This window comes from Python bivittatus, unplaced genomic scaffold (genome assembly GCF_059951505.1).
Source record: "Python bivittatus isolate LINGU-HERP-01145 unplaced genomic scaffold, Pbiv_v1 ctg000200_np1212, whole genome shotgun sequence".
Classification (NCBI taxonomy): domain Eukaryota; kingdom Metazoa; phylum Chordata; class Lepidosauria; order Squamata; family Pythonidae; genus Python; species Python bivittatus.
The window spans coordinates 14,033,920-14,106,008 of NW_028277040.1; positions in this window are offsets into that span (position 1 = coordinate 14,033,920).

A 72,089-nucleotide genomic window follows, 5' to 3' on the forward strand; every position below is an offset into this window, starting at 1 on the left:
TACTCTAAAACATTTTTGAATAAGCAACACAGGAATGTATAATATGGTGAACAACCTTTGTTAAAACCTGGATGGGGAAGGATGTACCTCCTGCTCCAATTAACCTCTTGGCAGCATACAGTGCTATTGTTCATGGCATCCTTCTGGATAACCTGTGAGGGCTGGGAGCTAGAAGCACCATTTTACACTGGTTCTGCTCCTACTGGAGTAAGTGGTTCTACTTGGCAGTTATGAGGGAAGAGCAACTAAAACCTTAGCTGCTCCAGTCCAAGGTACCACAGACATCAGTTCTTTCCCCCCATTATTATATATCTTTATGTCAGGTATATCAGTTCTGAATGATAAGGTATCATTAGTATGTTGATCATTCTCAATTGGACAACTTTTGAAGATGTAATAAAAGATGCGGGTATAGAATGCAGTGGTCAGAGCAGCCCCTGCAGAATAATACCTATTTCCTCTTGCTACTCTGGTTCCCCATATACTTCCAGGCCTAACCCAAAGTGCTTGTTATACCTTATGGATCATCCTGGCCATAATCAATCTGCTCGTCCTGTCGGATAATTTAGGTAAGCACTGCTCCCCCCCCCCGCCCTTAAGTAAAGGGTGTGGGCATTTTCTGTGGTAGCCGCAACATTGGCATATGCTGCTCCTGGCGAGACAGAGAACCCCTTCTGGTAATTTGGGGAATTACCAGAACTTTTGTTTTTTAATGGGCCTTTGATGTTTTTAATTTCTAGTTGACTAGGAGGAGGTAACTGTCTTATTTTTCTTATTGCTCATGGTAGTTAATATAATTTGAAAACTTGCTTTCAAGTTGGGATTCTTCTGTATACCACCTGGATTCATTAGATTTGGGTGGTACTGAAGTTTTGTTAATGAATAAATATTATTAAATTTCAGTAAGAAAGAACTAATTTGGATCCTATAACAATAAACCATACAAATAGTTCCTACTTTAGAATGTTGTTTTCTAAATGCTCTTGTTTCATAATGAAATAGTAACTGATTTTTCCCTCATCCCTTCAGAGCCTAGTCTTTCAAGACTTTCATAGTTATAAATGGAGAATCAAATATCTGTCAGTCTACTTTTCTCCTCAGCTTTTCATGCTTCCCTAGCAACTATTTGTTGGGCTGCACTTGAACATGCTGATTTTTATTAAAAGTATTATTCTTGGACTTTTGTATATTGAATAATTTTGCCTCTAAAAAAGAAACAAAGTTTAATAATCAGACAATTAAAAAATCTGTAAGAAAACTAGTCAATCAGTGTGACTGAGTAAATATTTTAAGACCCACATTTTAAAGAAAAATACCAATGTAGATTACAATAAAATTATGAAGTGAAGATTAGATCCCATCCCCCCCATAGGATAACCAAATGTCCTACAATGCCCTGAAATCCCTGGCCTCAGTGACTGAGGTAACGGAGTTCATCAGGACATAATTGATGATAGTTTTAAATTTCTAGGGAATATTCACATCCAACACAGCTGCAAAATGTTATTACTTCTGAAAAATTAGTGTCCTATTTTTCTTGAATAGCAAATGGGAATTTAAAGGGTTCTTCTGCTTTGAAAATTCTTATTAGTAGCCCAGAAGAAGTGAGGGAACTCTACTTAGGAATCCAGGCTGTTCCATTTAAGACAGAATCTGGACCCATAAAACTGTGAAACTGATGGCGATCTAGTACTCCAACAATTAAATGTACTAGTGATAATTCAGGAGAGATCAAGGTAAATAAATTTTGGAGGCTGACGTTTTCTGTGTGTACATCTGAGCATTCATGAAGATGGGAATCTGACCTGAGCAATGATTAGTGAAGCAGGTTTTATATGTTTATAAAGAAGTTACATTTATAGAGATAGGCAAAACCTAGCCTTACATTCTTACTTACATACCATCAGGAGAAGTCTGCAAAATATGTGCTTTGTGTATGTATGCCTGGGGAGAATAGTGGGAGGAAATAACCTGAGATTAGCAGTCTCATAAAAAAAAGGACAGAGGAGTGATATAAAGTAAATCCTTTCCTTTTCCTTTCCTTTCCTTTCCTTTCCTTTCCTTTCCTTTCCTTTCCTTTCCTTTCCTTTCCTTTCCTTTCCTTTCCTTTCCTTTCCTTTCCTTTCCTTCTCCCTTAATCTCTCAAATGGTTCTTTGCTGATTTCTAAACAAAGGTTTAGTGAGTACATCTCTTCTGATGAGCTACATTCCAATTCAAGTAATCCCTCTTTTTGTATTTCACATACTGTAATATTTAGTGTCCATGTGTTTTGTTCCAAATGTAGTTTTTTCCATTTGGGAGAGTTGGATACCTCCTTGATTCTCCTCAAACTAGTCTGTTGACTTTGCTGATCTGTCCCAATGGAGCCACAGAGCCTCTTGGCATGCTTGTGCTGCAGATACACACTCTGTTTCGGTGGACAATAGGGAAACAACTGATTGCTTTTCGCTTGCCCAATTAATACTTCAACAGGAACATATCCTTTCTCTGTAATCAGTTTTACTGAGAGTAGACTTAACTCCCCATTAAAGAGGTTTCTTTAATTGTTAAACTGAGCGCCATTCCTTTGTCTAATATGCAGTGCAATCTTATAAAGATTTTCCTGGCTGAGGTGATCTTTTGTCTATTTTGCCAAGTAAATATAGGTAGATTTATAGTCATGAAATTTTGTAAAACCCATTTGCTCTTGCCTGCATTGCTTTACCTATTGCTTTTACATTGGATTGAATCATGACCTTTGGATTGCAGTCTAACAGGTTTGTCTTGCCTTCCTCTCATAGGACAATTCATTTGCAACCTGAACCATCCAAATGAAACATTTCCTTTCCTTTCTCCTGGATTTACAAGCAGATTCTTAACTGAGAACAACATCCTTTTTTTCTCTCAGAATTGTGCAGATTAAAGTCTTGCAAGCAATTTATTACAAATTTAATACCTGCTTCTTTCATTTCTATTGCCGACACATGTTGCATTGCATGCTTTGGAGGCTGTGAATCTCTTCGAATAATTTCCAAATGTCTTTGGCTTAATCTAAATCTCTTAAATGTGTAGTACAGTTATTCATCATCAGGCAGATAATCCTAGCTACTCTGCCATTTGTAACATTTCTTTGATCCTGCCCTGTTTCTGAGGGTCTCTTCTTATCCAGTACAAAGGCTGGATAAGAAGACTTCATAAGCCTTTTCATCTTGAATGACCAGAGGGATAATTTTGGTCCTTCCAGCTTCTCCATAAAATGAATGTTTCCAGACTACACCTAGTTGCTGTTGTTGCAGAAAATAGTGGGCACTGAAATCACCGCAAAATCTGGCTTTGGCCTTGATTGGTATGAAGAAACTATTACAAGTGATAAAGGTAAGTGAATAACTAAATAACTAGCACCACAGAGCCCTCAATACCAAACCATAATGCTAAAGGTAATGCAGATTACTGGTTGGACTAGACTGCCAGCCACAGCAGAAGTTATGAAAAAAGTACTATGAGAGTATATTTTGGTTGTAATTCGATGTTCCTTTGTCAGGGAAGAAATCCAATTAGACATAAAAATCACTGCCAGCTTAATAAAATATGCTGTTAATGATTTGATTCGGTCATTACATCAGGGATGTCCATCTTTCTCCAGACCAAGGGAAAAATAGGTGAGGGCAGAAAGAGGCACTGAGTGTTTCTCAAGGAAAATTTTAAATTTGACTCAATTTCATTTACATTTAAATTAAATTTCATGAATTAGAATGGCTGTGATTCATATCCACAGAGGTAATAATTTTCACCTTTTGTCACATAAAGTTTGCAGGTTGTTATATCCAAATCTTTCAGAAACCAGATGTAGACCTCGAGTTTCAGATGCTGAATTCATATCCCTCAAAAATTTTCTCAAAACTTCCCTCCAGTTACAATTCAAACAACCTTCATTTATCCTATTTATTTGCAAGGAAGACAATTCTTGATTAATTAAAAGCCCATCTCTCTTGATTATCATCTTCTCTATGAATCTCCATCCATCAATTTTAAATTCCTTCCTTCCTTCCTTCCTTCCTTCCTTCCTTCCTTCCTTCCTTCCTTCCTTCCTTCCTTCCTTCCTTCTTCTTTTTCAGGGGGTAAGAACTTAGTCTTCTACATAAATACAGTAACTGCCTTTGAATTTTCACCAATACATTATAAAAAAGTACAGCCAAAGCTTTCATACATTTTCATTTATGTTTATGTTCAAAGTAATACTTTTTATTTGTACTGAAGTTAACAGTATTTTTGTCAGTTACTGGTTCTCTTGGGGGGCTTTTTTTTTTTTTTTTTGACATTCTCTTTTGCTTCCTCTGAAAACAATACTGATATTTTGTCTCCATCAGGAAACTCAGAGTTTGCCTCAAAATCAGGCTAAATTTGTAGACACCTACTTTTCAGTGTAATATTATTCTCCTTTAAATATAGGCATTTATCAGACACAGTTTGTTTACAGCTGGGAGCACTTGTGGATATTGCCACTTTGCACAAGATCTGGGAAAGACTGCTGAGTAAGCCAGCTGTAATATTTCTTTGCCTTCTGTTTTACATCACTGAATTTCAATATCTCCACATCTGACATAATTTGCATAATAAAGTTGAGGGTTTTGTGTGGGAATTGTAACAAACAATAATTCACTTTTCACTTGCCAAACTGTAGACAGACTACTACATTTGATGGGAAAGACTGAACTAAAAAACCAGATTTCCTTTACTGTCACTGGAAAATACCATAACCCAGCCATCATGCTCTACTAAGATGAATAAAACAAAACAAAATAAAACAAAACAGTGATTTAATTCCATGAAAATAGGTGAACTGACTGTTGGGGAATACAACCACAATTAGTCACTGACATTTTTTCCTACATATGATAGAAACATTGTGGTTTGCAAATGTCTTGCTGAGGGTATGCATAACTACAGTGGATAGTAAGTATGTGTTTCAGGATAACTAATGTGGTCTAGTGGTTAGAGGGTCGTGTTTGGACCAGACAAAACAGATTCACATCCGATTCTCAGTCTGACTGACCTTAGACAAGTTTATGACGGGATTCCTAAACTAGCTTGCTGGGTTTGGCTTCCTCTCTTGTATGACCTTTACAGCCATTCTGTTTTATAAACCATGATTCATAATTCAGTTTAATGAACCCAGCCAATTTTATTCAATAAACCATGGATAAGCAAGACATGGCTTAGTGTGATGTGTGAATCTAGTAATGGTTACTCAGGTGTGCAAACAGCACGGAATTCTAGTAAGGAATTTTTTAAAAAAAGGGAAATCCCATTTGTGGGCCTTGAAGGTTGGAAACCAAATGCATTAGCTATTTCACAGATGCAGTGATCTACAATTTATTTCACAGGCACTCCTATACGTTGGAAGCTGTATATGTTTTCAACCCCCATGATTACATTAGACTTAATGGACTAATGTATCTGAAAAATGAAACCCACAGCTGTGCTTTGGTTAATATAGCCCCTGATGCAGCCCAGTTGGACTGTTTCAACTGAAATGGACTCCTTTGCCCTGAGAAGTTGCCAAACCATCTTTCCCAGTCTGTAAAAGGGTGTCAAGGGGGTGGGGGTGGGGGAGAAGGATGAAAGCAGCACTATGCTGTGGTCATACAAGCCCCTCCTCTTCCAACAAAATGGCCAATGGGAGGGGATGCTGGAAGGTGTAGTTGTCTGGGGAGACACAAGCTTCTTCCCACTTTCTCTTTCATAAAGATGCTCTAACGATTAGGATATAGATGTTGCCCTTTACCAGGCGAGAACTAATGGCTGAGATAGAAGATACAATCCCACTGCGAAGGACTTCCTTTGCCATGAGGAACATGAGCCCCCCAATTATTTGGGGCTTGTTTAGCAGCTGGAAGGGAATGATTCCATAATAGACCCCTTCCATCTCTACATAAGAACACCATACATTAAAATGTACTGTACATCGGTTACTCCAGTCTTGGATTCTGTAGCACATTTTCTGATATTTTGCTGCACAAAGTATTCCACTGCTATTTTAGCAACAACGAATATCTTCTCTGACAACTAGTAAAAGGAAAGCAGGCTCATAACACCCATGGAATGATTGGATTTATTTCAAAGTAAACTTTCAAAATGTTTGGCTACAATGACTAGATGGAAACTTTGGTCTCCTATTTTCTGCCTGCTTAAATCTTAAGTTTCACTGTATCTAAAAACCCAAAGTACTTTTGCAATAACTAGATTTTTCAATCTCCATTTGTATGTGTGAGTATGTGTGTGCGCTTTAAATATAAGCTTTTATAACTGAAGCTAAGACAGCTTCAAACACTATAATGCCAATACATCCAAAACTCTTGAATAAAATATTTTGGTTTGAGCCTAGCCCTTCAAGAAAATTTTTTAAAAATGTATTTAGAACTCAATTATTTGCTTTATTTTAATAGGATTTCCAAAAGCAGTTCTTCAATTTATAATCCAAGGAAGTTTTTAACAACCACAGCCCAAGTATATTTCAAACCCTGCCTCTCAGTATTGTTGCTCTTAGGAAAACCCCCTTTTTCTTCCGTTAATTTCTCTTCCATTTTAAGTCAGGATTTGGAGCTAATTTTTCTATTTGACTTTCCATTTACTGTCATCTTTGGCTTTCTTTGAAGTTGTTCCCCTTGTGTCTTTGGAACTGTTTTCTTCTAATTTCCATTGGACTGGCTAGATTCCTACATCCTTGAGGTCTTGGATCCAATGTTTATCTCCTTTTTAAAAATAATATTTTCAGTACTGCCAAGCAAACCACAGCCATTCTTTCTACGCCATTATTTTATCCTATCTGTCCAAAAAGTTATTGTGAAGCCCAGAAGTGCTGGTGCATTTTGATAAATGGCACCAGAGCAGTCAGGAGAGATGGAGATCTATCCTGGAGTCAATTGGGCATAGAGAGGAATGAGATTCTGTAACCCAGTTTGTCAGCCCATGAGCCCCATGATGAAGGAAAAATGAGCCCTGATTTAGAAGTTATGCATTTAGCTTCCTTTCAAGCCTCTTTGTCTTTCTCCATTTTGTTTTACTTGCCAACAATAGAGCAGATGCCAAGTCTGAATAGAGAAGAAAGACACAAAGTGTGCATACATGTACAAGTGAAACATTTACTTCTCCTTCAGTTGGCCAGTCTTCCTAATATATCAAAACTCTGCAGATTTTGGAAAGGTACTTTGCTTTGATAAAGTGTTGAGCAAAGTGTCATGGCTAGTGGACAATTTGCTCTTCGAAAGTGGCTTCTCTGTATGTCAGCTGGGTCAGTTCAACTCCGCCTCAATGCTCCTCTGTGTTGAGACAGACCAATATACCTCTGCAAGGTGAAGTGTTATCATTGCAGTGGGTCAACACCACAAAGCTGAAAGGAGTGGCTAATCCTTTACAGGAAAGAGAAAAAATTCAAGATCTAAACTGGCTTGAGCAGTCAGCTGAAATGAACAGGATGGAATTTAACAGGAAGAAATGTAAAGTTCTGCATCTGGTTAGGAAAAAAGTAACATACAAGTATAGGATGGGGGAGAACATATTTGTCACTAGTATATGTAAAAGAGATGTGAATGTCCTTGTCAACTACATATTAAACATGAGCCAGCATTGTGAATGTGCTGCTAAAAAGCAAATGCTATACTGGGTATATTAACAGGAGCAAATAGTCTAGATCATGGATAGCAATGTTCCACTCTACAATTCCCTGATCAGATCCCATTTGGAGTATTATATCAAATTCTGGGCATTGCAATTAAACAATATAGTGACAAATTGGAACAAGTTCAGAGGAGGGCTGCCAAGTTCCAAGGATAAGCTACTTTCAGATTTCAGGTGTAGTCCAAGGGTCAAGGGGTTGACACAGCAGACACAACCCAAAGCTTCAAGGTAGGGCTGTCACAGAAGTTATTCTAGCAAGGAGTCTTCCCTCTGAGAGGGTCTTAAATAACTAAAGCTCCTTTTCTTTCCCCCAGGTGCAGCTGAAGTTAAGCAGCCTTGTTTTGCTGCAGATAGTTTCTACAAAGCTTGGGCTCCCATTAGTAGCCTTTCCCTACAAGCAGCTACTCCTTTGCCTTGTTACTTTCTGCTTTCTGTACATCGGCACTGCAGTTTCAATGGTTGGGGAAACTTCCTCCCACTTCTAGGTTAGAATCCTCTGCATTGTGTTTAGGAGTGTTTTCTCAGCATCTGGTCTCTCACCGTTAATATCAGAGTTTGGTTTCTGATTTGTCAGGCTCATAGGCTTGTTTCTGTTCCAAGGAAGGAAGGTGATGTGTCCAGCTTTTATCCTTTTATCATAATCTTGAGCAATTCATTTCAATACCATTTCAGACTGGATCCACACAAAACAGGCATTAGTCAGCACCAAAAAGCCAGACAGTGGAGTCCTTGGGGTTCTCTGAGCTTGGTTGTTTTCTTGCAGATGTTTCATTATCCGACTAGGTAACATTTTCAGGGCTAGAATGGAGTGGGGTTTGCTCTCTGCTTATATACAGTGGCTTGCCCTGCCAGTGTTAGTGTGGTGTAGATTTTTTTTTTCCTGGTAGTTCCTTGATTAGGGTATTGTTTACTGCTTGATTGTATGTCTAGTGATAATCTTGGTGTTAATCTCTGCTTATCTGGGGGCTGATTGCTGGGGAGGTCTTTTTGTTTTGGTCTTTTGTTTCCTTTTTATTGCCTCTTTTGAATAGTATGTAGATGTTGTTTATCTTTATGTGTGTGTGGATGGCTGCCTTGTCTGAATGCCAACCTTCCGAGAGTTCCCTTGCATTTTTGGATTTAGCTTGCTTTAAGATGCTGACAGTTTCCCAGTTCAAGCTATGGTTAAGTCTGTCCATGTGCTAGCAGTCAGAAGACACGATGAAAACTCCTTAATCTCACAACACATGGACAGACTTAACCATAGTTTCAACTGGGAAACTGCCAACATCTTAGACCAAGCTAAATCCAAAATGTGAGGGAATTCCTGGAAGCTTGGTATTCAGACAAGACAGCCATCCACAGGCATATAGAGATAAACAACATCTACACACTATTCAAAAGAGCCAATAAAAAGGAAACAAAAGACCAGAATACTTCCTCACCAGCAATCATCACCCAGATAAGCAGAGATTAACTCCAAGATTATCACCAGACATACAATTAGCAGTGAACAATACCTTAATCAAGGAACTACCAGAAAAGAAAAAACCCACCAACACAGGCAGGGCAAGCCACTGTATATAAACAGAGACAACCCCCCCCCCCCCCATTCCCTTCTAGCACTGAAAATGTTACCTAGCTGGGTAACAAAACATTTCCAAGAAAACAGCCAAGCTCAAAGAACCTCAGGGACCACAGTTCAACCCTGAGCTACATACATTCTCTTCTACTGAAGCCAGACAGTGTTTACAACTCTGGTTGCAGCCTTCTACTCCTTTCTCATAAGCAGTTGCAACGTATATGTGCTGTACTTGAGCTCAGTTATGGTACCACAGTTTTATTATCATGACTTTGAATTCAACCCTTGATTTCCTGAGTCTATCAAAACAAATTTAAGTTCACTGTACAAGGCTAGCACTCCAGGATAATAAACAATGTAAATTATAAACTGCTTAATAGAGTTCTGGAAAGTATTTAAGACAGGGTAAGTAAAGATTGCCAGAACAATCCACTCGAATCAGTTTCTCTTTGTTAACTGAAGGTCCATTTCTACATATCTGAAAATAATACTGTGGAAACTAAAGCTGCACAAAATTTGCCAAAGGATGTCTTCTGCAGGACTCCAAATATTCTCCTCTCTGCGCCTGCCAATCTTTGTCTTGTTTCACTGCTGTTCACTGTTGTTTTATTATCCTACTCAGCCACTATCATCTTCTTGCTCCAAGGATACCTCTCCTGATCAATAAAAGAAAACATCTTTAAGTAGCCAAATGGATTTTGAGATGAGATCACAAAGTCAATCCAGAGCAACAACAAGGAGCTAGATTACCCTGTTCCTTAGTGTTATCTATATGTCCTTCAGAAAAATCTCTAAAGTGGGGGTATTTTTTGCAAAAATGATTCCATTTTTGCAACCCAAATAGCCTTCAGTATTTGTCTGGACATATGAATAAAATTAAGTTCTTTTAAATTTTATATGTTGCCAACATTCAAGTGGGGAAAAAGGTTCAGAATGACTTTTGGAAGTTCTGTTCCATTACTAGTTGAATCTAAGTCCTCTCTTAATCTAAGCCTATCTCGGCCCCATCTGTCCTTGTTGGTGATTCTCCTTTCAGTATTAGTCCTTGCAAAGAGGACCACAGCAGGTGGCTAGGAAAACTAACAGTATCAGCACTGAGAATATTTTTCTCTGAGAATGTTTAAAAAGACCAAACCGTTTATAAAATTAGATTGGGATAAGGAGAGAGACCTCACTGTATGTAACATAATGCTTTGTTATCTTTGCCAACTTTTTAAAAAAAAGTTTATTCAATATTGTTTATCTTTGCTTCTTCCTGTCCACTCAGGACATTGCCTCAGTCAGACAAATCATTTCAATGGGAAGCATTTCCCTACTTTTCTTCTCAGGGTATCAAATGAACCATAAATAGAAACATCCATCTGTGGGGAGACCTTTGGTGTTTTCATTACTAATTTCATTTCTTTACAAGCATTTCCCCAAGGTACTTCCCATGCCTTAAGTTCATCAATTTTGAGGCACAACCAGGCATTTCACATTTGTACCAGTGCATTTTTTTTGGTATTCATGGGTTGAGTGTCCATCAGATAACAATTATGTCCATTTACTAATCAACTGCTAAAGGCAGGTTATTTCCTGACAGCATTTTTACATGTGGCAGAGCAGCTCACCATAGAATCCAAACACACTTAGTCAATATATTCTTACTGTAAGTCTCCCTTTTGTGTGTGCAAATTCCAAAAAGCAAGCTCTCCTTTTCTGTTTTTGCAACTCAGATTTAATTATAAACATATTCTTAAGTATGGTGAATAATCTTGAGAAGCAGCCCTCCCTCTGTTACATGTAAATATACATTATGAGGAAATAAATCACTTTGTAATTAGTATCAAGTGAATGGGTTGAAAAGTTAAACAAGGCATTTGAAGATACAGACTCATTTTGGCACTAATGAGCCAGCTCTTAACCCATGTTTGGCACCGAGCAATTTATGGATGAAAAATACAGTAACTGGCTTCAGTCTGATAAGACTAAATCTTAGAAAGCATTCATAATGGGCATTATTGTATTGGAACCCTGCCAAGTTAGTTTTAACCAGAATGACTAATTAAGATTAGTTCTGTGCTACTGGATGAGAGAACAGCTCTGCTGGCATTAACAGAATCAGCTGATTGACTTCATTGTAATTAAGACAAAGAATAAGTCCACTTGCATTATTCCTTAACAATCTGCTCTTCATGAAACACTTGAATATGTTATTTTCTTATTGAGCTTTCCTGATTTTATATGTATAATGTTTCAAGAGCATGCATGCACTTCATGTACCAGAGAAGAAATTGGGGAAAGCTTCCTCAATATGGCAATACATCTGATAAATAAATAAATAAATAAATAAATTTTTAAAAATCTATTTGTAAACTGAATATTTGGTCAATAACATGATGCCCATGGGTGTAAGAGGGCTCCAAATGCCCTTAAATAGTATTGAGTGACCTCTATTTAAAAAGTAAAAATAAAAATTGCAACTAAAAATGGCTAAATAGCTAAATAGCTTATGACATACCCAAATCTTGCAAGATCTGTGTTCTTCTATAAAATTTCATGAACTTTTTTGCATTTAAACAAATTAATTTTTAAAAATGTTTTTAATTAACTGATTACAAAGAATAAATAAAAGGAAAAGAGAAAGTTATTTAAAAAGTTGAAAAAAAGAAACAAAACATACAAACATGCAAACATACAAAATGTATATTTACAGAACTACACATATCAATAAATTTAAATAACTTCTCATGGGAAAAAGATTCATTTTGGCTATCCTGGCTATTGTAAGTCATAACAAAGAAAAGTCATTTTATGATTTTAGAAACTGAACACTAGAAGGGACTAAAGATTCCAAGCAGAAGAAAAAAAAATACAAGCCTGTTCTTGATGTTGGTTAATATTGGAACTTACAAAATGACACAAAACGTTATAACTTTGGAAATATTAATGGAGATCTTTGAAGAATGGAGCCAGAAATTAGTAACTACAATATCAACACTGCAGGTAATGATGTCTGGTTCTATGGATAGGCTCTGTCCAGAAGATGTTAATGAAGGAATGACAGACGTGGAACAAATTTTATCTGACAAGATAAAGAACGTACCAAAAGTGGAACTAAACTGACAGGTCAAAAGAATGATTTGGAAAAGGATGCTTTGCTGGATATTCAAAAGAAACTGGTTGAAATTTTAAAAATTAAAAGGGAAATACAAAAAACTAAGTGAATGAGCTGGAAAATGTTTTCTTATTGGATCCACAAAAGAGAAATCTGTGCAATGGGATAAAGAAGAATTGAAGAGAAATCAAATCCTATGACAATATTTGATTGAATTAAAGATTAAGACTGTTAGAAGTAAAAGGAAGGAATATAAAATCAGTTTATTTGAACAAGGTTTATTTGATAAGACATTTTTTTGCAAAGTTCTGGCAACACTTTATGGACTTTTTGCTGACACCAGGACTGAAAAATTGATGTTTTATGTATTTGCTTATAGATAAGGGATGGGATATGGGATGAAGAGATATATGTCTGTAACTTTAGAGGGGTTGAAGAGTCCCTAAATTTGTTTATACTTGTGATGAAAGTTGGAAGTCACTTCTTTATATATTTCTTTTCGTTACTGTATTCTTTCTTTTCTTTATTATATACATTCTTTCTTTTTATTTTTTCCTGCACTTTTTATTCTTTTTTCTCTTTTCTTCTCTTTCTCTAAATTTAGTTTGTATTAGTTTTTACTATTGTAATCAAAATTCTTAATAAAAATTATATTAAAAAAGATATACATATATCAATAAATTGAGGCCATGATTCAATACTTTTTGATCTATATTAATTAGTTCTAGGAGTTGCTGAATAGTTGAAGCCATATGTTTGTGTTTCCAATGCTGAACAATAAGTCTTTTGATAGAAAGTCCATTTTCTTTGTCCAGAAGTTAACTCCTATGTAATTGAGATAGAATATAAACATCTGAAAATGTTAAATCTCAAGTTTTTAATATTTTTATTTAGGGCTTCCCTGAATCATTTGAAAAACTTTCCCATTTGAAAAACTTTTCAGATTCTATACAAAAATATCAGAAGCATTTTCATATGTAGTTCTCTTTACATACACATTGTTGTACATTTTCCCATATGCATCAGTTGTGACATGTATTGTGCTATTGCTATTTGTCACATTATTCACTGGCGATGGGAGAGGATGGTGCTCTTATAAGCTATGTGACAGTTAGCTGTAGAGGAGCAGCACACACCATTACTGGACCATTTGGTCACCATTTTAAACTGCCATTGATTTTAAGTGCCGAGTTTTAAACAACCCTAAAATTTAACAAGATTCTGATACTGAGAATACTACTGAAAAGAATACACGATGAATATTATGTATTTATGATGCCATCACACTATATTTCCACATCTACAAGGGCTCTGACTTGACTATCCACTATTAAGCAGGTTTCTGGGCTTCTGCAGACATGCAATCCTGCTGCTATGTAATTTATTGGCTTAATCTCATAGCATATTTTTGCTTGCCTGCAAAAACTCTCCAGTTTCCATGGTATTTTGAGACCAAGCTGGGAAATTACTGCTGTCTAGCCACCTCGAAAGCTCCTGCCAGCTGATTGTCAACTGGTGCTAATGACAAATGACCAAAGTGACTTTCCTGACTGCAGAGTAGGAAGAATTGGAGATCAAAATACTGGCTTCCTATTGCATAACAGAACTGTATACTCAGCTTTCTTGATATAAAGAATCACAATGAGAAGAAAATAATTTAAATAAAGCATTTGTTAACATAGGGAGGGAAGGAAAGCAATGTTTGTGACCTGCATTATCAAACCTTAAAGGTATTTATGCTTCTATCATATTTGTATAAAACCAATTATTCTTATTTTTAAAAGCTAAAACTAAGGAGCACTCCTTATGTTCCTCTTGAGTTGGGCTTTCTTTAAAGAGCTCAAGAAGGCATACATGAAATTCCCTTTCATCTTCACTGTAGTCTTACAAGGTGAGATCATTTGAGTGACAGTGATATGCCCATAAACAGAGGTGCTTGAAGAAGAGTATGTCGAGTATCCTCTAGCATTTGAATTTTGTGGCTAAGTAAAACTTTGAAACTAAGGATTTACAGAGTAAGCCAGGAGTAAACTGATTTTCTAGCCTGGTGGCCAGGGCTGGACATTTGAGACTATATCATAAGCACCCTCCCAAAATGGGGGTCCTTGCTTGTTCAAAATAGCTTGATTGTTCCTGGCTCTTATACCCCAGCTAACCTTTGCTTTGCCCCCTCCCCTTCCCTAGGAAGGCACATTTCCAAGCAAATCACTAAGCTGCAGCAGTCCACCATATTTATCTTCTAAGGCTGGTTATGGGATCTATTTGGACCCAGAGCAATTTCTGTCAATGATTATTTTTTTTAATAGTAATTTTATTAAATATTACAATTTAAAAGATAAAAAGTAATACAAGCTAACAAAAATAAAAGAATAGAAAGACAAGAAAAGAAAGTGCAGAAAAGAAAAAAGAAAAATAGAAAAGAAAGAAAAAAAGAAAAAGAAGAGAAATATAGAAAGAAATGACTTCCCCCTTCATCACAAAAAGTATAAACAATTTTAGTAACTTATCACCTTTCCTTACAATACAACAGATGTTCTCTTCTTCCCATATCTTATCTCTTATCTAGGAACAAATCCTTAAAACCTCATTGTTCAGCCCTGATCAGCAAAAATCCATTAAGGATTACCAGAGATAACAACATATCTATTTTAACCTTGATCAAATAAACCAACTTTATATTTTTTTCTTTTTCCTTTTAATAATCTTGTTCTTTAATCCCTTCAAATAATGTCCTAGAATTTGATTTCTTTCATTTTTTCTTTGCCCTTCTCACAAAATTCTTCAAAGCTTTAACAAGTCTCTTTTGTAAATCCAATATAGGAAAGTTATCCAGGTCACTCTTTTGGTTTATTATTTGTGAAGGTGTTGATGTTTGTGATGTTTTCTAGTATGTCAACTTCCCGATTGCATTAGTCAAAAGAATTTTAAAAACCCAATGCCACTAGGACAGGCAACCAGGTAGGCACCAAGATAGGTTTCTAGGAGCTGATGGATACTTATAGAACACATGTAAGACGCTGCCTACCTATAAACAGCTGCTTTTCATGAGGTTCTGGTTTTCTCCCCTCCCTGAAAAAGCTGCTTACAGTAGTCATATTCCAGAGTCTCTCCCCTTCATGGATCACTGCCTTGTCGTGGTGAAGGGGCTTGCATAACTCCATGAGCTATACATGCAGGGCCACCCAAGACGGACAGGTCATGACAGAGAGTTCTGACAAAATGTGGTCCACTGGAGAAGGAAATGGCAACCCACTCCAGTATCCTTGCCAAGAAAACCCCATGGACAATGTTAAAAGGCTAAAAGATATCACACCAGAAGATGAGCCCCTCAGGTCGGAAGGTGTCCAATATGCTACTGGGGAAGAGTGGAGGGCAATTCCAAGTAGCCCCAGAAAGAGTGAAGCGGTTGGGCCAAAGCCGAAAGGACGTTCAGCTGTGGATGTATCTGGAAGCGAAAAGAAGGTCCGATGCTGTAAAGAACAATATTGTATAGATGGGACACGGTGGCACAAGGGCTTAATGACGCTGGAGTTTGCCGGTCAGAAATGGTTGGCGCTCCAGTGGTTCGGGCCCGGCTCCGCGGGATGGGGTGAGCTCCTGTCCCTTGTCCTAGCTCCTGCCCACCCAGCAGTTCGAAAGCTATTCCATCTGCGAGTAGATAAATGGGGACTCCCGTTTAGATGGGAAGAACCGGCGGTGCTGTGCGGGGGAGCAAAATACCGGTGCTGGCCAAACTTCGAATGCAGCCAGCATGAGCGACAATCAATGCGAGCGGCAAGAAAGATCTACAGAGGAGGAAAAAAGCCCGGATGACCCCCTAGTGACCCCTGCTGGCCACATAGTGGAATAGCACTAATTGTAAGATTTCTCACTGTTTCTCACTGTTAGGTTTATATATATACTTTGTAAGCCGCCCAGAGTTCCCCATTGGGGGGAGATGGGGGGAGAATAAATCGAATGTATTAATAAATAAATATAAAATAAAATAAATAGGTACCTGGAATGTAAGATCTATGAACCAAGGCAAGCTGGATGTGGTCAAACATGAGATGACAAGATTGAACATCAACATCTTGGGAATCAGCAAATTGAAATGGATGGGAATGGGTGAATTTAATTCAGGTGAGTTCTGTCAAGAGAACAAGCTGGTCATAGCAAACACTCTTTTCCAACAACACAAGAGACGACTCTACACATGGACATCACCAGATGGTCAATACCGAAACCAGATTGATTATATACTTTGCAGCCAAAGATGGAGAAGCCGTATACAGACAGCAAAAACAAGACCAGGAGCTGACTGTGGTTCAGATCATGAGCTTCTTACTGCAAAATTTAGGCTTAAATTGAAGAACGTAGGGAAAACCACTAGACCACTCAGGTATGACTTAGATCATATTCCTTGTGAGTACACAGTGAAGGTGATGAATAGATTTAGAGGATTAGATTTGGTAGACAGAGTGCCTGAAGAACTATGGACGGAGGTCTGTAACATTGTACAGGAGGCAGCAACTAAAACCATCCCAAGGAAAAAGAAATGCAAGAAAGCAAAATGGCTGTCTGATGAGGCTTTACAAATAGCTGTGGAAAGAAGGAATGCGAAAAGCAAGGATGAAAGGGAAAGATATAAGCAACTGAATGCAGATTTCCAGAGAATAGCAAGGAGAGATAAGAAGGTCTTCTTAAATGAACAATGCAAAGAAATTGAGGAAAACAATAGAATGGGGAAGACTAGAGATCTCTACAAGAAAATTGGAGATATGAAAGGGACGTTTAGTGCAAAGATGGACATGATAAAGGACAAAAAAGGCAGGGACCTAACAGAAGCAGAAGAGATTAAGAAGAGCTGGCAAGAATACACAGAAGAACTATACAAGAAAGATCTTAATGTCCCTGATGTCCATGCTGCTGTGGTCACTGACCTTGAGCCGGACATCCTAGAGAGTGAAGTCAAGTGGGCCTTAGGAAGCATTACTAACAACAAAGCTAGTGGAGATGACAGTATTCCAGCTGAGTTATTTAAAATACTAAAAGATAATGCTGTTAAAGTGCTGCACTCAATATGCCAGCAAGTTTGGAAAACGCAACAGTGGCCACGGGATTGGAAAAGGTCAGTTTACGTTCCAATTCCAAAGAAGGGCAATGCCAAAGAATGCTCAAACTATTGCACAATTGCACTCATTTCACATGCTAGCAAGGTTATGCTCAAAATCCTACAAGCTAGGCTTCAGTAGTATGTGAACCGAGAACTACCGGATGTACAAGCTGGGTTTCAAAGAGGCAGAGGAACTAGAGATCAAATTGCCAACATTCGCTGGATCATGGAGAAAGCACGAGAGTTCCAGAAAAGCATCTACTTCTGCTTCATTGACTATGCAAAAGCCTTCGATTGTATGGATCACAACAAACTGTGGCAAATTCTTAAAGAGATGGGGGTACCAGACCATCTTACCTGTCTCCTGAGAAATCTATATGTGGGCCAAGAAGCAACAGTTAGAACCGGTCATGGAACAACCAATTGGTTCAAAATAGGGAAAGGAGTACGACAAGGCTGTATACTGTCACCCTGCTTATTTAACCTATATGCAGAGTACATCATGAGAAATGCCAGGCTGGAAGAATCACAAGTCAGAATTAAGATTGCAGGGAGAAACATCAATAACCTCAGATATGCAGACAATACCACCCTAATGGCAGAAAGTGAAGAAGAACTAAAGAGCCTCTTGATGAGGGTGAAAGAGGAGAGTGCGAAAGCTGGCTTGAAACTCAACATTAAAAAAACTAAGATCATGGCATCTGGACCCATCAATTCCTGGCAAATAGAAGGGGTAGAAATGGAAGCAGTAACAGACTTCATTTATTTGGGCTCCAGGATCACCGCAGATGGAGACTGCAGCCATGAAATTAAAAGACGCTTGCTCCTTGGGAGGAAAGCTATGGCAAACCTAGACAGCATATTAAAAAGCAGAGACATCACCTTGCCGACAAAGATCCACATAGTCAAAGCTATGGTTTTTCCAGTAGTAATGTATGGCTGTGAGAGCTGGACCATAAAGAAGGCTGAGTGCTGAAGAACTGATGCCCTTGAACTGTGGTGCTGGAGAAGGCTCTTAAGAGTCCCCTGGACTGCTAGGAGGTCAAACCAGTCCATCTTAAAGGAAATCAACCCTGATTCCTCATTGGAAGGATTGATAATGAAGCTCAAGCTCAGATACTTTGGTCACCTAATGCAAAGAGAGGACTCTTTGGAAAAGACTCTGATGCTGGGAAAGATGGAAGGCAAAAGGAGAAGAGGACGGCAGAGGATGAGATGGTTAGATAGCATCACTGAAGCAATGAGCATGAGACTGAGCAAACTCAGGGAGGCAGTGAAGGACAGGAAGGTCTGGCACAATATGGTTCATGGGGTCACGAAGAGTCGGACATGACTTAACGCCTGAACAACAACAATAACAACATAGTCTCTATCCCAGAGTTCTTCAGTTAGACTTCACAAAGATTGTTGGGCTTTAATCCGCTTACATAAATCTGCTTCCATAAATTGACTTGAGACAAGAGCATAGTACTCTGTTTGACCAGATGATGAACAAACCCACTGTGAAGGTCTTATAACATTTTCTAAACAGTTTGTATTGCCAAATAAAGCAAACCTACATTCCAAGTTACAAGATAAAGTATTTTTTTTTTCCTCCCTAAAATGATTTTGGAGCAGCTCTCTGCAGGATCAGGGATGTTAATGGCTGTAGAAGCACTTCTTTGGAAAACCAGATTACTTTATATGCAGATTAATTTATAATGGAGGGGAGCCATTGGCAGCAACCTCAGGAGTCTGAACCCCATATTTACCACCAGCTTGCAACAAGGAGTATTTGCAGGACAGAAGTGGGAAGGGATGTGGAATCCTTTCACTGACATGGCCCCTAAAATCTTGCTCTTTCTTCCCCAGCCTGACTGACAGAGACTAGATCTCCTGGCAAATCAGGAAAAGTGACAACGGAAAAACACAGAAGTGTGCTTTTGGACAGAATGACATGTATGCATCATTTATCATAGCTTTCAGGTTGAGCCTGCAACCCTTCCCCAGTTATGTACCTTAAATATCTGAATGGGGTGTGCCCCATCTATACTTGTGTGCACTGAAAGCGATGTTATTTCAAGTGGGAATTCTGCCATTTATCAGCTACCTAATCCTATGGAGAGAACCTCCATGATAGTAATGGTATATATAGGAGGGATCTGCCCAGCTATTCCATGTATACATATAGAGTGAAAATTAGTAGCTCTATGCTCATTGGCAATCTAATATTATTTTATATAATATATTATGTACTATCTAAGTATCTGAACAAATGGGCATCCCTTCCTCCTCACACTGACCTTCAGCAGAAGCTAGCTGAGAAGACTTCTTCAAGAGAATGGAAACCATTGACTCCCCACTGAAGTCCTGTCCTGGGATGGAACTACAGACTGGGAGAGGCAAAAATATAATTATATAGTCCAGAGTTAAATTCCAGAAAAGGATACTTAAAACCAAGGGACACACAGAAGAGTAGCTAGTTAGCCAGTTCTGATGTCAAAGGCCAAACAAGTTCTAGGTGATGTTCTAGAGGACAAAGACCAACTTTTGGACAACAAACAATGTATACCAGAGTTACTTGTCAAGGAGTCAGGATTTAATACATAAAAGTAACAAGCCATTGTGATTCATGAGCAATGTAATCACGGGGAGTGACTTCCAACAATGACCTATTCTCAAACAGCTTTAGACTAAAAGCAACAGCTCTCAACCCTTACTCAGTTGGTGCTCATCAAGCCTGATCTGGCTGTAAAATAATGTAGGATACTGGGCTTATCTTAAGCAGACCTTGTTTTTCATTCAGGCAAGCACTTCAGTCTTTCTGCCTTCATTCTTGTGGACTGAATGGCTGAAATAATGAATTCAGAGGGAGAGAGTCATGGGCTAGGTGGGTGCTAGAAACTAAGTTAACTGCAGAGGGACAGAATTGTCTGTTATCTCCATGATCAAGACCTGTTCATAGAAATCATCACAGTAGTAGTAGTGATACTGAAGAAGAAGAAAACTGTTTTCCTTGCTTAACTACTGGTCCATCTGAGCTCTGGGAAGATACAGATCATCTTCTGAGAATGAGGAAGACTCATCTCTGAGAACAGTGACCGTTAAATGCAATGCTTGCAATTGACTCTAAGTTCACAGCACACATCGTCATTTCCATTCCGTTTCAAAATGGGGATACATTCTGTATAACCTAGATTAGTTAAAACCTCTTGTTAAAAAGCCTTTCCACATCTATTATCCTAAAGTTATAATTTACAAGGACCATATGGCTCTCCATAAATTGTTGGATTGCAGTTCTTATCATCCTTCATCTTTGTTCATATTGGCTAGGGCTGATAGGAGTTTGGAGGTGAACAACATTTGGTAGGCAGCAAATTGCCATCACTGTTGGACTTGAAGTCACATCTATTTTACCTTTGTGTTATACTGACTTTTTAGAAAATACTAAGGATTTAAATGAACACAATATTGTTGCGATGGTGTGTGCCATATAATCCCAGGATAAGAGCAAAGAAACTACTTCAAACTCAGTAAGTTCTATTGAGAATCTTTACATTTTATATCCATGCCTGCTTCCTTTTCTCATTAAATGCAATATCAAAAAAATATTAACTGATATTTCAAGAGATCCCCTCCTGCAACATTCAATATGAAATAAAATATGTGACGATCATGGCAGGAACTGAGTTCAACTGATGGACACTGCAAAAGAAATTCATTAATAGATGGGGAATCTTGCATATTTGTTTGGAGCCTTATTGCAGAACAGTCCTCTTTTAATGACATACTAGCAGTACTAAAGAATGACATTATTTTGTTCCCAGAGAATTTCCTGAGAAACTTTTTTGTCCTCCACCCCTATGAATTGGCTTTGATCTTTCAGATTAGATTGTAGTGCCGTGTGATCCAGCCATTTTGATTTGTAAATGATGGAATTGCTGTCTATTTAAATACATTTGTGGCTGTGTAGTAAGAGGAACTGAATTTCCAAATCTTCTGAAAATATAAGAACTTTGCAAACCCTCCTCATAGGGGCTGCTGATTTGGTTGCAATCCACTCAAGCTACTACTTTGGTGCTTAACCTGTTGAAAAAAAATGATGTTTCGCAAGAATAAAGGAAGAATCAATTGGCTCTGTAATAGTTGATCTGCAAATTACCCATTTTAGGTTGTTAGTGGAGATGCTTCTTCCTGGGACAAATGAAACATCAGCTGTTACATTCAAAATAAGAAAGCTAGGATTAGGTTGGATCCAAAGTCATGTGAAGTCTAATATCACTGAAGCTGAGCCTTTCTGCACCACTCCTATCCTCTATAGCTTCTTTTCCCTGCCAACATTTACTCTAGGGGGTTACTCTCATAACCATTTGGGATAGATTTTGAAGGCATAGAAGAAATCACTACCCTTCCCCTTCTGCTATCAGAAACAGTTCCGTTGGCAAGAAATCAGCATTGAATTTCATCTAAGGTTAATTGAATTTAGATTCCAATGAAATCAGTGGATTAAATTAGCCATTCTTTAAGTCCTAATTTCAAGTGGATCTAAGTTTATTGAACCTGGGATCCTAGGAATATTAAGGAAACTGCTTTGGGACAGACAAAGCTGTAAACTTTGCATTTTCCTATGGAACCATAGAGATACTGCAGAACTGAACTGGTTAAGTTTCACAACTGGAAATGTGCTCTGATTATAGGGTTCAGTTCAGGCTCCGAATCAGTCATTTAAAGGCAACCCGGTTTGGTTCAGGCTGATTCAGAGACTACCAGATTAAAACAGTGAAACCAAGTTTGAGGATCTGAAGGTTTATGACTTGATTATTAGTAGAAATGAACAGTTTATTCGTTGTTGGTATTATTAAACTGCAAGTATAGCAAACCTTTCTGAAAGGAGGAAGGCTGTCAAATTTCAGATGAAGATATGCACATTTTTGAGCTGTTTAAAGCTTTTTTTAAACAAAACAAAACAAAATGAATATTGTTTGCAAGGATGAGCTGTGAACCATGTCAAATGTCAAACAGAGAAGAATATGTGAGTGCAGAGTTTGAGTGTGCAAAAAAGTAGCCTTTTCAGATCTGTGGCTTTTCATTTTGATGATTGAATTTGAGGATATGCTAAGAAATCTTATTTCTTTGATTAAGTTTTTAATTGCATTTTAATTGATTTGATTTGATTTTCTTGTTTGGGGCCCTTAGTGCCATCTGTTGGTAGTAATCCAGTGTCTTCCCCAAACAAGTAATTTCCTCATCTCCCCCTGTATTGCTGGACCCTGCAGTTCCTTGGAAGAAAGGTACTGATAGAATCACAAACTGAAAATCAATTTAAGCCCACTAACAGCCTCTCTTGCTAGGCATTTTTGCCTTATATGATGCTATTCCTTTTCAGTGTATTTCTCTTTTCTGGTTTAGTGGTTCCTCCTCCTCCTCCTCCCACCATTCCTTTAGTTTATACATTCTACACATCCTGATGATTCCTCTGATAGTAGCATATCCCAACTGATAATATTCAGGGATCCTTATTTAAGGTCCTCTTCAACACTCTGGTCATATATGAATAGCAATGGGTGCTCCATTTCAGAATGACACATGAAAGCCAGCCACGGAGTAGCATCACTCATCTGTTGCTTTCACTCTCTCTATACGTGCAGTATGATTGTATTGCTTTGCAGTTCCTAGCACATGTTAATATAATGTACAGTACATGCACGTATGGTGATCTCAAGTGCGAACTGATGATGGCAATTGCTGATTCACCCTCACAGAAATGTTTTCTATAAAAGAAATGCATATTATTTAAGTTGGAACTCTGGTCATTAGTTCACATGATTGGTATTCTATCCAGAGTTCCTTCTTGTTGGGATCTGGCTTAAATTAAAAATGGGCCCAGGAAAAGTTCTTTGGTATTCTCTAGGTTCTTATCCTTGAGAATACATTTTTGTTTATATTCCAAAGTATGAGTGAGCTGGGAACCACATATCCTTTATGAGCCATGCATTTCGGCCATTCTTGCAAGGGGGAAAAGCAAATGTAATGCTATATTTATTTTTCTACTTTTAAGTTTTGACTTCTATTGTAGAAGTAGAAGCCTTGGCTAGCAACTTAGGTTTCCATATCTGGCATAGCTATTATCATATGATCTATAATTGGATTGTTTTTATTATTTTATATGCCCAAAGATAAATATTCTGAAGGTAGGGAAAGCCAGTGACAGTTTTCTGCAGGGTGGTAGGGATGGGACAAAATAAATCAAAGTCTGTCTGAATGGTGCCACTTTGAAGTAATATTTCATTACATGCCATCAAGTTGTTGTTGACTCTTAATAACCACATAAGTAGACCTTCTCCTGGCCATGACTTGGCTTGAAGTAATATAACAGGGATTTTTCCTCCCTATTATTTAACATGGTTACATAGATCATCTTTGCATGGTTAGAGTAATTTATGTACAACCAAAACAACACTTAAAAAAAAAAAAAGTAGAGACCATTTTAAAAATGTAAGCTAATCAATATATAGCAGCTATAAAGCTTGAAGAGCCCCAAGAAGAAAAATGTTTTCTTATTTCACTTAAAACTGAACTGGTTCTATCACTAGGTGATAGATGCTAAGAAGCAGGTAGCAAGAATGAATTTTTGGAAGACAGTACTATGTTCTTCACGCAGCCTGGCTGGACATTTCCTAAGAAAGTATTTGGCTTTAGAGATAGCGGAAGGCCCAGTCCCATAACCATGACAGAAGTAAGATACCATTGCAATCTGTTTGGGTTTTGTACATGGAATGTATGGAGGCAGCAAAATCTTTTGGCTAGTCCTAACTATAAATGTCTTTCCAAAGTTTTCAGGCCAAACTGATTAATTAGTTGAAACTGGCTTATAGAGTCATACACAAAAACATGGTGTCTAAAGAGAGACCTAGGCCATATAAGGCTCGAATCTAAGAATAAGCATCTGAATTATATTCAGAGGCTGGCAAGCAACATGGATGGACAAGTTGTTATTGCCCAATATTCACCAGGAGGCATTTTGCACAGCCCTAGATCCTGCAACTTCCAGTAAAGCTCATTGCTGCAGTCTGTCCTAGAATCATTAAGTCTAACTAGATTTCAGATCTCCATAAACCTGAGATAAACTCACACTTAAGCTGCTAACAGGCAGCCATGGCTGTCAATGTTTTAGATTAAGAAGCAATCCTGCTTCATAATCTGTCCAGAAAGAGTTATAATTGTTATTCCCATATCTTGTAGGCTTAACTGTTCCTTCAGGAATTGAGGGTAAACCCATCCATCTCCCCCTACTCTGAAAAAGAAAGAAAAAAAAATACTCAAGATTAGCATCTATTGAAGATTATTTGCCATCTGCCACCTTAATACTTTGTGTTGTGCACCAATTGTGCCCTTTCCTGGACCATGAGGCTCTACTCCCAGTTACTCATGCCCTGGCCATTGCTAGAATTGATTACTGTAATGTGTTCTGTATGAGCTGCCCTTGAAGAGTATCTGGAAGCTTCAACTGGTGCAGAACACAGCTGCGTGGATAGTTATTTGCACCCCTAGGATGGCCCAAGTTACACCTCTATTCCATGAGCTGCATTGGCTGCCAGTTTGCTTCTGGGTGCAATTAAAGGTGCTGCTTTTGGCCTTTAAAGCTCTACATGGCATGGAACCAGTTATTTGAGGGATCTCTTCTTCCTGACTATATCTACCCATCTCATGAGGAGGAGTATGCTGTGGGTCCCATCTAGTAAGAAGTTCCATCTGGCCGGACCCAGGTGGTGTGCCTTTTCTGTTGTGGCCCTACTCCCTGGAACATTGTTCCCACTGAGGTGAGGTTGGCCCCATCCCTGCTTGCCTTCCAGAAAGCCGTCAAAACGTGGTTCTTCCATCAACCGTGGGGGTCCCATAGGGAACTGGCAAGGTGGTTGTGTGATGTCAAGTGATGGTTGTTCTCTCACTATCTTGGGTTTTTATGCTTTCTGTTTTATTTATGTTTGACTGTTTTATGGGTTTTTATTGTTTTTATGTATTGTACCCTGCCCAGAATCACATTTTGTGAGATGGATGGCTATATAAATTTGCTAAATAAATAAATAAATAAATAAATAAATAAATAAATAAATAAATAAATAAATAAATATTTGAGAACTATAATGCTTTGCTGGATTGTCCCGAGATAAGCAGGTTCATGGTTGCTGAATCTTTCCAGTAATTCATCAAAACCACATAGCACATGGAGAAACATTCTAATCTTATCCTCTAACACAGACATAAACATTGTGTCCATTCACTTTTCCGATACTTTGGCTGCTGCAACCAGGATAAACAACCTAAATAGATTGCTGAAGACAGTTTTGTCCAATTTGAACCTCACACAAATAAACAGCCTTTGCTCCAACTGTTCCAGCTCTATTGTGTTAAGATTTCCAGTGCGTATATTCGTTTTCTTTTGTTTATTTCGGGACCGAAACTTATTTATCTTCTCCTAATTCAGTGCTCGGTTGTTTCGCTGGCTGACTCTCTTCCCCTACAACATCATTACCAGAATACCATTTTTGAGGAAACATTTCCAGTGAATATTATATTTAAATGTCCTCTGGATGCTTAAATTTACAGAAATGTATAGTGTTTAATTCTGGACTGCATTTTCCCCAAACTATTTAAATTTGAACCAAAGGAATGTATGTTTTGTTTAAAAATCACATACACCCAATATTCCACTCCATAAAGGCACAGACTGAAAAATGCAAATTGTTACATTCCTAGCAGAATCAGTTGCCAGTCCTACTTGTTGTGAAATCCAGGAAATTTGCCATAAAATTTGCCATAAAACATATAAAGTCTGCACTTTGTTTGGAGTGATGGATGCTTTGTTTCATTAGGGTCATGCATGTCATTAATCAGATGCAGATTGACTTTACGAAATAATCACTTTAGGAACATTCAGGTGAACTTCACACATTTGAATGATTTGGAAAGATGTATCAACAGCCTCAAATAGCTAGATAGTTTACCCCCACACAAGACCTTTATACTTACCTAATCATCTATATCACGGATCCTCCAAAAATTAATCTTTATTTTTTGCAGCTCCAGTGCTTCTGAATGCATGGATTCTTATGAATAAATCCAAATTGAACAAAGGATACATAGCCCACAAAAGGTTCAATTCTTCCTGGGACTGTTTATGCAGGTGAGAAAACAAAAGCTTGAATGGCTGGCCTCAATTACTGTCCTAGAATTGAAATCCAAGCAGTTATGTATTATATTTTGTTAGCAGAAAGCAAAAGAAAGATGTCTAAATTTGAGTTCAAGAGATTCACATACATTTTAAGGTGCTTATAACATAAGGAATTTCTTTGAGACCTTTATAAAATTGTAGCTATCTGACCCAACTGACTCTAATTTTGATCAGAGCCCTGAAAAAGATATATACACACATTTCAGATCTCTCAGCCTCCTGCAGTATTTGCTTTGAGAAAAACCCAGAGAGAACCATGTTGGGTCCATAGAAGATGCCTTGGAAAAATACAAGCAATGAGAGTTCTGTCATTAATTAAATTTGAAGAGTAAGTAAACTTACATCAAAGCCTAGGTCAGATTTCCCTTGAATGAGTTCGTTTAATTATAACTGAAATAAATAAAAAATTCTTCAAAAGTTATTCATATGAAAAGGACTAGTGCTTGCTTTATAATGCTAGTCCTTGGGTGGGTGAATGTGTGCAAGTATGGGGAGGGCAGAGAGAAAGAAGTAGCCTGGTTGTGTCCCCCATTTGTCTAGAACAAGGGCTCCCAAGCTTCTTTTGCCCATTCAAAGCCTCATTTACCTCTGTGATCCCCTTCGCATTTGCTGATAGCTGGAAAAAAGGTACTTTACCATCTGTGCTGTTTATTAATCTAAACTGTGTCATATAAAGACAAAGTATTTGTGAGGATTATGACAAATTGATCAGCAGGCAGTTATGTTTGGGTGGCCCCTCAGAAATTTACTGTAGCCCCCTCAAAACATGGCACGGACCCCTGGGGGCCCAGATGGCCCACATTGAGAATTACTGCTCTAGAATATGGCAAAAGAGCCCACAATGAAACTGACAAGAGAGAGAGGGGGTAAACCCGATCAGGCTTGGGAAATTGACAAAAGGCTGGCCAAGCATGTCTCTGACTGAATTCAGGGGCTTCCCTTCACTTATGCCCTTAGCCGTCCTGTGTGCAAAACAATGATGTCTACCTCCCAGTCTCCAGACACCCTATTACATGTTGGGCAAGCCAAAGATAGAGTGCAAAACAGCCCTTGCTTTGAGTTCCCAAAAGGTTTGTTCTGAGCTAGAGCTTGCTGGGTGGGGGGAGCATAGAGGGAGAGGGAGACAGAAGTTCTTTCTGGAGGACTCACATCCTTTCATCATTCTAAGGAATGATGAAAATGTGCTGGACTTCTCTTGACTACCATTTGTGCTACCATGGATCTACCTTGGTTCTGCTGGCAATAAAAATCCAACTTCGCCTTCTTTTAAAGCTAGAATGTAAAACAACAACAACAACAAACCTTATCATATATTTAGTATTTAATAGGGCTGTGTGACTCAGACCTGATTGATTCAAATTGGATGTTCAAGATACAAAGAAGGTATGACTCAGTTTGAATCTGTGATTCAAGAACTGAGGACAAGCTGCTTTAAGAGCTTTGGTTCCATTAGAAAAAGAGGAAGAATTGTCTAAAACATTACAGAAAATTAAAAGCTGCTTCAGTTTTTGGAAGAATGGGATGAAAATGGCAAAGATAATTGATCCCTCAAAGAATATTAATCCTGCCAAGTTTGGAGCATGTAATTGTAGGTTCCCCTACAATAAAATTTTAAATATTCCCCCTTTTAAAGGAGGGTTAGAAAGCATGCGAAAAAGGACAGCACAGCAGCCTCCCAGTTTCCTGGCAAAAAAATTATAAGGAAGTTGTTCTGAACCAGTGTAGAAAATTACCTACTCTGACTTAAACAAAACATAAAGTAAAAAACTCTTTCAAAAATTCATTTTGGTACTTGCTTTTTTCAATGGTAGGCTTGACAAGACCTGAAGAATGCCCATAAAGTTTGCCGCTTCTAATCACTGGGTTTTGTGGGGGGCCAGGAGGGTCAAAATAGCTAACTGATGATTTTGGCTAACCATCATTAGTTAGACAATGTAGGGGAGATTTAGGCTTTTAGTAATTATACTTGGGTGAAGCCCTTACTATAATAAAATACATTATTGAATACAGCAAGCTACCCAATTCATTTTTTTCTTTTTTTCCCCATTATCTATGTAATTATTTTATAGCAGTTTTTTTTCACAACCTCCATTTCTCCCACCTTGACCCTGTGACTCTGTATGCTATCTTGGATTTCCTAGCTGAATGTTGGACTGGAAACTGATAACTCTTGGATCACCTCTGATCTAATGATTTGGCTCTCTGGACTCTCGAAAAAGTAAGTTCTGGTATCTCCATTCTCTGCACAGAAAGGTTTCAATCTACAATGTGCGTTGGGTTATCAGAAATGTGCTCTCTGTGTGTAACTGGCAGCACAGAACATCTGGAGGCCTTTTCAGTCATGGCCCCCATGGAATAGCATTTTGTATGGCCCCAATCCTGCTGGGTTGAACAAAGGCTTTTAAAACCTGGGTCTTCCAATAGGCCTTGTGGATAAACGTGTTTTGAATTTTGTTCCCTCTTGAAGCCTGGAGTTTTATTCCAGTGGAGCTTTTACATTATTCCTTTGCCAGTAAGTGTAAAAGGATGTTGTTGCTAGGTATCTTTTCAACTTTATGAATGGAGAGTCCCTCAGAGTCCAGAATGATTGGAGTGGCATATAAAGAAGAACAAACCTCATTTAATTTCTTCAAAAACACTAAACTGAAAGACTTGACTAATTAGTAATTGCTACTAAAGATGGCAAGATATACCAGTTAGCTTAAAGCCTGCCAATGCATCCTGACAGTATTCCAATCCATGTGGTCTAATTTTAGCACACGGTAGTGTCACTTACACAGTCAATTCTTGTTGACCATTTCTAGTAGATTTAAAAGAAATGCCAATATTTGCTAATATTTTCTGGAGAAGTCCTTTCTAGTCCAGGTCCCATTCATCCTCAGTAATCTATTGTGACCTTTTTCTTCACTCACTCACTCACTCACTCACTCACTCACTCACTCACTCACTCACTCCTTCCTCCTCCTCCTCCTCCTCCTCCTCCTCCTCCTCCTCCTCCTCCTCCTCCTCCTCATTATTATGGTTAGTTGCACAGTCAGCCAGATGTTTAGACTGGATTTGGCATTTTTATCCACCTATTGAGTCCTTCCCAAAAACCTGGGATAGGCAGATGTTGTTTGATGGTGTTAAAGGTATCATTGCAGGATATAAGCTGTTCCAAGTAAAGCTGCCTTTTGCAACTGACTGGTGGTGATTTTGTCAATGCCGATGGTGTTCAAGTGGTGCTCCAGATGTTTTGGGATTGCACCCAAGGCTCCTATTACTATTGGTACTATCCTTGCTTTCTTTTGCCACAGTCGTTTACTTCTATTTGCATTATTATCATTATTTTAAAAATAAGCATAGGGAACATGGGGCTAGAGCTGCAACTATCCCTTGGTTTGTCCTGCCTGCAGCTATTTCTTCGCAGCCTAGGGTCAGTAACACCAGCAAAACCGCAATGAGCTGGCACGCTCTTTTCGTTTCCATCTTGTCTCCCCTACTTGCCTAGATTTTAACTGCAGCTCTCTGAAGACCTGCTTCTGTTTCCCTGGGAGCTGCCAAACAGAAACCTGTGAATGGTAGAGCAACTCTTAGCTTCCCAATTTCTTTCAGGTTGCTTTCTTTCTAAAAATATATATATATATATAGTGGTACCTCGGTTCATGAACTTAATTCGTTCCACGACTCTGGTCGCAACCCGAATTGGTCATGACCCAAATCAAATTTTCCCATAAGGTTCAATGTAAATACGGTTAATCCATTCTGATCCCTCCGAATTTGGTCGCCAACTGATTTTAGTTGCGACCCGAATCAAATTTTCCCATAAGGTTCAATGTAATTACAGTTAATCCATTCTGAACCATATGTGTTTTTTTTTAAACCACAAAAATATGACACAAAGTACAGTACGAAGAGAGAGAATGCTAACCTTGCTCGACGCGACTTCTGGCGTGGAGGACAGGAAGGCGGGTGGGGAGGCGGTTATTGCTTGGAGGGAGAGTCCCCCTCCCTACAGGAAGCCACGACCACGTGTCACGGGAGGGAAAATGGCCACGGATCCTGTTCGTCACCCGATCTGGCGTTTGTGAACGGAAGCAAAATTTTGCGAACGGAGCTGTTCGTGACCTGAATTGGTCATGAACAGAAGCGTTCATGACCCGAGGTACCACTGTATATCTTTTAACCATCAAGAAATTTGCATAGAGATCTCCACTGTGATGTATTTGATGGACCAAAACCAAGGAGCTTCCCACTCTGTTATTCTTCATTTGCCACTGTAAATGAAACTGGATTTTATATTGAACTGATAGTAAAGTTTTTTTTTAAATAAAATAAATATGACACCAATTATCAATAAGATGTGGTCAGGATGATATAGCATATATTTATATATTAAATAGAATATGCTTCATATACTGTATATGTATTGAATCAGTCCTGCATTTGTTTTACATGCTGAAATCAGAATTTCTGGCTCAAAACAGCCTAATACAATTATCTAAGAAAGTGTCTTTTTGAGGTTTGGACCATAAATAGGTAGGTGATTTCAGGAAAAAAAAAAGACTGACAAATTCTAAACTGAAGATCACAAAGGCTCAAATCACAAACTTGATTTGAAATCCCAGAACTCCATGATTTCCCCTTGATTGACATATTGTCTTTCCATCCCACTTTTTCTTCCTTCTCCCATTTATCCCCCTAACAACAACCCTGTGAGGTAGGTTGGGCTAAAAGAACATGACAGTGACAGAATCAGCCATATCAAATGGCAAGAGTGATTTTCAATGTGACCGAATATACTTCAAAAATAGTTTTTTTCAGCCTGCTTTCCATTAACAGAATTGGAAATTAAGCCAAATTTGCAGGAATTACAGCCTCACATGAGAAAATATCACATGCCAAACTAAGACATTTTTTTTTCCTTTAAAAAGAACTGCCAATAACATGTTACTCTCTTGGCAGAATTGGAAGTAATTTTCAGACATAGTTGCCTTTTCTGAAGAGATGAATCCAGCCAAAATTTAGATAATGGAGGTTCAAGGTTTCATGCTGTTATTTTTATGTTGTTGTTGAAACCAGCTATTGGTCTTCCGGTTAATGAAACCAAAGTAACCAAAAAGAAATGGTAAAATGTAGGGTTTTTAAAAGGAAAAATTAATAATATGTATTTATGCTCTCAATGGCATACTTTTTTTTTTTTTTTTGGTGCCTTCAAGTCAGTGCTGACTCCTGGCAACTGCCTGGACTAGTCCCTGAAGTTTTCTTGGCAAGGTTTTTTGGAAGTGGTTTGCCCTTGCCTGCTTCCTAGGGCTGAGAGAGAGGGACTGGCCCAAGGTCACCCAGCTGGCTTTGTGCCTAAGGTGGACCTTGAACTCATGGGCTCCTGGTTTCTAGTCTGATGCCTTCACCACTACACCAAACTGGCTCTCATAATGGCATACTACGTTACTCTTAATTTCTTTGCTTTGACTCACTAGACACTTTTGTATCAATGTATCAGAAGGTTTCAGTCTTGTGGTCCTTAAACAAATGAACTGGTCGTCATGCTGCACTCATAGTAATCAGAGTTTGAGACCCCAGGGCAAAGGGTGGAACTTGGAGATGAAGGGATCATTCTCTTCTTTTTTTTCCAGAAGCTGTTCCAAATCACCTCTGTGCTCTCTGATTCTGCTTTGATATTTTATTCTATTTAAGGAAGGTTATATTACATGACCACTTGAGTCCACTGTTGTTAGATGACACAATGTATATATTTCTGGTTGGCCAACAGTTTCTGGCTTTGGCCCAGCGGGCTGTAATTACCATATGCTTATGGCACAATAATATTCAAGGATCCACAGACTTCTTTCTTCACTATATTAATGAATGATTCTCTGTTGGATTATCTTTCTTTTTTTGGAAAGCAAGGTATCGAAACAATGCGAACTTTAAATGTACACAGCAGTCAAATTGTTGTGAATAATCTAAGGTTCTTTAACATACATTAATATTTATAGATGACAATTAACCCATCTAACTTTGCCCTTTCCTGTACTAAATTATTTTTCTAGTGCAATGAATCAAGAAAAATAAAAAATAGCCAATCTAATACTGCTTCCAATTCTATTTTTCAACCTCCCTGACACTGCAGTTTAAAGACTTCTGTAATAGTGTTTAATTTCCTGTCACCATATATAGACTGAATGACATCAGTGTCCAGAACTATATGTTTTTATATTAGTTAACTGACTGAAAATGGTATGTATCTAGCGTGCATGATACCTGAAATACTAATTCATGCCAGCACATTTTTTAAAATTCTCTTCCTAACCCTGCTTCTTCATCAGAGAGGAAAAAGTCCAGATTAAGCAATCAAAACCAGCATGATTTTATATATTTCCCAGACACTTTAGCCATGTTCAGTTGGAAAATGTGTTACCCTATCAGAATGAGATCAGCAGCAGTAAGAATTTCCATCCCCCTGCTAGAAAAATCTGAGTTTGATTAGTGAACTCAAACAGGACTGAAACTCCCCCAAAGCTTTCAAAATAGAGATCTTCCAAAAAGCATGGTTTCAATTAAAAGAATATACACAGGGCAGCGTAGTCTGGAACGGTGTTGCAAATGGAAGGAATAGCACCGAGGAGAATTGAAATGGGTGGGGAAAAGATGCTGTGGCAACAGCTGTCACTATTGGTATACTGGCAACTGAGGGACAGGGGAAACTGGCGAGTAATACACAGTCAGCGATTTCATGGGGCAACACACTACCTGCTAATCTCCTAGGATGTCTGTCAGTGGCATGGCAACCAATTAAAATCAAATCCTAAGAAATGTATCACTGAATCATGAATACAAAGTTTGGAAGGGACTTCGCAGTCATTTAGTCCAATCCCCTGCCCAGAGAGATGGTTAAGAACATCCAGCATAGGGGGACTACTATATTTGCAGTCTGTTCCACTGTTGAACCATGAGAAATGATGACCATTAGCATCCCCCCCCCCCACATACACATCTACTTCCTTGTATCTTAAACACATTGTTTCTTGTCCTTTCATCTGGAACAATTCTGAACAATTCTGCCCTGTCTTCTACATGATACTTGAAGACAGCTATCATGTCCCCTTACAGTCTTCTTTTCTCCGGGCTAAACACATCCAATTCATCCAATCCTTCCCCATATGTTTTTCCTTCTGTGATCCTTCTTGATTCTTCTCTAGATATACTCTAGTTCCCTTCCTAAAATGTGGGGCCTAGAGCTGGATGCAATATTCTAGGGTGGTTTGACCAGAGTGGAATAGAAAGGAATCTTATTTTGATGGCCTTTAGTGCAATTGTTGTGGGGAAAATAGGAGGAGGAAGGGGTGTTAGGTATGTTCACCGCCTTGAGTTATTTATAAAAATAATAACAGCGGGATAAAAAAAATCTTTAAAAAATGTAATGTTTGTACCATGGGTTACATTGGTTCAGGGGTCAATGGGGCAGTTTGGAAAACATCCCATTTCACTTCAGACTGACTTGGAGGTTCCAATTCAATTTAGGCACAAATCTTTCATCTCTTTTTTTGACTATCACTAAAATTCCACAAATATTTTGTACTCTCACAATCTTGGTGAACTTTTCAGGAGGAATATAATTACTGATGATGGGACAGCATGTTCCAATCTGGAGACAAAAAGATTAACAAAGATTAACAAACTCTTATCTTGGGCTTTGTTATAACATTCTGTGACCTTTTAGATGAAACTCACTAGGTAAGCCAATCAAGAGAGCTTACCAGTGGAATTCAACAGGAGGAAGAGCTGAGAGTAATATAAAAATGGTGTCTTCTGAACAACTGTGTGCTCATACATGAGGGGTGAAAAAATAATCTCCTGAATATTTGCCAATTGCAAGGCCAATAGCCCTTGGTGGATAACTGATGGATTGTTTCCTGCTGACTAAGCAGACATTGTAGGAGGAATGTAAAACAGACTAGGTCTCAAGACATGCAAAGAGGCAGATGTCTACCAGTAGAGTTTGGTGGAGAAGCTTAAGGGGGATTCACAAGCAAATTTATACAAAGAGTTTATACAAGAGCCTGAGAAGGAAACGAACAAAAATAAGATGTTCTACTGGCAATTCTGTCAGAAACTCAAGTGAGAATGAAAGGATAGGAGTTTCAGGGGCACTATAATTCTTGTAGTACATTGATGTTTGTGATGAAGGGGGAGAAACATCTCAACAGATTCAGAAATTAAAGTGCAAATCAAGCAAACTGAATCTGTCAATATAGTTGGTGGGAAAAGATCAACAAAGCCTGCGAAACTCAAACTCTGGCCAACCATCATAAGCCAGAAGGTTGGGCTTTTAAAAAGAAGTTGAGAAAACTCAATTTTGCCTTTTCTAGTTTGCCTTTGTTCTTTTGCCTTCCATTACGGCATCTTTAACTAGGCTGGCTGCAGCCAGGTAAGAAACCTGTCTCCAACCTGGAGAAGGGTTGGAGAAACTGAACAAAATATCCACAAGAGTGTAAAAGGCAGAAATGAATTGATCTGAGCTGTGTTTTTCTATCCTGAACCCTGTTTTGTTCTTCCAGTAGTGTTTTTGTGGATGGGGGGTAGGTGGGAGGTTACTATGTGCATGTCTAATTAGATGATTAACTGACATTCATAACATTTCCCTTTCCCCCTTCTTTCATAATCTTCAGTTCTGAATGAGTTCCTTGACCTTATCTATGTGCTCAGAGATTTGTATGATTTTCTGGAATCAGGATCCTCATTCTGACAGGAAATTTAGCCGCTCACACATCCCACCCACATTGTTCAGCTATTGAAAAGACAAAAGTCAAGAACAAATTTTCCACTCTCTTTCTTCTGATCAAAAGTGCAGAGAGGAATTTCCTCTCGACATAAAGAATGAACCACAACTGCACACAAAACAGGCTCCTTCCAGGAATGTAGGGGTTGTAATAGTAGGGATTTTGAGGGAGGGCTTGGGGTCTCCTGCTTGATGGAGCCAGAGGGACCAACCTATTACAACCTCATATGTATGCAAGCATGTGCTCTATTACAGTCTGAGGGCAATCTAGAATATATTTGCAGCAAATGCAAATCTGTAGTTGTCCTTCAAATCAAAAGATGGAAGCAGCAAGTGTGAATATTAGAGGCTGCAGGTTTCTCAGGCCAATGAAAGGTATTGCTATAATATGATAGCACCAGCCACTCTCCATAAAAGAGGTAAAGGAGCAGGCCCAGCTGGACAAAAGTGACAACCAGAAACAAGAGACATAGAAGACTGGACAACTGGACCTCCCAAACCATTTTCAGGCCTTCACAGAAGCAACAACCTCCGAGTCTTCAAGGAAAAAGGGGAGGCACTACAGAACAGGAGAAGAAATTCTTGCAGGGCAGAGGGGCTTAACATGTCCTGCAAGAAAGTAAAGAGGTATGGTAGTTAGTCACTATGAGGAGCCAAGACAAATGTGTGTTTACCAATCCCTTGGCTTGTGACGTGTTTTGTGACAGGGTCTATTCAAAGTTCCATTTCAGTTGCACTGATTCTTCAGGGCCTCACAACCATGAGGCACAATGCTGTGTAAGTAGAGAGTGAGGAATTTCCAGTGTTCCCTCTTTACTAGTCACTTGTGGCTGCTCTTTGTCTGTGAGACTGCGAATCTCAGGGTGTTTCTTTCCTGCCTTTGTTTTCCCAGCATGCTCTGCTTGTTACGATGTAGCAAGCTAGGAGCTAGGCTTTGCCTATGCCCTCTGCACGTATTTCCTGTAATAAATATTCTTTCTGTAAAAGTTACAAAGAGCTGCTTTGCAAGTCCTTGCTCAGGTTAGATTCCTGCTCTCCAGAAATATACCCAGACAGCTTTCCATGAAAGAGAAAAAAAGGGTCAATCATCCTGAGCAGCTGAAGGAAAAATTAGGGGGAAAAAAAGCAAACAACTTTCAGAATTGGAGACAGGAAAGTTTAAGCTTGCAGAGAAGTTGGAAATATGAGAATTTTCCCTTTGGTCTTTCAAAATGAAAATGCTTCTGAAGTCGCAAGGGATTGCCTTTATTCTAGACAAAGACCCATAGATGCAGAGCCTAGAATGCTGCAGATGACAGACCAACTGGAATGATCTGCCTGGAGATGATTGATTCCATCTTCATTTGTCTCTAAGAATTGGACCAAGCCAAAGATATCAGGAAATCTCTCAGACCACTGTGAGAAAAGATCTACAGTTCCAAGAGGTCATCTTTTTAGGAAGATACGTAAGAAGTGGCTGAGGGAAGCGGGAAACCTGAATCTCTACATGAATGAAAAGTGAGAGATGGGAAGCCAACCTGAAGGGTCAGATGTATGAATACATTCAAAAATAATTAGTGCTGCTCCTAAGCTTCCTTCCAAAAAGTTACATGCAAAAACACATCTGGGAATGAGAGATGGAGCAGATCTTAACTTTATACAGCAAGGCCTACACAACTTTGATTTGCAGAATTCTGCAAGAGAAAAATCAAGTCTCACTCCAGACACAGCTTACAAAGTCAGATGCAGGGAGTTATCTGTTGTAATGGCCTAGGTCATTTGCATTCTAGACTCCTAGGGCATCTAAGACGGATTGCATTCCAATAAATATGATTCATCCTAATAAAGTAAAAATAAGTCAGAAAAGAGAATACAAGCAAATAAAATGCAGGGGGTGAGTTCAGAGAAAATCTTCCAAGCTCACTTTCTAGGACCAAAGCTTAAGTTCTTTAGGGCTCATCCAGCTTTCCAATCCATGGAAGATGACTGGAAAGGGAAAATATACTGCAAATGAATGGCTGGCTGCAGAAATGCTTTCAATTTCGTTTCTGGGGGCATTGTCTAAATTATCTGCATGATGGACTGTTGGCATGAGATGGGCTGCATCATGTGAGGACTGGAGTGATGTATTTGGGTAAAGCACAAGCTTGACTGGGATAGCTTGAGATTGAATCCGGTCAGGGTTGGAGAAAAGAACCCTGAAGTGAGGACTTTAAATAAAAACTTACTTGTTAGAAAGAAATGAGAGTGTTGCTGTAATGGGTTTTAATAAACTACTGAATGAAAAATCAGAATATAGGGATTGCCTTTGTTGTCTACATATTAATGTTAAGATATGGGAAATAAACGAGATGAGCTTCAACTCCTAGCACAGGAAGCCAAATATTATGTAATAGGTATAAGAGATCTGATGGGTTGAATCCCATTTGGAATATAGCAAATATTGGTTCAAATAGAAGAAAAGCAATAGAAAAGAAAGAGAAATTGTACTGTAGATTAAAAGTATCCTCTCTTGCATAGAAATTCTACTGAATGACCTTGGCAATTATGTAGACATCATCTCAATTCAAATAAGTAGGAGACTAAATCAAAGTAGTAGAGTTGTTTGTATGTATTATCCGTCCAAAGAGGGAGAATATATGAATGATACCTTCCAAAGCCAAACTACAGCTCTTTCAAAGAGGCATGACTTTGGGAATTATTACAGTACCAATATCTGTTGTGTGACATACTCTTCAAGGAAATTCCTGCCTTATCTTCATGACTTTCTATTTCAGAGAGTGCAGCAAGACATGAGTATCAACTACTCTTGATTTGAGAATAACTAATAAGGAAGATTGGTTAAGTAGAAATAGGAACATGGGTGTGTACGTAGGGGGGAGTGATCGGATAATACTGCAATACTTGATTTTAAGAGAAATTAAAACCATGTATTTAAAGATATACAGTGGTACCTCTAGTTACGAACTTAATCCATTCCGTGACTGGTTGCAACTCGAGTGTACAGTGGTACCTCGGGTCACGAACTTAATTCGTTCCGCGACTCTGGTCGAATCAAATTTTCCCATAAGGTTCAATGTAAATCCGGTTAATCCGTTCCGCCCTCCGAATTTGGTCGCACCACGAGGCAAATTTCTCCATAAGGTTCAATGTAAATATGGCTAATCTGCCCTCTGAATTTGGTCACACCCTGAGGTAAATTTCCCCCATAAGGTTCAATGTAAATACGGCTAAACAGTTCTGAAACATATGCATTTTATTTTTAAACCTCAAAAACCTTCCAAACGCCACAAAAACCTTCCAAACGCCACAAAACACACCACAAGCCTCACCGAACGTCTCCTTGCTACCACGATCTCGCCCACAGGAAGCCGCGACCGCGTGGCAGCAGGGAAAATGGTCGTGGATCCGGTTCGTAAGTAGAGGCAAGTTCGTAAGTAGAGGTAAATTTCTGGGGCCGGAGCTGGTCGTATCTCGAAAAATTCGTAAGTAGGGGCGTTTGTAAGTAGAGATACCACTGTATTTAAAAACTTGTAGCTTGATCTTCAAAAAAGTAGATTTTAATAAAGTTAAAACAAGATAGGTAAGATTCAGGAAAAGCTAAAAGGAAAAAGCAAAAGGGGAGTGGCAATACCTAAAAAAAGGAGATAATAATAAAAAATCTTCTCCAACAAGATTTGTTTATAATTTCCTGGTAGAACATCTCCTTAACAGAAGAATACAGGAACATGATTCAATAATGAGGGTTTTTAAAAATAATTTTATTAAAAGTTTTGAATCCTAGGCACCTCATAGATAGATTTTCTCCATGAGATCTGTCCCTAACCTGTTCTTTCAGGACTTCCAAGGGTGCAGTCATTGCCACTGTAACCGAGTCCATCCACCTTGCTGCTGGTCATCGTTTTCTTCTCTTTCCTTCCACCTCTGCCAGCATTAGAACCTTTTCCAGAGAGCTAGGTCTTCGCATAAAGGGTCCAAAGTAGGATCATTCGAGCCTGGTCATTTGTGCCTCGAGTGAGAACTCTGTTCAATGATTCATCGGTTTTATTTTCTTGGCTGTCCATGGTATTCTCAGGAGTCTTCTCCAACACCAAAGTTCAAAGGCATTAATATTCTTCCTATCCTGCTTCTTCAAAGCCCAACTTTCACTTCTGTAGAGGTCACAGAGAATACCGTGGCTTGCACAATTCTGATCTTTGTAAGTAGAGACACATCATGGCATTTGAATATGTTTTCCAAGGCCTTCATGGCAGCTTTACCGAGTGCTAGTCTGCAGCGTATTTCTCGGTTGCATGTTGCTTTACCGTTGATGGTTGATCCTAGAATGCAGAAGCTATCCACCACTTCAGTGTCTTCATTGTCAGTTCTAAGGCTGGTTGTTCTATCTGTTGCCATTACTTTGGTCTTCTTTATATTTAATTTTAGTCCCACTTTTTTTCACTACACTCTTTGACTTTCATTACTAGAGTTTGTGGATTCTTTGCATTTTCACCTATCAGGGCAGTGTCATTAGCATAAGATTGGCTGTGAAGTTTGTTCCTCCAGTTTTAAAACCATGCTCATCTTCTTCCAATCCAGCTTCCTTAATATATATTCGGCACATATGTTGAATAAATAAGTATAGTTTCAAGTTATAGGAGGTAATTGGTTTTTATTCTGTGTTAGTCAGGACCTGCCTTTACTAATCTCTCCAGTTTGGAGCACCACACTTCAAGAAGAATTCAGAGAAGCTGGAAGAGGATTATTATTGTTATTGTTATTATTACTATTTTATGCCTTTGAGTCAGTGTTGATTCCTGGCAACTGCCTGGAGAAGTCTCTGCAGTTTTCTTGACAGCATTTGTGGAAGTGGTTTGCCATTGCCTCCTTCCTAGGGCTGAGAGAGAGTGACTGGCCCAAGGTCACCCCACCATCTTTGTGCCTAAGGCAGGACTAGAACTCATGGTCTCCTGGTTGGTAGCTGGTGCCTTAACCACTACCCCAAAGAGGCTCTCTTAGAAGATATTAGGGAATGGCAGTGAGGATAGACTATGGAGAGAGATGGAAACATCTAGGTGTATTAGTCTTGAGAAGCCTTTCAAATATCTTGAAGGATATCACATAGAAGATCTGTTGTTGTTTTTTTAAATCATTCCAGAATACACAATATGGAATAATAGATTTTAGAGAAAGGCAGATTTGTACTGAATGTTAGGGGGGGAAATCCTAACACTGAGTAAGAGCAATATGACAGTGGAACAAATTGCCCAGGGACTAGAGCCACTTTTAAAACTTCCATGCAATCACAGAATCACAGAATTAGAAAGACCATTTAGGTCACTGAGTCCAACTCACAACTAAGTCCAGCTCTTACTATTAAGTTGGACTGAGTGGCACAAATGGTCTTTCCAATTCTGTAGTTTTGTGATTGTATGGAAGTTTTTAAAATGGATCAGCTTTTTAGAGAGGGAAAAAACCAAGAAAGGCCATAAAGAAAGTCTAGGGATTATCTGGACCCCTATCAGTCAGGGTTCAGGCCTGGTTATGGGACAGAAACAGCATTGGCCGCACTTTTAGATGATCTCTGATGAGAGCGGGATGGGGGGAATGCATCCATCCTTGCTCTTCTTGACCTCTCGGCGGCTTTCGATACCATCAACCATGGTATCCTTTTGGGTCAGCTGCAGGAGTTGGGGCTGGGTGGCACAGTGTTGTGCTGATTCAGCTCCTTTCTCCAAGGCTGAACCCAATCAGTGTTGATAGGGAGTGAGAGGTCCAGCCCCCGGCCCCTACTTTGTGGGGTGCCTCAGGGGTCGGTGCTTTCACCACTCCTATTTAACTTCTACATGAAACTGTTGGGTGAGATCATCCAGCACCATGGGATGAGGTATCATCAGTATGCTGATGATACCCAATTATACATCTCCATCCCAGGTGTCTTAAGTGATGCTGTGACTGCCTTCTCGCGGTGCCTGGAGGCTGTGGGGACCTGGATGGAGGACAACAGGCTTCGACTGAACCCTGGTAAGATGGAGTGGCTGTGGGTACGGGGACCTTCAAGATCTAGGAGTTTGTCATCTTTGGTTCTTGACGGGGTCGCACTACCCCAGACAGACCCGGTGCGTAATCTGGGGGTCCTCCTGGAGTCACGACTCCTACTCAAAGAGCAGGTGGCAGTTGTGGCTAGGAGGGCCTTTGCACGACTTCGTGTTGTGCGGCAGTTATGCCCCTTCCTGGATCAGAAGGCCCTCCGCACGGTCACTCATGCCCTGGTCACCTCCAGGTTGGACTACTGTAATGCGGTCTACATGGGGCTACCCTTGAAGAGTATCCGGAAGCTATAGCTGGTGCAGAATGCGGCGGTGCGGACAGTTCTCAATGCCCCTAGGACATCACATATAACACAGCTGTTGCGTGAGCTGCATTGGTTACCAGTTTGTTTCCAGGTCCAATTCAAGGTATTGGTCATCACCTTTAAAGCCCTTCATGGCACAGGACCAGGTTATCTGAGGAACCGCCTTGCCCTGGCTATTTCAGCAGAATACTCGGTCCAGCAGAAGGGGCAGGTTGCAGACCCCACCGGTCAAGGAATTTCGATTGGTGGGGTCTAGGCAGAGAGCCTTTTCTGCTGTGGCTCCCGCCCTATGGAACATCTTGCCTCCCGAGGTCTGGTGTGCCCCCTCCCTCATGGCCTTCAGAAAAGGGGTTAAATCCTAGCTCTGCCAGAAGGCCTGGGGGCTGGATGGGGGCTCGCATCTGTGGAGATGGCTGGTGGGGTAATGGGTTGGTCCCCCCCCAACATCTTGAAGGTTTTAGGGCTAAAATTTATAGGGGGGTTTTAGGACATTTTTAATGCATGTTTCTATTTTTAACTATTTATGGATTTTAGCCATTGTTGGAGGGATTGGTGTTTTTTCCTTTTTTGTTACTGTGAGCCGCCCAGAGTCACCCATTGGGGGAGATGGGCAGGATACAAGTTTAATAATAAAATAAAAATAAAATAAATAAACAACCAAAAAATGGAGCAGAAATGAAAGGTTCAATAGGAATTAAAGACTTCTTGACTCCTGGCAGAAACTGCTAATGGATGACTAGAAAAATAACTAGGCTGAGAAGTAGATCACTTTTCAGAGGAAAGTTCAGTGTCCTGAAATCTGATTTCTTGAGAGAGAGCAGTAGAAGTTTCCAAATTATCTGCTGAGAGGTACATTCAAATGGAGCTCTTTGCTACAGAAGAGCAAGCTGAAAACCTTGGGTTGTGAATTCCACCTTGCACTTAGAAGAATTGCAGCTTGCGTCCCAGATAAGGAATACACATGCCTCTGTTTTCAAGCAGGATCTTGACCCCCCCCCCCTTGAGTTGGGTCTGGTTTGTAATCACATAGGCAGGGAGTTTATTTTCCCTGCCTGCTATTTGGAAAAGTTTTGTTCCTATTGAGACAAAGGCAGAAGCTGGGTACTGAGCTAGGAAAGAGAAAGAACATCCTCCTGAGCTCATGATGAAAGGAAAATCTGCAAGAAGATGAAAAAAGTTGTTGTTGTTCTAAATGCAGGGGAGTTTAGCTTCAGGAATCAGGTCATCTTAAGAAAGAGGTAACAAGTCTAGCTAGGAACTATAAGTTAAATTTAATTTATGTTATTATGTGTGCTTAAGTCTGGAATTTTTTCTCTGGTATTTATTGTCTCTGTACAAACTCAATAATTGTATGGTTTATGTCACTTGGAGTTTCTTGACAGCTGAGGTTCCTATAATTAGGAGCAGACCCAAATCATTCTGTGGTTGCACAGAATCTTTTATTCTTCTGTATATATTTTTAGATGCAATACAGTGGTACCTCGGGTCATGGACGCTTCTGTTCATGACCAATTCGGGTCATGAACAGCACCATTTGCAAAATTTTGCTTCCATCCGCGAACTCCGCATCGGGTGATGAACAGGATCTGCAGCCATTTTCCCTGCCGTGACACGTGGTCATGGCTTCCTGTAGGGAGGGGGACTCTCCCTCCAAGCAATAACCGCCTCCCCACCCGCCTTCCTGTCCTCCACACCAGAAGTCGCCTCGAGCAAGGTTAGCGTTCTCTCTCTTCGTACTGCAATGTACTGTATTTTGTTTCATATTTTTGTGGTTTAAAAGAAAAAAATACATATGGTTCAGAACGGATTAACCGTAATTACATTGAACCTTATGGGAAAATTTGATTCGGGTCGCGACCAAAATTGGTTGACGACCAAATTCGTAGGGGTCAGAACGGATTAACCGTAATTACATTGAACCTTATGGGAAAATTTGATTCGGGTCGCGACCAAAATCGGTTGGCGACCAAATTCGTAGGGGTCAGAACGGATTAACCGTATTTACATTGAACCTTATGGGAAAATTTGATTCGGGTCGCGACCAATTTGGGTCGCGACCAGAGTCGCGGAACGAATTAAGTTCGTGACCCGAGGTACCACTGTACATTTAAGTTGCAATCTATAATTATTTTTATCTCCTTTGCTGCTGAATATTTTTGCATGTTTCCTTTTTTTTAAAATAAAGTTTTATTTTATTTATCACTTTTGAGATTGGCCTATCTTCTAAAAGGGAGGGGGAAAGGACAACTTTTCCTAGCTTTAATGCTAGGCATTAGAGGCTTTCATTTTTTTCACATACTCTTTCCTTTTATTTTGCACCCTCCAAAAAAACCCAACTGTGGGAGTACTATCTCTTTCACACACCAGAGGTTGTGGCGGTGGGGGGGGGGGAGATGTGATTTAAAGCACCTCCAAAAGACTTGTGGTGGCAGCAGTAATGACCAAGCTGCTACACCATGGGAGGAGATGCAGTCAGGGTTTGTAGACCTAGAGGGCTTCTGGAAGAGGAGGTCTGAGACTTCCAGCCTTCTATCTTATAGGCTCAACAGTACCACTATACCTTATAATATTTTTTAAGGCTGCTCCTGGAGTCATATTTTATGTATGGTGTGGATGAGCTGACACACTAACTGGATCAATCAGACTTACAAGTTTTGGCATTTTTCCACTACAGTAATAGGCAATCTAATGACATCCAGATGTTTCAGACTACAATTCCATAACCATGCTTGTAGAATATGGAGGCCAGGGTTTATGAGCCAATACTTGGTTCTCTACTAATAATGCTTTAGTTATTTGGGGCATAAAAGTGTTGCCAACTTTAGGAATATATAAATTAGGGGGAAAAAAATCTCAACAGCATTTTCAAACTTCCATAAATAATTTAGACATGATTTTGTAAAAGAATATCATTTCCTTGATCAGAGAGCAAACGATTTGTCTTATTCATATTCTGAGAACAAATGGAAAGGTGACTTTTGAGTTCATACCATAAATTGGTTGATGAAGGTAGCAAACATGTCTTGAATTCATTGGGCTATAGGCAGGAAGGGGTAAGGGTGGAGGGGGAGGGGAAGGAGGAGACTCCATGTTTGTTGAAGTACTGCTCCAAGCATCCTTCATCATGTGAGAATTGTAGATTAACAATAGCTGGAGGTTCGGAGGTTTTCAATCCCTAGTTTTTAGGGATTTTAGGTCAGAACTGGACAAGCAAAGTTGCCTTCAGATTATTTGGTCAGCTTTCATCAGCACCAGCCACTATGGTCAATAGACTGAGAAGGTCCTACTTTGACTACCCCTGTAGTCAGCTGTTGCTGCTTCTAGCCAGTAATACTTGCTCTGCAGAATCTCTAGCAAAGACTATTCTGTTCACTAACGAGATTATTGCAGAAGGTTTCTGGTGCTCAGTATGAGCTTCAGGCCAACAAAAATAGTGTAATGTCTGTAAAACATTCTGCCAGCACTTCCCTGTTGATATCGTCCTTACTTCTTTTATCTTGGGCTGCAGTGTCCTCATTTCTACTTCCTGAAGCTTGGATGGATTAAAAATGGGAGGTTTGAAAATCATATATGAACAGGGACTGAGGCAAGCTATCCTTAAGGCAGAGAAAATCTAAAGCTTAGGTTTCAAAATTACCCACTAATTATGTATTAGTGGACAATGCCAAAGGCTCCTGTATATTTGAGAGTAAGATGGTTGATTGTAGGCCGAGTCTCTAAATCTTCACAGATGTTCCATGGTTCCAGAAAGAACTCTGCAGTAGCAAAACAGGAATCCATTTCTTAGAACAAGTTCAAAAACAGGGCTGAACTTACCAGAGCAAAACATAAAATAAAAATCAGTATTTTGCCTGGAAAAGTATTTGAAGGTTTGATTTCTGAGACAGTGATTCATTTTGGTGGGGTTTCACAGAAAAGCTGATGAATGTGCCAAAAGCATCTTAGCATCTTCATTGTGTATGCACAAACATTAGCCAGAATATGACTGAATCCAGTCCTCTATTAGCATCGTCCAAAAATGTTTCATGCATGTTTTAAAAATAACTAATGTTAGTTTTTAAATGATACGTATGTTTCAGGAATATACTGTTGCAGTTATGCAGTACAGTGAATTGCCCAATAAGAAATTAATTATAGATTACAATAAATTGCATAATGTAATAATTCATTTATTGGTCATTGTGATTTAATTATTATAATCCAACTGAAACCATTGGAAATATACATTTCAATCAATCCTGACAATACAATACAGAATAAGTGATTTAGGTATTATTCTTTTAGGTGGTGGTGGTGGCCATGGTGTGGGAAATAAAATTGTATGAAATCCTTTTTATTCTTTCCAACCCAAGAGTGTTGGATACACAGCATGTAAAGGAGGTCAGGACTCCATTTGTCTGTCAGCAGGATACCTCTCTCAAAACAAAACAGAATGGGATGAAATTTGGTGTGAAAGGAGAAGACAGCAAAAGAAAGATCAAGTTTGAAATTGGGTCTGATCCAGCTTGGGGCTGTGGAGAAAAACATTCTAGAAAACAATTCCCTATGTTAATGGCAGCAGGGCAATGATTTAGAATGCTGCCAACACCTCCATTCTAATCCCTTGTCTCTTCCCTTCTGGTCACATGACCTAGAACTGATTGCATGCAGCCCATCCTGGATTTCTTAGTATACTTATATGCAAACACACACAGAGAGGAAACAAATATGCACCTACCTTGATTAAATCCTCATACAAAGCTGCACATATAGGCTGCATGTACGTGCATCTTGAATAGTCCCTAGGGAGGAAATGTAGTTTTACACACACACATACACACACACACTCCTCCTTATTTCATCATGCAGAAGAAAATATAGATGTCTCCTATGACTACTCTGGTAAAAAGGTTGGAAAGAATTCCAGAACTCACATTTAATCTTTTTCCTCCCCTATTTCTAATTAAGAAGGAGGAGTAAATTAGAGCTTGTGTTTCATCTTGATGTTGCACCATCAAGGTCTGTTTGTGCAGATATCCATGATGTGGGGAGGGGATTACGGTTCCTAACTGAAAAATGAGAGGGTTCAATTTCTGTGCTGGGCGGCTTAGGCCAGGCATCACTATCTTGACTAACACACGTTGGAGAAGAAGGGGCTGGCTTAGGGAAGACGTCTATATGAACTGCTTCTCTGGGCAGTCTTCCCTCTTCTCACTGCTGCTGACACTCTGATTTCTCTATCCCTTTACCCCCAGACAAATGAGAGAAGGATGCTGTTCCTTCTCCGAATGTTGTCCCCTCATGCAAGCTCCTAGAGGGCTGATAACCTGGAGACCAGTGGACTTTTGGATGGTGAGCAAGGATAGGGGATTCATGGATCTGGCAGTGGGTCTCCTAATGGCAATGGGACCTCTACTGATGCTAAGCCATGCCGCTTCTGTTGCCTACATCCTCCCCCTCCACCCAGCTGTTTCTTCATGGTGCAGAAGAGAGGAGGGTCACATGGTGTGCTACTTTCCACCTCTCTTCTGCTGCTGATATACTGTATGTATAAAAGGGTTAAAAGTGGAACAATCAAAGGCTGTTCTCTTTGGGACTGTCCATGCTAATTACCCAGTGTATTGATTCCAGTGACTCCAGAAAATTCTGTGCTGATAGGGGGAGAGAGAGAGAGAGAGACAAAGACAAAGACAAAGACAAAGACAAAGACAAAGACAAAGACAAAGACAAAGACAAAGACAAAGACAAAGACAAAGACAAAGACAAAGACAAAGACAAAGACAAAGACAAAGACAAAGATAATGTCAATTGCTTGTGGACTATGTTTCGGTCTTTCTCCCTGCTTTTTGCTGGTCTTTTATGCCGTTTTTGCCTATTAACTGATTTGTTCTCTTCTGGTGTTTCATAAATAAACATCAGGCTACATTTTGCTAGCTGTATTGAATGGCGCATGTGCTTGCTCTGGATGTAGAGTCTGACTGGAGTGAGCTGGGTACAGACCAAATTGGAAATCACCTACAGTGATTTTCCAACACTTTCCTCATCCTGGTCCTGATGACCAGCCATATGTAGGTAAACTCTCCACAATGTCCAATGCAAATATTTTTGTTGAGCTCATGCTGGCCTGTTATTACAACATTTGAAAAATACCAGAGAGATATCAGAGTCATTTGAAATTTCACAATAACTTTAATACTGGAACGCAAATGTACATAATTATAGGAAGTATTGTATCTTAACAGAAAAGGGAATCCGATGAGAGATCCACAGTCAAGCATCTTGACCAGAGATCTCGCACTGACAGGGTGGAATCTTTTCACTCACTGTATTTCTCTTTGATGTGCCATGCAGAAAAAAATGGGGTGTGGGGAGGATAATTGGGCACATGGGAAACTGTTTTCAGGACAAACTTCAACATCTTATTTGTGGTGTTGGGGGAACTACAACTCCCAGAATTCCCAAATCATTTTCAAGGCATGCACATATGTACATGAAATATATCTGTGTGCATATAATATATATTAGAGCTTTGTGTGTTCAACTGCTTTAGATATGAGTTACTGATAACTAAAACAGTTTAAAATGAAGTGGAAGAAACGGAGGAGAGATAAAACACTGCAGTATTTAAGAGCTGTTTCTGTCCCTTGCCTAACTTAATTTTTATCTTAAAAAATGACTCTGGAAAGTTTCTTTCGAAGGAAAATATCAAAAGTCCATGAGGAGAAGAAGAGGGAGGATAGGTGAGACAAGCCAGCAATGTGACAAGTCTGTCTTTCAAAGGAACAATGCTTGATATGCATGTAGTTGTTGGCTAACAGAGAAAAAAAAACAGGTGGTTGGGCAGAAAAAAACTTTCTAAATTTTTTACAGGATGCCAGCAAAGAAAAAGGAAGAGAAAAGAGGGACAGGGTGTTCATGTCTGAAATTTAACAAGCATTTTCCCTTCTTAAAGGACTATAATCTCTGCAATCCTAACCTTGCAAAAGTTGTAGCTACTGTATGTCATGTGATCAGTGAGAAATACAAATTTTTTGTTTTACTGACATATGCACCATGTTGAACAATGTACATCTTGCAGGCTATATGTGCTACAAGGTTGTTATTCTGAATCAAGGCGAGGCTTCCCTTGCCTTTTCTTCAGAAATGTCCTTACCATTGGTCCTTTTCTCCTATGAAGTCTGAGATTTCTCTGTCCTAACTGGGTAGATTTCATTGAGGGCTATTAATAACAGCCCTCATGTGAGCATTATCCACAGGCCATTTCCCCTCTGTAGGTTCTGTTCGCTGCTTCATTTTCACCAACCATATGCGTCTTTGGATTTGTCTGGCCCCCATGATGCTAGACAGTGATCACAGTTATTGCAACAGACTATTTTGTCTGTAGCTAACTCATCTTTCACTTTCTGCAGAAGTGCCTCTGTTCAGTTATGCTCATTCCAAAATGCCATGACAAGTCCCCACCCAGTTCCCTTGAGAGCTTCCTGGCCCAGAGCAAACTCCCAACCCTTCTAAGCATCTTGCAAACATGGCTTTTCTTTCACAGCTGGATTATATACTCACAGTATTTCTCAAACAATTGCCCCATTTCTTTTAGACTGGCAGGGCTATTTGTTGTGAAGCCCTTATTTTCCAAGTTAGAGACTTTGGCATTGTGATTTTTGCTGGTAATGTTTGCTTGCTGTATTCCAGACTCCTTGGGATAATTCCCAACTTTAATAGGGATTTGCATGGCCTCTGCTCCTTTCCTCTTTTAACTTAAACATTTCCACTTTCTTAATTGTTTCCAGTACCTAGTCCTTGATTCTGCTAACCATGTCAATTATATCACACAGAAGGTAATAAGAAAGGCCTTTATAATCCTTCCAGTGCTACTACTTGTTCTTATTTATCCAAACACTCAGGACATATAGGAAAAAAATGTAGGATTGAAACTTTAATTGTTTATTTTCTAAAGTGAACTGAAAAGTTTTACTCACACACAGCCATGCATACCTTCCCAACTCATTAGTTGAATAGGCCAGGTTTGCATTCTGGAGAACTGAGGAAGGAAACCTACAGTGCATGGTATGTCATTCTACCTAGCTCTGGACTACTCCGGTTCCCACCCACTTTAAGGCTTTTCAGCAAATCTTCCACAGGTCCAGCCTTGCTATCATTCTCACATCTTGAGAGTGCCTTTACTCACTTGGGAACAGGTTTTTTTTTTCCTTTTAAGAACCACTTTGGGTTTTGAGAACCATCTTTTGTTAAGTCTTCAGTTTTCTCCACCCACATAAACCAAAATCTTCCAGAATAAACCCTTCTTCTTTAATGGCCTGTTTGGAATAGGTCTTATGCACCCCATCTTTCATACATCTTAGGGTGAAGGCTCATTCATGCCCTCATCCAAAGACACAACACAAAGGAGATACTGTATTTATATCAAACAGCTATAAACTGACATGTAAGCTAACCTCATAATAACCCTGGTAAAATTACGGAGACACCGCAGGTCAATTTTGGCACAGAGGTCTATGAAATAGAGCAATATTGTGTTGAAAACTCCAACATAGTATTGATACACTCATTACTCTTAGCAGCCAAGTCCTGAAATGTTTGATTCCAGATGTCCAGACAATTGATAGGGCAGTCCAACACATTGCCCAAGCTTCTTACATACCTGTAGTACTTGCTCTTTGGGGGATAATTAGAACTGATTCAGACCCTTGGACCTAACAAAGCACTACACTATGGACATTTTCAAAACAGTCTTCCAAAAAGATGACATCCACACTGATCCTCATATTGCGTCTGCTCAACTTTAATACTATTATACATCTTTTTAAATTAAAATGAATAAATATAGGAATTTAATTTTTCTTTTTTAGAAATACTACAGCCATTTTTTTCGGTGCAGAAGAGGGCCTCTTGTCCAAATGATCCCAAACTGTACATGAGAAGTTACATCAAAAGAGACCTTCAGTCTCTATGCCAGAGGGAACCGGATTAAATAATATTATGACTGCTAATAAGGATGGATACCAAAGATATGCTACATCCAGAGTCAGCTTTAGGCTAAGGCTGAGTAAGCACTGCCCTAGGGTGCCAAAGCTTAAGGGGCATCAATGCTGCCCCTCCTTCTGAAAACAAAGGCTTTTCTAAAAATGCAAATTTGCATTGACCATGGAGAGGTGGGGCCATCAGTCAATGTGGCCTAGGGGCACTATATACTCTTGACCCAGAACTGGCTGCATCTCAATGCAAGCTGCAGAGGAACAAAAGTATGAGGGCGAAATTGTGTTCGGGAGCTTCTGGTTGGCCACTAACGGAACAGAACCTTAGACTACAGAGGCTCAGACCCAGCTGGACTCTACTTATGTCCTTGCATTTTTAAGCAAGGGAAAATCAAGCAAGATACCAGAGTAAGTGCTGGACTATAAACTTAACATATGTCTGGGCCAGTTCTTGTTTCAGAAAATGGGCTTCGGAGCTTGTTAGATTTTGCTAGCAGCAGTCTGCAGCTTTGGATTTCTGTCCATGGACGGTCATCATTCCCTCCTTTACAGTTTTGTTCTCTTGATAAAAAAACAAACATGTTTTTAGCTGTGTGTTTCTAGAACTTTTTTTTTTCACTTGCCTTTTGGCAATGAATAACAAAACACATATATGACTTGGATCACTACATATAATCTTCTCTCTTTGGCTTGTATTCACTTACTTGGAAGACACTTTGATAAAACATCTGTGGTCATGAAAATTGTCTTGAATATCATTTTTAATCAGAGGAAATTTAACCTTTTATTAACTGGAATTGGTACAGCCATGTGCTGCAATTCTTTAGAAGAAGGAGGGACAATCCACAGTCTGCAGCCCACAGTGAGAACTAATGCACTTACTTTGCAGTTTCACTCCTCCAAACTCCTTCCAATGCAAACAGAATAGGCCAACTGTTTTCAGGATCATGTTACTGGACATTTCTGCCATCCCAACCCTCCAAAGAATTGGCAGAAAAATGGCCCGTTCTTACTTTAAAAGTTAAGATGACCTCGATGTGAATCCAGCTCTTGAGGACTACATGGATATAAACCTTCAGTTCTCCTGGCAACACTGTGGATGTGGTTTGCCATTGTGTTCTTCAGGGACGTTGCTCAACTTCACAGCCTAGCTTCCTGGTGGTCTCCTATACAAGATCTACCACACCCAACCCTGATTTGCTGCCAAACCAGGTCATGCTTTAGGAGATGAAAGTGTTGATACTCCAGTATTGCATGGTGGCAATGAAATAAAAGATCTTTTTTTCCCCAGTTTCTCTATTCAGTCAGAAACTGAAGTTGAGCCAATCAGTATTTCTTAGTGTAAGTGAGGAATAAAAAATGTGATCATTAAAAGGAGATGATGGAGAAGCACAGATGCCATTTTGAATTTCTTAGAGGAAAAACAGATTGGAATAAATACTCCTATAAATACTGTTTAATAATAGTGATGGTGATGATGATGATGATGATGATGATGATGATGGTGATGATGATGATGATGATGATAGCAGTAACTGTAGCACTTAGTGACCATGCATCAGAAACTTTCCCCCCAAAGTTCTGACAACTTTTTCTTGACTTATAATGTTGATAGATACAGACTTGAGTTTTGCATCAACTTTGTAACCAGTTGAAGCCCCAAGTCCTAACACAGAGACCTGACAACTTCTTAACTGAAGTGCCTCAGATGCCATGGCCCAGGGGTCCAAGGAAGAAAAAGCTCTTCCCAAGGCTTCAGAATAGTCAAGCTGGCAAGCATATTCTTCTTTCTGCTTAACCCAATTTCATAGATTTTAATTTCCTTTTAAATGTACTCCTTTTAGAAGTAGAAACTTACCAGGTGGAAAAGAGGAGTAAAGGATGATGTGGGATGAAATTCTTTCCAGCTTCCAACCAAGGCTTTCTGTTTTTGCTTCCAATCACAGCATTTTGGAAAAGTTGTAGATGGAACATAGCAAAGTTCTTTGCTAGTTGACAGTCTGTTAAACATAAGTGTTGGCTGCTAAAGAATTTTGGAACTGCTAGTTGCTTGTTCAATTCCATTTTTTTTCTAATCCTCTCCTCCTGCTCCTTACTTTCTGATTACAATCCAAACTTTTCCTACAATCCAGTCCTCTTTGTATTCTATTTCGCTCCCATTATTGTCCAGTCATATGTGAATTACTAGTTCTTAGGTAGGTCAGTACTCTTTAGCCATTGCAATCTTCTCTTCTGGCTCTAGTGGCATCTGATTTTATGTTAGGGTTACTTCTCAATCTGTCTGTGAGCCTCTGTGAAGCTGGGTGCATCTGCACTACAGGCTAAGCCAGAAGTGGGCAGCTCTTCTACTTTGAGACACACTTTATTTTACGTTCATGTGGGCTTCCAAGAGCTACAAGGAATATAAGTATAACATGTGTAGGACCAAAATGTGGAGGTCATTTATTTTTTTCACAGGGAAGTGGTTGGTGAGTTTTAAAAATGTGAAATGGGTCTCTTAAACCCTGTATAGGATGCAAGGTATCCCATGGTGGTGCTTCATGCTGGTTGCAGATAGCATATCTTCAAAAAATGTAAAAGTATACACTAACTTAATGTTTGAAGCCATACCACTCCTGCTGCTGATGAGAAGAACGTTATTTATTAAATACAAGTTTAATAATAAATAAATAAAATAAATAAAACTTGTGTGCTTGAATGGAAACTGAGCAGGAGATGTTAACCACTAAGCCATGTTATGGCTTAATATGGGGCCAAGCAACTTGTGGTCCAGCGGTTTGCATGGAGTTCTATTTTGGTTGCTTCCAAGATTGTACTAAAAATGTGCCAGCAAGTTGAGTACTTTTTTGCATTGGAGGAAAGGATACAATAGTTCTTACTACTTGCCTCATTAGAAGATGTCAGTAGTTCTTTAGTGAAAAAAAAAGTTTGAGTTTTTTTAAAATTACAATTAAAGCTTGTAATTTTTATTATGATCAGGCAGCAATTATTGCAATTTTTTAATTTATCATTTGAGCTATTCTGGTAATAGTTGTTCGATGACATAATAACATGATTTAAATATTGATTTAGTTCAGTACTGACATAAACTTTCAAATGGATATAAAGTATTCCAACAAGCAGATTTAGATTAATGTGTTTTGGAAATGTTTTAAGCTAATTTTACAATGTTTCTAAATGTCTTTTTAAATGTCTTTTGTTGTTTTTTTCATTCTTGTGTTTTGATTTGTATGTGCAAGATTAATGAATTAATACAAAAATAATTAAAAATCCTTTAGTGAAGATAGGAAGACTAGGAGGAAGGAAGGAGGAAACACTGAAAGACGCAATAAGCACAAAACCTGACCTCTTGTTGATTTTGAACAAAGAATAGTGTTTCAATATGACAGGCTCACTTGGGCAAGCATTGGAGAATGACCACAGTTTGAGAGATGGAGACGTTTGCTTGTAGCTGTGCAATATGTAGCGTGCACAGGAGTGCAAGAATTGCATGGAATGCCTAAGTCAGTAGTAACTGTGAGGTATGATAATGACATAAAAGCCAGTCTGGTGTAGTGGTTAAGGCACCAGACTAGAAATCAAGAGACTGTGAGTTCTAGTCCCACCTGAGGCACCAAGCCAGCTGGGTGACCTTGGGCCAGTCCCTCTCTCTCAGCCCTAAGAAGCAGACGATGACAAACCACTTCTGAAAAACCTTGCCAAGAAAACTGCAGACACTTGTCTAGGCAGTCACCAGGAGTCAACCCTGACTTGAAGGCGCGCGTGCACACACGCACACACACAAAACAAACTGCCCTGTATGTAAAGGACAATTCAACATCAGCAAAGAAAATCTCCAAGTGAACAGTAGGCATGAGCTCCGTCTTGCCTATAGCTCTTGTCCCCCTTTACAAAATACCTTTGATCTGGAAAGCAAAGCAGTGTCTGAAAGGGGACTTGTGAAAAAATATATATTATGACAGCAGATTATATGTTCTAGCTGAAAGTGGCACCTAATCCCTTGGTTCCGAGTGCATCTTTTAATGTTGTCTGTTACTAGACCCTTTACAGGAACAAAAATACCCCAAAACATCCATAGAGAGAGAACCAGGAGGGTGATTTTACTGAGAAATGTAACTGTCACAGGGCTAGCGAATGATATGAAACCAGCAAACCAGCACCATGAATCAATCTGAATGAGAACTGATTTTCTAAAATAAAGTTGCAGCAGTTCAAGCTTACAAACAAAATAAATAAATAAATAAATAATAAAATAAAATAGGCAACTTTACATAAGTGTTTTTTTTTTAACTTCTGCAGGCAGCAAAACAAAAGAAAAAAATGTCTCTGTTTAACACGACCCACAATAAATAGGGATTAGCAATCCATGATAAATCCACTTCATTTCTTCTCCCAGTTTTAAGAACCACAATGCAATTTGATAAATTTTCAGTCCAATTTAAAATCCAAGAAGTACATTTCCACCATTTGATAAAGCTTAAATATAAGTCAAATGCCCTCATCTCTCACCATTATTTGTTTCTGGAAGATGACAAGAAAACACACACACAGAAGTATGCACACATAAACACATATACACACACACAATCTCTCATTCTCTACTGTTGTAATTACAGGGAGCTTGATTTATAAGGTTTTAGCTGTCCAAGTTGAAATCACCAATCATTCCAAAACCAGAAGAACATTTCATTGTATGGTACAACAATCAGTAATTTTTAAAAGCTTTCTCAAATGTCTCTTAGACAAACCTTCTTGCCCTTATCTATCAAAACTTAGCAGGTGTTTTTTTCCCCTCACAAAAAGGATAGTGGGTCTGCAAATGTCATCCAATTCTATTTAATAAAATCCAGTTTATAGGCATTTTTCTTTATTAAAAAAAATCAAAAGGACACTAGACCCAAAATCCATGTATCATTTTTAAGAACTTTGACAGACTTTATGTTCATAACAAGATCTACCCTGCATTTATCCTTAAAAAAACAATGCAGCACCTTGTGGATTTCCCTCAATAACCATGGAAAGCATGAGGGTATGGGTTTTCAAAATCTCATTGCCAGTTCAATCATTTTAAACCAGCATTATTTCTGGCCCAATTTACAAATAACAAAGTTCAGAGGGCCTTTACACTACTGCAATTTAATATCTTGCCATCAGCAGTGTTGGAGAGTAAATACTGTACTGCAAAATCCCCCAGGCTGAAGGCTTTGTCCCTGCAAGGATGGGAGCATTGAATCAAGGGATCATATCTTGCTGTACCGTAATTTTTACTGAGATACCCACAATGAGTTACTAAAACCTCTTCTTAGCCGATTTCTACATCGGACAGAAGAGGTTTATATGCATCTTCTTTTGGCAAATAAAGATCCCAAGATGACGCTTGCTGTTACAAAGTTTACATTTGTAGCCTGTACAGTTTCTGTATTGTTGGCAGCAAAGTAGGCTATGCTTATAGCCTTTTTATTATGCCTTTTTATCATGTATGTCACATTGTCCTTTGTGTTACATACTGTTTGTTTGATGAAATCTGGATCAGTGACTCCTAATAAAGTTTGAATTTTGAATTGAAAAATTTAATTGCCAGTTCAGCCTAGAATCAGACTGGGCACCCTTAGAATGGGCCACAGTCTAATAAAGCTGTTTTCCTAGTTGCTGAATCTGGATCAGACCCAAACCTTATGTCCAATACACACCCATGGTGTGAATATATATTAGTGTACTGTATCATGATAATCTCATATAATCTTGGAAGATTCCAAGACTTATTATGATACTTATAGCTCCTTGTTGGGCTCGTCTTAATGTTTAAAAATATGTAACAAGCTTGGCAGACATTTTTTTGAGGACTTTAAGAAAATGCTAAAATGAAAATTGATGAGAAAAGCTAAAATATTTTGGAGATTTGTTTTTTTATTAATGGATTAGAAACCACTCAGCTTGGAGTATGGCCAGTGTCTAGAAAAGTACACCAGGTATGAATTAGAAACTTCTGTCAGATGTAAAAGGATTGTAAGATACTTTGAGATACATCCCTTTTTGTCCTTCAGATAGATGGAAATATCTGATATTTAAACTATTAGAATCATTGCAGATACAAGTGAAATTATAGTTTTATAAGAATTGTTACAATGCTGTATAAAAAGAATGGTATGTTGATGTCAGAAGACACAATGCGTCTGTGAACTTGATTCTCATTATCTCACCAGTCTTTCTGAATAGTAGATTAATGCCATGGACTCCAATATTTTACAGATGCAAATATGTAGACTCAATTCTCTTTTCCTCTGTGGAACTGAATGGGTGGGATCCCAGTTCAATGCAGTCGCCATTATGATGGAAGATGTTAAATAACATCGTATCAAATCCTTATTACTAGAATCATTGATGAGTGATACAATTATTAATAATGTTGACAGTTGATAATTGGTGACAAGTCAATTTACCTTTTCATATGAAAAATATCCCAGCACAACTAAAGATAGAACTACCAACCAAACAGAAAGCGGGAGAGAGTTGTTGGTGAATTCGGTTTTCTGTTACATAGAATTTGGCTGTGGTTGGTCAGACAAAAAATGACATACATAAAATTTGTCCAGTGTATATGTTTGATAAGAGGGATTATTAGTTTTCCATTGAAAATATACAGTAGTGTAGCAAAACGATTTGTTCCTTCACTGGAAGGAAATAACTTTTTGGCAAAAAGAGTCTTCATAAATCTGGCCTTGAGGATGTTTGAAGGCAAAAGATTTAAGTGTAGAAAGAAAAACCTCTACAATGTTTCGATTCAGCAAGTTGGATACAGTACTTGGTTTGAGAGTGCTTGGTTGGTTTCCTAGCTCAGATATCTGGGTATTTGGCTATCTGCTAGGTTCAGTCTGGGGTTCCATATCCAGGATCCTTTGAGCCCTGCTCATGGTGGGCAGTGCTTCTGGAGAGATTCCGTAGAGCAACAGTTCATCTTCTAGCTCTTTGCAGCTAAGAAGATTGATGGTCATCAAGCAAAGTTAGAGGAGTTGATCCTTACAGATGAAAAATGAGCTTTAGTTATAACATGCCCTTTTCTCAAAGGGCAGGAATTTCCTCAAATAATATACTGAATGATATCATCTAGTCCCTGCTGTTCCATCATCTGAATTCATGCAACATAGCAAGTTTCACCCAGAAGCCTAGATTCTCTGAATTAGGTCTGGCTTATAATGAATCGTCTCACACTATACTAGTCAGCTGCCTACCTTTTCAAGCATCACTTTTGCCTATGGGTGGAATTTGTCTCTCTTATGCCTAGCCAGCCTTTGGCATCATGATAGCTCCCTCCTCCCCGTTTCTCAAAGGCATTTTTTTCCTTTGCTTTTGAAGACAAATATCTGAATACTTTGCCCAAATTGATTTTGCCCAAATTTTCTTGAAACACCCAACAGTCAATAGGACTTGTGCTCCTGTAAGGCACATGATTGTTACACTGAAAAAGGAAAATCGTGCATTGTCAAATGAAAAAAACTATGCTCCTGCAGTCCAGTTTTTGATTCACTCCAGTGATTAGAAGTGGCGTAATCAGGAATACCATGAACAGGCATTGCTGATGGATACTCTCTGTATTATTGTTGGTCACACAGTCAGCCAGATATGTACACTGGATTTGGCATTTTGATCTATCTATCAAGTCCTTCCCAAGGACCTGGGATAGGCAGATGTTGTTTGATGGTGTTAAAGGTATCGTCGCAAGATACAAGCTGTTGCAAGTAAAGCTGCCTTTTGCAACTGACTGATGGTGATGTTGTGGTGCTCCAGATGTTTTGAGATTGCACCTAAAGTACCTAAAACTATTGGTACTAACTTTGCTTTCTTTTGCCACAACCGTTCTATTTCTATTTGCAGATCTTTATATTTTGTGATTTTCTCCAGTTCTTTCTCTTCTCTTCTGCTGTCTCCAGGTATTGCAATGTCCACTGTCCAGACTTTTTTGTCTTTCTTATCAACAGTCCTTAAGTCTGGGGTGTTGTGTGGCAGGTGCTTGTCTGTTTGAATTCTAAAGTCCCAGAGCACTTTAGCTTCTTCGTTTTCTATTACTTTGTATATTTTGTGGTCCCACCAGTTCTTGCTTGCAGGAAAGTGGTATTTTTTGCAGATGCTCCAATGCACCATTGTTGCTACTTTGTCATGCTGTTGTTTGTAGTCAGTCTGTGTGATCTTCTTGCAGTAGTTGACTAGGTGGCCCACTGTTTCTTTAACTTGTTTGCAGAGGCAGCATTTGCTGTCTGTTGCTGTCTTCTCAATTCTGGCTTTGTATGCATTTGTTCTTAAGGCTTGGTCTTCTGCAGCCAGAATTAGCCCCTCTCTCTCTTTCTTCAACTTTCCTGCTCCTAGCCATTGCCAGGTCTTGTTGTTATCTGCCTTATCAGAAACAATCATTTCCTTTTGTAACCGGATATTCCCATAAGTGAACATTTGGTTTAAAAAATTGGCTCAAAGAGACATCTTTTAAAATAGCTTGATAAGAGAAGGCTATAGAAAGATGAGTCATCTTTCTCAGCCATGGAAGTCAGTGGGTAATCTTGCCAGTAAACCTGAGACGGTTGTTATTGTCAGATAAAATGAGAAGAGAACCACGTGTGCTCCTTCTCAACGGATTTCTCATAAAGTATTTGGCAATCAGTGTGTTTTCTGGATCTTGTTGAACTTCAGCTGACTTTTCCACTTAAACTAGATGGAGCAAAAAAAAAAAGCTGGAGGTATTCTTAAATAAAATCTGTGCCAGTCTGAACACTTAAATAGATTTTGGGATTAGGAAGAGACAACTTTGATGATCCAGGTATTATTTGGATAAAGTTGATTTCTCAGTAATAGAGATAAAACCAGGCATAATATGAGATGATGTCTTACCTTTCTACTTAATGGACAGATGAAGTTGTGAAAAAGATTTTGGAAATTTAAAAAGTAAGATCACTGACAATATGTGACATACGTATAGGAAGAAAAGATAGACTAACTTTTTAAAAGATTGTGGCATGCGTTAATATTTATGAATTTGTGATTTGCCAGCAGGTTGCAGAATTTAAATATTACCCATCCTTTTGGTATGTTGAAGGTTAAATTAAATTTCTTTAGTTCCTTGGTTTCAGCTGAACATTTAGGAATCGAAGGCTTCAGTCTTTCCCACTGAAATCAGTAAGGCTGAAATGTAATGATGGATGCAAAGGCTGTATTTACCAGGTTCAGTGTATAAAAATGTGTAACTACATTGTTACTACAGATCAAGCACAATATCCATAAGATCTTCTCCAGTCTCTGGTGTGGGTGCATCCATCCTTGCCTTACCTGACCTCTCAGTGGCTTTCAATACCATCAACCATGGTACCCTTCTGCACTGACTCAAAGAATTGGGGGTGGGCTGCACAGTATTGTGCTGGTTCGCCTCCTTTCTCCAGGGCCAGTTCCAGTCCGTGGCGATTGGGGAGGAGAAATCCCACCCCCGATCCCTGCTATGTGGGGTGCCACAGGGGTCAGTGCTCTCACTTTTCCTATTTAACATCATGGGGTGAGGTATCATCAGTATATCGATGATACTCAATTGTACATCTCCGCCCCTGGCCACTTAAGCGATGCTGTGGGCATCCTATCTTGGTGTCTGGAGGCTGTGAGGATCTGGATGGGGAACAACAGGCTTCAACTGAACCCTGGCAAGACTGAGTGGCTCTGGGTTTCGAACCCTTCTGGGTCTTGGATTTTGCCATCTTTGGTGCTGGATGGGGTAGCACTGCCCCGATCAGACCCTGTGCGCAATCTGGGGGTCCTCCTGGACTCACAACTCCTGCTCAAAGAGCAGGTGGCAGTCATGGCTAGGAGGGGCCTTTGCACAACTTCGTATTGTGTGCCAGTTGCACCCATTCCTAGATCAGAGGGATCTACTCACATCACTCATGCCCTGGTCATCTCCCAGTTAGACTAATGCAATGCGCTCTACATGGGGCTGCCCTTGAGGACTATCTGGAAACTTCAGGTGGTGCCAAATGCAGCAGCGCAAGCAGTTATGTGTGTTTCTAGTAGAACACACGTTACGCCTCTGCTTTGTGAGCTGCATTGGTTACCAATTTGTTTCTGGGTCCAATTCAAGGTGCTGGTGTTGACCTTTAAAGCCCTTTATGGCATGGGACCAGGCTGTCTCTCCCTGATTTCATCTGCCTGCCCTACTAGATCCAGCAGAGAGGGCATGTTATGGGTTCCATCACCTAGGGAGATACATTTGGCAGGCCCAGGTGGTGGGCCTTTTCTGCTGTGGTGCCTGCACTGTGGAATTTTCTCCCCCCTGAGGTGAGGTTGGCCTTGTCATTGTTGACCTTCCAGAGGTCCCTTAAGACTTGGTTAGGCCAACAGGCCTGGGGACTCTAGGGGATGGGGGAATTAGTGAAGTGGCTCCCTTATTTTTAACTTCCTTTTATTCTCTGTTTTATTCTGTTTTATATATTTTTAATGTATTTTACTGTTTTTAGCTTTGTTGTACGCCGCCCAGAGTCGATTGTGGTGAAATGGGCAGCTATATAAATTGATTTAATAAAAAAATAAAAAAATAAAATTGTATGCTAATTAAGATGTTGAGCACAATCCTTCCCTTTCTTCAGACTTCAATATTGGGGGAAAAAATCTTGAAAAATGTGGTAAAACTAATCAAATAACCAAGCCAGTGGCTTTGAAGGCCCAAGCACAGACGTGTGTTCATGCTGGTTATTTATTTCAAGAAAACTTTCAGTGGTTAATGCAAACTGCCCAAAGAATCACCTAATCTTTTGCCTGATAAGCATAGCCTGTTTGAATCACCCTTTTAATGTCCCTAAAATATGTTTTGTTTTTCTATTCAGTTCTAAAAAACCCTTTGTTCTGTAGAGATTTTTTGTGGATGGAAGTGTTGGTGAGAAGGTTAGTAATCCCCAGAAGATGACTCTCTTCCATGAATGGTGTTCTGAGAAGGTCACAAATGAAACTAAAAGTGAAACAAAAATAAAAGTCCCAAAGGGTAATACTACCATACTTATTTATTGAAATTATAGCCAGGAGAGAAAGCAGCTTTTTGGAGTACTTGCGGAATACCTAGAACATTTTGTCTCAGATGTGAAGGACAAGATGGTGCCCACCTCCACTCCATATACAAAAGCCAGCTAGGTTGCCACTTGAATATTGTTTGAATGCTGGAAATAGGATGACGCCTATGCTGCATGTGAGATCTTTAAGCTAGTTTATAGGTGCAGGACAACTTGCAAGACAAACACTGTCTGCTGTAATGCCTTGCCACAGCACCTGCTGCCTTGTTTTGCGTAATGCTCATCACTTGTAAACCAATGAGGATTTCACTCCAGGAAAATAACATAAAAATATTCAGCCCCTAAGGTAGATTATAGCCAATAGCCTACTAAACCACTTAGCCCTGTCCCTAAATGCTATATATGTACCCGATAGTCTAGAGTTTGTTGTATAGTCCAGGAAAAATAATCCATGGTATTTGTGATTACTGTTTCCCCAAAGAAATGTATGTGATAGTTCTATATTTGATGTTGATGGCTTTAATGTTCTTAGAGAATCACCTATCAGTCTGGAAAGGAATCAGTCCATTCCAGATTGATCACTAAACCAATCCAGGATTTAGTTTTTCCTAGTATTTAATCCTCCAGTGAGTTTATAGCAGTTATGCAACTAGAAAACGTACTGTTTTTGAAGAGGAGTGAAGTGAAATTGCAGGCTAAGGGCTAATTTATTTGTTGATACTGGATGAAGGGCAGAGAGCTGATATCTTTAAAAAGTCGGTATCTCACAATGATTCCCCTGCAGAAAAACAAAATCTAGGGCTGCAGGCTCTGCCTTTGCAGTACTGCATAGGCCTTTGTGGCCAAAAGGTACTGGACTCAAATTATTTTCAGTCTTGGAAAAAAAAAGTCCATGATAGGCTATATTCTCTTCAGAATACTAGTGACAGATACGCCTTAAGATAGTCCTTTGAATATTCTCTAGCCCAGCCATTGAATGTTGTTTTAATACAAAAGCAAATTGAAACCTCAAAAAAGGGCCAGCATATTTGTAATCATTTTTTTGTACCTGATGCAACTCTGATAACTTCTAGGTAAGATCCCTCTTCCTTCTTGTCATATGACTGGGAACAGAGTTAGCAAGGAATGAAGAGGCTGGGGAAATACCAACCCAAAAAAGTCAGAAGACATACTATGTTCAGTGGAATGGATGATCATTCATGAAAGGAGAACATCTGGGAGGTTTTGACACTTGCTGAAGCCATCAGGATTATTTAGTTCATCAATCTTTTATTTAAAATAATACAACATCTTTTTAAAAATTTTAGACAAAAATATTTTGTTCTAAAAAGCTGTGCTAGGGGTGTGTGTGTGTGTGTGCGTGTGTGCGCGTGGGTCCGCCTTCGAGTCAGGGTTGACTCCAGGCTACTGCCTGGACAAGTCCCTGCAGTTTTCTTGGCTAGGTTTTGAAAGTGGTTTGTTCTTGCCTCCTTCCCAGGGCTGAGAGTGAATAATTGGCCCCAGGTCACCCAGCTGGCTTCGTGCCTCAGGCAGGACTAGAACTCACAGTCTTCACCACCACACCAAACTAGCTCTATGCCTTCTGTGAAACATGTGCGTGTTACTTCTCAATATCATACAGCGGGAATAGTGATTTCAGAGAGCATACAGACACTGCAAGATACAAATGTGAAAAGTCAAGTATTTAAAATCCTTCAAGCTGTAATAAGGTTTGGTCCAATTCACACAGCCAGTAATAGATAATAGCAGCAGCAGTAGTAGTAATAGACCCAGTAATAGACAAAGTAGTAATCACAGAATTTGTTTTCAAGGGTTTTTTTTACAGCAGTATGCTGATTTGCTATCAGGGGCAATGGCAGTAAAATGGCAGACAGAATGTTTTCAGAGAGTGAAATAAAAAAATATTCATGCAGATGAATAAAAGCCAGTTGTTTTCCTGACTGTGTCGGAACCTCCTGGGGTGGGGTGGGGTGGGGGAGAACCCTATAGCCTGTTCTCATATTGGGCAGGCAGGGGCTCCCAAATGTCCCAAAGGCTTCAAATTGTCTTCATCATCTAATACTTCAGCTAATCATTTCATTTTGGTCTTTCATGAAAAGGTTGCCACTTTGTTTCTAAACTTACATTTTTGGAAAAGGTTACCCAATGTTAACATTTAAACTGAATTCTGCCTTTTTAAAGCAAGCCAGAACCATTTTGAAAAGAGGGTCATGCTGTCTGAAACACATGGCCTAGTTCAACTGATAAATCATTATACTGATTCCTTTGCCTAACATGCTTCCAGACACTATTTCATCAATAATGAGAGCTATGTTTATGAGATGGGCATCCATATAAATTGGATAGATAACTAAGCTAAGCTAAGCTAAGCTAAGCTAAGCTAAGCTAAGCTAAGCTAAGCTAAGCTAAGCTAAAATAAAATAAAATAAAATAAAATAAAATAAAATAAAATAAAATAAAATAAAAGGATGAAAATGAAACAACTAAGTAGATAGGGTTCAACATTCATGTCAAAACTACTTCAATGTTCATGTTGCAAATACTTATGCAAACATACATTTCTACCCAGATTTTAGAATAGTAGAGGAGATTACAGAATGCACAGTAGCTGCAGATCCTAATGGAAGGAAGATTCTCATGATGTCTCCTTCACAAAGTTAGAAAATGTATAAGAAAGTTCTGCAGCTACAGTCTTCAGCTATGCTTTCCACCACCAACCACTGATTATGATGTTTGCTGAGAGTCATATGATCATGGTAAGCGACAAATGTTATCAATCAATCAGTCATAGGAAAGGGCTGTTCATGCAGACAGATGCAGTTGCACAGGTTAGGGAATCCCCCAGAGCTTGGTCAGACAGTTTCTAGAATTGGAAAGGACTCCCCTCACCCCCCATGTGTAGCGGCTGCCTTAGAATTACCCCTCCCTCTCCTGGAGAATCTCCTTATGTTCATCTGACTGCTCTCTGCTCTTAGTGTCCAAGTTTCTTGTGGCAATAGAAATAAAACAAGCATCTGATATGTATGTTCAGAATCTTGTTTAACTTTTAAAGGACAGTAATGTGTGACTCTATCAGTGAGATGACATTGGACAGAGTCTGGTATCTGCCTGAGCATTAAGAGACAGTCAAATCCCCACTCAGAATCAGGACAATCCAACTGCTGAGGACAGAACTAAGATTCAGAGGGAACAACAGTGACCCCCCCCCCCCAAAAAAAACACGTTTAGCTGGCTATTCCAAAGAATGGAGTTAGGAAAAGAGACACATTTTCACCATATTCAAATTAATGTCAAAATGTTTTTGGCATCAGTGCTAAGGGGATATGGCCAGAAAGGGTTTTAATGAAAATTAAATATACTTAATCCCTCGTAGGATTTGGCATGCAGTTGCTTTCTTATTGATTTCCACATTGCATAAATGGCTCTGACTCTTTCTTCTGTTGGCCTCAAGGCCCCTCTGACTTCATACATCCCAGAGGAAGACAGAGTTTCTTTTCTTCCTTTTTTAAAAATGAATTTGCAACAGATTAAAAAAGATCAAACCAATATGAATTGTAAAAGACATCCTTCACATTTTTTAGGCCAGAGGTCAGAAAAGAGTCTTGCTAATGAATAGTCCACTTAACTCTAAGAATTGAATGAAAGTTCACAGATTTGACTCAGAGCATCTCTTTTTGCACTTAACAGGCCGCTTTTTCAAAAATTCAAATAGCATCAACTTTGGAAGCTGAATTGAAGTAGGGGTGGAAGGGGAAATTAACCCCGGCTTTCTCAGCTGCAGGTCCTCTGAAAATGCTGTTTTCATTGGAAAGATTTCCCCCTCCAGGAAACTCAGTATCAGTCTTGCTTGGCCGTCAGTTGTTATAAGCACTGGACAAATCAACCTCCTTTTTTAACAGCAAGCTCTTGGCTTAGGTATTGTGGCTTCAATATAGCACAAATTTCTGCAAAGTTCTGACTTGCTTATATCCAACATGCTAAACTAGAGTTATGGAGCACAAAAAATACAAGATGAATATCATACAGAAGGCAGATATCTATTTTGTTTTCTACAAGTCAGATTTCAAGCATGAATTCCTATCTATCTATCTATCTATCTATCTATCTATCTATCTATCTATCTATCTATCTATCTATCTATCCATCTATCTATCCATCCATCCATCCATCCATCCATCCATCCATCCATCCATCCATCCATCCACCCATCCATCCTGTTCCAAAATTTGTACCTACTTGATATGCATTTCTATATCTTGGTTTTCTCTAGCATCTGATTTTCACAAGCACTTAATCTGTATGTTCTTTTTTAACTATTTCCAAATGCATGCATTTTTATACCCTTTTCCTAGGTATACTCAGATTAGTATGCTCTACAGTATATGTTAAAAATTCAGAAAAACAAGTTTCAGCATTTAAAGAAATGAATGAACAATATGAAAGAATTAATTTGTTTTCCAGTACAAATTGGGAAAGTGCAGATTATATTTAAATGACAATCACATGTGTATATCTGCCATCTCTGTATCTGCATGCTTTTTTCAGATTCTATTCAGGAAATATGGCTGACTTAGAAGAATGTAAAACATTATCTCTGTGGGGTGAGGTGTATTTATTGAGTCAAACAAAAATTTGCTTAATACTATCTCTAGTTTATTTTAATTTTGTATAATTGTATTTAAAAAGAAGATAAAAACTAATACAATCTAATATAAAGTAAGGAAGAAAAAAGAAAAAGAAATAAATCAAAGAGAAAGCTAAAAGTGTGAGAAAGGGGAAAAAAGTAAAAGTAAAATAGAAAAGAAACAAAAAAGATACAAACAAGTGGCTTCCAATCTTCTTTCCAGCGGTTATAAGTACAATTATAATTTTACCTCTTTCTCTAATGTTACAACATGTCTCTCTACTTTCTATAATCTATCCTATCTAATCATCAAAACCATAAATTATAAGTTCATTTTTTTCTGTTTTATGCAAAAACTCCATAAGGGGTTTCCAGTCAGCAATAAATGTAGATAATTGTCTTTTCTCTGATCAAAGAAGCCAGTTTAGCCATCTCAGCAAGTTCCATCATCTTCACCAACCATTCCTCCATTGTGGATAGTGGCGAATCTTTCCATTTTTGTGCATACAATAATCTCACTGCAGTTATCATATACAAAAATAAAGTTTCATGACTTTTTTCCAACTGTTTGTTCATCAATCCCAAAAGAAAAATCTCTGCTCTCAATTGTATATTAATCTTTAAAAACCTCTGAATCAGTGTGTGCGTTTGAATCCAAAATTTTCTAGCTTTTTTATACATCCACCAAGCATGATAAAATGTCCCTTCTTGTTGTTCACATTTTCAACATAAATTTGAAGTGCCTTTATACTTTCTAGACAATTTCTCTGGTGACATATTCCAATGATACATCATTTTATATAAATTCTCTTTAAGATTATAACATAGTGTAAATTTCAATCCTTTCAACCACATATTTTCCCATTGTTCCATCTGTCTATTATAACTAAAATTTTAGACCACTTTATCATACATTCTTTTACTTGTTCTTCTGTTTCAAATTTCAACAGTATTATCAATCTTCAGTCTTGTATTAAAATGCTGCTGCAAAATTTGATCTCTTGTCTTCTTCCTGACAAAGTGCACCAAGACATCCTTGGAACATTTCTTATTCTCGCAAATCTTGTATTTATTCTATATATCTTATCAATTTCTACCTCTGTATCCTCCTTATCCCAATCCAAAAAAATTGCTAAATAACTGTTTCTCTAATATCTTCACCAGAATCCTCTAGGATTGCTCTAAATCTCAAACAAAATTCCTTCTCTCTCAGTTCCAATAGCACTAAATTATCTAATTATCTTTCCAGCTCTCAGTCTATAATTTCTATCTTACTCTTCAGAGTTTCCACTTTGTCATTAATTTGTTTTACATCTCCAGGCACTTGTTTTATAGAGCTTCCCATCTCTTGACTTCTTTCATCTCCTCTTTCATCTTTAAAAATCTTTCATCCATTCTTTTTTCAAAACATATCAATTTAGTGTCCAGTGATTTAATAAATTTAGTATCAAGTGATTCAGCTAACTAATTGCCCAATTCCTAATTTTCTGAAGTAAATCTGGGACAATTCCTCTTTTTGCAGGTTGCTTTAGTGATCCTCTCCTCCCCTCTGCTATTTTTGCCACTTTTCTGGTGGTTGCCATTGTAATATTGTAATCCAAAAGTGAAAGTGTCTCAATTAGAAGGGAAAGAGTAAAATGTAAGCTTTCCTTTTTTTTTTTTTCCTGTTTTGTCTACCTATGCCCTTAATACTTTAATCTCAATTGGCACTCCATAGTTATAGTCAGCATCACAGCCTGGCTCACATTAACTATATCTTTCATAAATCCTTCAATTGTCTGCACTCTTTAATAGTAAACAAACAAATAAAAATCCACAAAAGTCCAGTTTGTTTGTATATTTTGATTCTAATTTATTCAAAAGCTCTTTCACACACAAAAAATTTCAAAATAACTTTCCCCTTTATCTATTTTAAACTTTCTTACATCTGCTTCTTGTTAAGCTTTTTGCCAAAAGTTTTAAAATCTTTAACACCCTTTTTTTCCACCCTTTTTAGTGCAGAGAGAATGTTGACTCACCAAGTGGAATTCTCTTATCCTGCCACTCAGCAAATCTCTCTTTAGCTGTAAATTAATTACATCTGCAAGTGTTTAAGAAAGTGAGGCTTGTGCAAACCTTATGTCCATAAAGGCTGCATTATGGCTGTGAGTTTGGTTGAAATCCCTCGACTCCCAACTGCTCAGTGCATGAGTTGACCACAAAAACCAAAGTTCCTGCAATCTACTGAGGAGGAGTAGCTGTCTGGAGTGCAAGTAGGTGATCTCACAATCTCTCCTTTATCCAGAAAGACAGCGCTGGCCAGAATCCGCTGTTTGGTCACCAATCTATGCCTCAGTGCCAGCCCTGCTCCTTCAGGGATGTCTAGTCTGCCATAGATCATCACCTGGAAGCCTATTTCTAGTTTAAGGCCACCAACTAGGTCAGTATGAGATTGCTTTTTAAAATTACAAATATTTATTCTTTTGAAATAGCTGCAAATATTGTTTTCTGAGTGATTGATTGATTGATTGATTGATGATTATGTCCCATCAAATTGGTGCCAACTCTTAGTGACCACATAGTTTTTCTCCAAGAGGATCTGCCCCAAATTGGTCCTACAGGTCTTCCATTGTAGGTGGAAGGTAGTGCACCCATTGTACTGTAAGTGAGTCTGTCCACTTTACTGCCGGCAGTCCTCTTTTTCACCTGTTGATATGTTCCTGCTTCACCCTTTGAATGTTAAGAGACTTATATATTCACAGGATGACAGTCTGGAAGGTGCTTTACTTCATATGCAGCTTATAGTAAGGAGCAGAATTGATTTGCTAAAATAAATTATTTGGTAAAATAAATTCTTTCCAAAAATGAAAAATGAGGGACAGAAAAGGATCAGTATTGTATTATTTGCTGTAAGAAAGAGTAAGATTCAGAACGAACCCATTTGCACCACTAGACTAGGTACTTTCCAGGGCTATGAGCTCATCAGGAATTGTGAGAGTGTGTGATAGGTGCTCCCTCGAAATAGCTGCCCCAGGAATGTCTGGACACAAACACTTAATACAAGAAGGAACACACAAAAAATATGAGATTACCCCTTACCACTTTTTTAGTCCCACCCATATGGTTCTGCCACTTCAGGTTTAGCTTTATCCTTTTCTGGGCAGATGGGTGCTTTCCAAACACTGCAGTAGACCTAGGTAGATGCCAGAGGCATTTGGGAAAATAAAAATAATATTGGAGGCTGGTGTTTTGCTTTGTGACATGTCAGCATTCATCTAATTTTGTTCTTTAAAATCATTTAACAAAATAAAGTCAGGGGAACATGAAGCTTGGCAGATACCACATGACCTCTCTGCTTTAGAAGTCATCAATTTTTCATTTTTCCTTCCTTCCATTTATTTTCTTCCTCCAAAGGGAAGGACAAATATGGGTTCCTGTTTGTGAATGTATGAAGAAGAGAATGGCAGTCAGAAGGATTGAGGAAGAGGGAAAGCAAGAGAAACTTGGCATCATCATCATCCTCTGGTTTAATGTAGACCTTAAAGGCACATTGAATTTCTCTGAGTCTGATATATATACACATTTCTGTGTAATAAAAAACTTGGAGGACAGTCACATAAATAAATGAGTTGGTAATCACTTCCAGGGACACAGCATGCTGCCTTGAAAAGTCAATTTCCCCAAAGCCTCTATAACCCACAGTTATTTTGAATTCCTCCTAATACTCAACTCCTCCTAGAGAGTATCATTGCCAAGGCATCCTTCTAAGTCTAGGAAAGCTATTCAACCCAGTACAGGAAATCCAGGTGGTGTGGGTGTCAATGAGTCACGGATATGGTTGTCCAATCGGTTTGGAAAGTTGAGGGCTTGCATTCATTCTGGAACAAAGTGGTTTTGTAGCCTAATCAGTTGAGGCTGTTGGAGAATAAAAAGCAATTGTTCCCTTCTTGAAACAGAAATTTTATATAGATTGAGGTCCTCCTTTCTTTACCTGTCATGATTAGGAGGGAGGAAATGGGCATATTAAAATAAATCATGCACTAAGGTTTAGAAAGCGGGAGAACAGCCAGATAAATGGGACACTGGAGAGGTCACTGAGTGACAAGAGGCAGGAAGAATCTGAAATCTTAAGTGTGGCATGTTTTATGGCTACATCTCAAGTTTTAAATGTGTTTCTTCAGAGAGAGCTGCTTCTTAGAGTGCTTTGCACAGGGTGCACAAATGTTTCAAGGTAAGTCATGACCAGACACTGATGCTGCTAGGGATGGGATCCCAAGAGTTTTATTGCATAAGGCCACCTTTGGGGAATGCGGTCATTGTAAACAATTAAATGGCCTATTGAGCTAAATCCGCATGCTTATAAAATGGTTTTTAAAGGGTGCGTTAGTCCTAGGAGGTAGTGTAAAAGAAAAAGAAAAAATTATGGAGAAGCCTTTGGATCTGGTTAAGTCCCTACCTAGTATATTTTTCTCTACTGACATTTGAAATGATGCTTCTCTATTCAATTTCTTAATAATCTTTGGAGGAATTGCAAATGCACTTCATTTTCTATCCATAAGGATCCAAAATACTCACCTACAAATTACAGATATGAGAAAACTATCACTGAGCCAAGACTTCTGTTTCTTAGCTTACTTTGCCTTCAGTGAACATAAAATATATATTGTAAATATTACTGAGGTTGCATAATTTGGTCAAGAATAGATTAGATTCACTGAATTTCCTCCTCCAAAACAGAGCTGGGTCTATAAATCCCAGAATCACCAGCAAAGATGGTCAAAGGCAGCCAAAATCTTTTCATCAATGGGTTTGGAGAATGTATTTCTACCAATATGGAAGCATAAATTTTATTGATAATGAACATTGCTTGTTCCACTTTTTGCCTGATATCACAGCTATCAAGGATTAAAGTCAAGCTTATAATACTAAGCGTAACAATATACAATTCTAGTGGGTTTTTATTTCAGCCAAACAATGAATTTGATTTGCATGAAAATTTAGGATCCCACAGTAAAGCTACTATGAGTTTAGTGCCTGCCAATGCTTAAAAAGAAATGGTGAGTTCTTACATGAACTGGAAAGGCAAATTATAACTAAGCTATAGGAACATCCTCCAGGAACTTCATCAGTGGTTTGAATGCTATACTCAAAAATGCTTAATTTTAGAGCAAGTACGAGCTGGATAGAAACTGAATGAAGATTTGGAATGTAACATTAAATGTACGAATGCCTGTATATTTAAAATTCAGCTTTGCAAAACAAAATGCCCAGATGAACTCTTGCAACAAGGCATCTCTGTATTCTCTCCCTTTGGTTCTGCAATTAGCCAGAGATGCTTCAAACAGTTTCTCTAACTCTCAGAAAAGTTCCCAAGCACTAAAGTTCATTGGTGATGATTCATATGTCTGAGAATCCAGCAGAAAAAAAGTAGGCAATTGGAACCTTCAGAATGATTAGCCAGAATGATATCGTACTCTAAGGGCAAAGGCAAAGATATAGGGTGAAATTGTGTGCTTTTGGATTGCCAGAAACCCAATAAAAGTTTACTTTTTTCCAGCTCAGTGATGCCAGAGATAATAAGTGATTGGAGACATGATGAACAAAATGATAGAAAGATGACTTTTTCTCACCAATAGCCTTTCCCAAACCATCTGTATTTCAGGACAGAGATGTACAAATACAGAGAAATTTAAATATATAATTAAATTCCTTATCTACCTTATTCTCAGCAAAAAGCTTATTCCCAGTGTAATAAATAGCCCTTTTAAAAAAATTATGAATGCTTGTTA